Genomic DNA, 70,931 nt, shown 5'->3' with positions numbered 1-70,931 from the left:
CCTCCCCCATCCAGGAGAGTCATCCATGGTGTTTGGATGAAACAGATGAGCCTTCCACTCTTCGGGGAATAAAATAAACAATTCTGAGCCCGGATGCTTAAAAACATGTCCTGTTTACATATCAGTTTCTGCCGGAAGTGTGGGGTGCAGGGAGGCGTGCTTGGGGTGGCTGTGCCTCTCTGCCCCTGGCAAACACACCGCCCCTGTCTGCTCTGACCCTGAACTGTCGCCCGAGGCAGGGGTGCCCTCTTCCCGCAGAGGTGTTGCTGCGGGCATGGGGGCAGGGGTGCCCCAGACACCCCACGCCTCGTGGAGATTAGTCACTCCAACGTGCGTGTGTGTCAGAGAGGGAGAGAGAACAGCTGTGCCTGTGCAGCGTCGGCTCTTCTGACGGCTGGAAGCCATCTGCTCGTGCTGTGACCCTGGCTCTGAAGTGTTCAGAGACGCAGCTGCCATCGGATGGGGCTGTGGCCTCTGCTGCACCGATGCAGCCTGGGACTCGTTCGTGCGTGCACGCTCTGCGGTTCTGGGTACCATTTCCAAGTAGGAAAAGCACAACACGCCTGTCCAGTTGCTGGTGACTCACTTACGTGGCTCAGCATGAAGCTCAGCCCGGAGCTTCCCGCACCCGTCTTGGTGGCACGGACCCGCCAGGTACTGCCGGGCGTGTTACTACCGGGCCAGCCCAGGGGCATCAGACTCATTTTCACCAGGGGCCACATCAGCCTTGTGGTTGCCTTTGAAGGGCCGAATGTAACTTTAGGGACTGTGTAAAGTAACTGCTCCTTAACAGTTAAGGGAGAGCTCGGCATTGCCTCAGGGTAGAAACCAGGTGCCGGGCTGAATTAAACAAGGTGGAGGGCCAGGTTTGGCCCACGGGCCTTGTGTTTGCCACCTGTGTTTGTGGGGAACCACGGAGAACTTCAGTGTTTCAGTTCATGTGTATTTGTTCTCAGAAATGGGCTGTAGCCATAAATAAAACAGGCAAACTCCTGTTACCACAGTCTGCTTTCTAGTGGGGAGAAAAGCAATACAACCACACATAGCCTGTGAGGTGTGCCCATAACGAAGAGGAAAACCCAGGGGTGGGCATGGCAGTGACCGAGAAGGAAGGGCATGTGGTCCCTGCACTGAAGGGGGGTGGAGCCTGGCCCCCAGCAAGTGCGCCCCCCAGGGCCCAGCTCAGGCTGCAGAGGATGGCGTGGAAGCGAAGGCACAGAGGGGGTGGCGTCTTCCTGACAACCTGCCCTTCACGTGAGCTGTCTTCATGAGAGTTACTTTCTGTCTCCTACTAACATGCCTACTTCTGAACAGGTGGTGATGACTCTCAGCTTTTACACCTAACACAACATGGAGCCTGGACTGGGTAACAAGTTCATTTTTGCCTGCAGATAAAACATCTATGGTCTGGTTTAGAGAATCCGCATTGGAGAACGTCAGCCGTCAGTAGCCATGATGCCCATCCCCACTGTGAAACTCTCTCTCCGAGAGTGAGGGCAGCGGCCCCCACTCACAGCCCCGCAGCCACGGGCGTCCCCCCCCCCCCCATCACACGGCCCGGCTGGCCAGAAGGAGAGCAAACTGGACGACAACACGCAGAGACGCGTGGAGAACCCCCCTGGCAGATCTGAATGGAGGGCTCCACCTCCTGGGCTGCGGCCCCGAGTTCACACACCGAGGTTGTGAGAAGGCCCAGGCTTCGGGGTGCTCTGATGTGGTGTGTAGGGAGGTGATGCAGATTCTGGCTTCACTTCCCTGTTATCTCCGAGACTAAATGGCCTTAGAGCGAACACATGACCCCGGCTGGCCCCGGCCACCTGGCAGGCAGCCTGCGGTACATTCGCCCTGGAAAGTACATTTCACCGACTGCAGTGTGCTTGGTCAGCCCTGTGGGTCCTACTTTTTCAAAGAGTGAATTAAATGAAATGTAAACTATTTAAACTATCGCCAGAGATTGTGAAATTAATCTATACTACACAGCTTCGGCATCGTGGAAAATAAATTCAACACGCACTCTTTGTGGAAAGTCTGAATTGAAGAAATTCCTATGGAAATGTAATCGAGTATCACCCCCACACATTTTGGGCCCCACTAATAAACAGAAAAAATAAAAAAGGTTTTTTTATCATTCCTGTTGTCTCCCCACAGCGCACAGCAGGAGAGAAGGAGGCCGGTTCCCCAGGGGCAGCACAGCTGACCGCGTCCCCACTTCTGAGTCGGGTCGAGCTTTTGAAAATAAACGAGGTGTCAGGGCCTCCTGGCGGGTCACATGTCCAGTGAGGCAACTTGCGCAGCCCCCTCTTCCTCAGTGGGTGACACTGTGACACGGAAGTCATCGCCTTCACCCCGCGTGGAGCAGAGGAAGCCTCGGAACAGCCTGCCAGCTTGTTTTACAATCATCCCAAGGCGGCGCTGAAGTCAGCAGCGTGTCCAAACTGAGACACACCAGAACCGCCCTGGCGCCTCGCACACCGCAGGTCTCCCTGCCGGCTCCCAGTGCTCCTGGTTCTCCCATTGCCAAGGGCGGCTCATGTCGTGTGGAAGAACAGCCCCAGAGGGTGGACCCCATGTCAGTGTGACCTGGGACCCAGTGTGTGGCTTCAGCAGTGGGGCACTGCGGCCAGAACAAAACTGGAGTGGAACGTTCAAGGTCGGGATGAATCCAACTCCAATGTCACGTGGGTGTTCTGAACCATCCACACGGTGGCCTGAGCCGCCCACTGCCCACCATTCTGTCCCCAGGAAGTGCTGCTCGGCCCCCAGCCGCGGTCCCCCCACCAGGGTCCCAGCTCAGCTACCCCGTTTGCTCCTAGAGCTGGGGCCTGCGCTTCCGTTCACGCTCAGGATGGAGTCCAGCGCCGCGGAGCTGGGGATCGGCGTGAAAGCAAATTATACCCAGCTCCTGCCTCACTGGGGGCGCCGCGTGGACCAGGCACTGACTGCTGCAGGCTGCTCCCACTCTTTGGTGACGGGCTGCTTCGTGGGCCCTGAGAACCAGCCTAGGCCAGAGGCCGGGCCACAGCTTCCCGTCTGCAGTCACCGCAGGGGAGTCTCTGAGGACGAGTCGAGATTGGGTGTCGTCCCAACACTGGCAGGGCGAGTTCTGAGCATCTGACGCACTTCGGTTTGAATTTGTCCCTGTGGAACCAGGTACAGATCTGTGAAGTGGGTGACACAGAACGCCGGTGGGCTCGAGGCCCCCGGGGGTCTGTGGGGTCGTCTGTCCTAACGCCCAGCCAGGGGGCCTGGACCCACACACACACGCCAAGTCGCCGGTTTTTAGAACGGGGGTCGCAGAGGGTTCGTTGAGGCTCTGAGACCTGCTCTTCCAATGCCAAGGCAAGCACTCACACCTGTGCGGGCACACACACACAGTCACACGTGCAAGACACCTCCACACACTCACGCGCACATGCACATGAGTGCACACAGCGAGGAAAGACAGGGAGCTCACTCCGTGAGGCCCTGCTTTGCGACACGGAAGGACAGCTGCCAGTGACTGGCTGACCTTTCCCTTCCTGTCGGCCGGCGGCAGGCCCCTTGGCATTTGGCGCTGGAATGACTCCGCAGTGTGAAGCTGTGATTCCAGTTTCCAGGGGTGAGGAAGCTGCGGTGGCCGGTGTCCAGGTGGAACAGAGGTAAGATGTCAGGAGCTGGTCTGGGGACAAGCACAGAACTGTCCCCGAGGCCACTGACTTCAGGGCTCTGGGGTTCATCTGGGGCAAAATCTGAAACCAAGTCTCCAGGAAAATGCAGCCAAGCTCCACGCTGGAAGTTGGGGACACGCATCCACTCCCCGTCTGGAGTCCTGACCCAGTCGCCCAACAGCTTTGTGAAGAAAACCCTCCCAGGTGCAGAGGGACTTGACTGACGCAGGTGGAGGTGAAGACACTTCAATGCAGAGAGCAGGCGCCGGCATGACCGAGGGGCCGCGGTGACCCAGGGGCATGGGGGGGGGCTGGGGTGCGAGATGGGGGCGTCCCTTCTGCCGCTTCCCAGCCACAGCCGTCCCAGCACGTGGAGGCTGAGAGAAATGCCTTTGAGCTCAGTGACAGCGGATGTCGCCCTAACGGGTCAGGGGGGTCAAGGAGCCCCTGCCCTCCAGGTGTCCCGGCAACCTCCGGACTACACCTGCAGAGGGGTGGACTGTGTCCACCGGGCCTGCGCTGCTTTTCCCAGACTCCTCCAGGACTCCGACCCCACTTACCTCCAATACCTGCAACTGCCTATGAGTTTCGGTCCCAAGTGACAGTGAAATTTTCCATTGATTTGGGGGAAAAAAAGTCATCTGAATGTTCTGAAAACTTTTATAAGTTCTTGAAGTATTGGCTGCATAGTCTTGAATATACTTCTTTGTTTAATTTGGTAGAAAAGCAATGTGTTGTTCTGATATTTATGTTAGAAATTATTCTTGAGTATACATTTTTACCTAATACCCCACCAAGTTCTCATCCTTTTGTTCCTAGCCCTTCCCTCCTGCTCAGCGTGTGTCTTGGGCCCTCGTGGCCGATACCTCGCCACCGTGGTCTGGGGAGAGGACATGTCTGTGCCCGGTCGCTGCTGCAGGGTCTGCGGCCTCCCCAGCCCCCAAAGGTTGTTCTGACTTAAATCATAATCAAGTTGATAAGGAAGACCAATTGTGGTATGATGACTCTTAGCAGTTCCACCCCTTAAATAAGCAATTTCCAGAGTCTATTCTTGCCGTGGAACTTAAATTTAGTCTAAGAAATTATTTCAGTGCTGAAAGTATACCTATTTCTTCCCTCATTGGCTATCTCAGTTTGTCTCGCACCGTAGTGCTAGAGGCTGAAGTAAATGTCACAGGACAGCTGCTCACTGTTTGGGGTGACACCCTACAAACAAAAGTAAGTCACAGCCGCTTTCAGAAGCATCGCCCACCTCCCTCTCTGTGTGAATTTGGAACAGATGCTCTGGGGACCTGGAATCTGCAGGAGATTCAACAAACTTTCTCTTCCTGGTCTCACTTTTATGTGGAAACACAGCCCTGTCCCCGGGGCTTCGGAAAGAGCACAGTCAACATACAGGTTTATGTAGCAATCCCACCAAAAATGCCGGTTTGGGATGACCCGGCATCCGAGCATCCCAGTGGGAGCTTCTTGCTCCATACTCGCTGGGGACCACATGAAGGAGCTCTCACATTCCGTCTGCCGCCCATTTCCCAGAACGCTCCTTCCCTCTGTTTGTTTTCAGACTTAACGGAATGCTACTTTTTCCAAGGTATTTGGGCGGGGGGCGGGGGGGGGAGTAGATGGAAAGGGGCTTGGGAGGAACCTGAACTCAGGAACAAAGTCGGTTTGGCGGCTGTGCCGTGCCCCGTCTGCCGAGTGGTAATTGGAGGCAGCTGGGCGCTGCCTCGTGTCCCGCCTGCCCGAGGGGCGCTCAGCAGGCGCTCAGCTGTACGCCGTTTGCCGGGGCTCCCGGTGCCCATATGCTGTTGTGTGCAGAGTCTCATGAATCACTCCCGGCCCCAAGCGGCAGCCCCATTTCTGCCTTCACGGTGTCTCTGAGCTCTAGACCTCACCGGTGTGTCCAAAGTGACTTCCTTTTTTTTCACGTAAGCAAACTTCCACGATGCCAACAAACAGTGGGTTTCCTCTTTCTAATTCTTGATGTTTCAAGACAGGCACCTCCCATCACCGTGAATGAGATAAAAGTCAGCATGAGCGTTGGCCCGCACTCTAGGAGGCCGCACGGGCCGACGATGCCCCCGACACAACAGGCGTTTCTGGGGACATCTTGATGTCAGTGTGGCTGTTGTGCTGTTAACACGTCCGCAAGCTCCTGAACGTGGTGAGCTCGGAACGGGTTGCATTCTGGCCTTGTCTGCAGGGCGGTCCCACAGGTGCGGCTGTCAGTTCCCCAGCATCAGCACCTTCCCAGACGGGCCGTGGCCTTGGCCTTGTATGCGGTACAGAGATGTCTTCGAATGTGGAAAGGCACTCGTGTACGCGTCGGTGGCTCTGAGTCCCCGGGAGCCCCTGGACACAGGGATGTGCCAAGGAGACGTGTCCATACGGGTGGGGAGCCCAGCACACGCGTTGTTCTCTCGCCCATCAGCACAGGTGACGCCGAGCGCAGCGGGGCAGAAGGCAGTGAGTGGACTCTGGACTCGAGGTCCCGGATGAGGACATGGGCGATGGGCAGAGGACACGGAGCACAGGAGCGAGAGTGGTGTTGGTGCCTATGGGGTGCTCATCGGTCACATCCCACTTGAGAAAGCGCGTTGGACGTTGACACTGCCCATGGACTGCAGTGGGAGTAGACCACACGCCTGTCTCAAGCCAAGAGCAGAGTGGCTCAGAAATAAGTCATTCAGGGTAAAATGGTTTTGCTCTTTCCGCTACTAACTAGTTCTGGTGGTTACAGACGCCATCATTTGCACAGGCCCCGGCCTTCCCGAGGTGAGCTGAGGGGAGAGCCACCGGCTACATTTCCGAGTCGGGTGGGGCAGGTGTTCAGGAAGCAGCACAGACACGGGTTCCCCCCTTTAAAACCCCTGGACGCCCGTCTCCCAGACTCAGTGCCTGACTTCGCAGCCCAGGGGCACTGAGGCCACGCAGTGGGGCACGCAGCCCGTGGGGCAAACCCGTGGGGCACGCAGCCACGCATTTGGCCTGGTGGCTGCACCAGGCCAAATGACCATGTCCCTTCTGGTCTGAGAAGTGAGCTGTGGACGTGGCCCCATCTGAGCCACATCCCTCCACACATTAATGACAGCGTTCGGAGCGGTGGCTGCCCTGCTGACCAGGCTGCCACCCTGATGGCAGGTGACTAGGGGCCACCGCACCTCTGATGGCAGATATGGGGGATCACTGTGTCTCTACGGCGAGGTGTTTGGTAGCACTCACGGAGGGGAAGTGGAAAGGAAGTGGAAAGGAAGTGATGCACCTGTCACCCTGTTGCTGCAGGAGGCTGGAACGCGATGGTGGGTTCCTGCTGGCCCTCACATGGGGCCCTGCAGGACCCCAGGGAAGAAACAGGGCGGTGGCCAGTGCTTGAGGACTCAACGGGATAAACAGTGGCGATGGGAGAATAGAGACAACTGTATTTGAGCATTAATAAAAAGTGATTTAAAAATAAAAATAAATAAAAAATAAACATAGATGAAAAAAGAAAAACCTAAAAAAAATAATAATAATAAAGCCCAGGACCTAGGACCTTGCAGCTTTGGAAGAGCTGACTAGTTCTTACCCTGGAAGCATAAAAAGGGAAAAGGCGGGAGCAGCCGCAGGTCTTCGAGAGACAAGGAGCTGAGACGCCCAGCCCCAGGGCCCACAAGGGGATGGATGACAAGCGAAGCCCCGCCCCTCATGTCTTGGTGCAGGGAGCCCCCCCCACCAGGGCAGAGCATGACGGGAGCCAAGAGCTGCGGCTCCCGGGAGCCCCGGGGTGGGAGGCGGCTGTTGGCTGCTCCGCTTGATGGTCCTTCCTGAAACGGGGCCGGAGGGTCTACAGACTAGACGGCGCTGGTGCTGGTGCGTCGGTCAAGTTGCCAGGAAGCACAGATTCTGTGCTGCTGAGCTTTTTAAACAGGAAGACGGTCCTTCGACCATTGGGATGTTGGTTGAATTCTGACCATGCCACAGCCTTGATGGGCTCTTGTTAAAGAAATGGTGTTCTATGTACTTGCAGTGTTAAACCATGCGGAATTTTTTATGTATCTCAAATTATGGCGCACACAGAAGGAAATTTCAGATGCAGGCCCAGGAGAAACTGCCTAAGCTGCATGCGACTTCCCATCCCCCTTCCAGCGCCTCCCTGGGCGCGTCTCGGGGACCCCTCCCATCCCCACCCCGCAGACCCCCTAGCTCCAGCACCACAGGCTCAGGGCCCCTCCGCAAGCAAACGCCCTCCGCCCCACCCCCGTCCGGCCCCGCCCCCGGCGCCTGGCCCCGCCCCCGTGTCTGGCCCCACCCCGGCGCCTGGCCCCGCCCCCGTGTCTGGCCCCGCCCCCTCGGTGGTCTAACCCAGCGCTTGGCTGGTGGGGCAGGGACCAGCTGCTCCGCCAGAAAATATCAGGTTTTCTCTTTCTTCCGATGTAGCTTCTGCCCGATCCCCTGTGCTACTACGTGGTCAGGCAGCGTGGCTCCGTGCCCGGGGCCGGCGGAGTCTGCACCAGCACACATTTCCCGTGGGTGGGCGGGCGGGACCTGTGTTCCGGCTGGACACGTGGCTGGACCGTCCCCCTGGGCCAGGAGAGGCCACGTGGCCGCAGCTCTGGAGCGCGGGGTGTCTGCTGAGATGCGCGGTGCCCCGAGTGCTCACGCCCGCCTCCCGCCTCAGCCGTTTCCCCGTGTGTTCGTGCCGCGTTGCCGTCTGACCGGATCCAGGCTGTGGGCACCACTTCAGGGGAGGCTCAGGGTGCACTTCAGCGACTGGCTCTGTTGCGGCCGCATCGACGGCAGAGAGCCATTGACAGCACACTCCCTGCCCCCTCGGACCCTGCGACTGCCAGTGCCCTGAGGCTCGACGGAGGCCTCAGTCACCCCAACACCCCTTCCTGGCCCGCGGGTTAGACCTCGGAGCTGAGGGCAGGGCCCTGGCCCCTGCATCTGAGCTTTCCTAGTGTCCGGTCGCCCGGGCCGACCCTCAAGTTGCCCAATGGATTTGTCCACTCTTCCCAAATCGGCCAAGCCCAACTGCCCCAGAAGAAGAACGAGGCACTGAAACCGTTGCTGGGTGGCGGTCTCCAGGGACCCAGGAAGGGGAAGAAGCAGCCGGGGACACTGGAGGGGCTGGCCTTGCTCCCAGTGGGCAAATCCTCGCAGTGGGCCTTCTGGGCCCTGCTTCCAGAGAGGGGTTTGACTGGACTGGGTGCCAGGCAAGTGCTCCTTGGGAGCAGGGGCGGTTTGACCAGTCCGTGGGCAGGGCCACGTGTCGTATGGCAGGGGGACAGGCCCACACGGGCCGAGAGGACCTGGTCATCAAAGCCACACTCCACAGCTGGGCCTCAGGCCTGTCTACGTCACCCTGCAGATTTTTAAAACTTCCCTTATCTTGCCTTTGAAAATACATTTTTCTTTATCTCCTACCTAAGTGCTCACTTCTCAGAAATGCAGCAAAGTCTGGTGCCTTTGGGACATCTGGGAGGCCGAGGTGCTTATCCCTGCCTAGCCCTTGGGAGACCCAGAGACAGAGCCAGGGGCAGGGGGCTGTGGGCGTCTGACTGCAGAGCGCAGCTCTGTGCCCTGCTCACATGACCGTCCACGTCTCCCGTGGCCGCAGGGGGGCTCTTTGGTGGGGGCCAGGCTGCATATTTTCTGAGTTCATAGCAGTGACCTGGGGGTGAGGTGAGGAATTCGGGAAGAGAGGCAGCTGGGAGCCCTTGGCCGGCTCCCAGATCCTTCCATGGCCACAGGTCTCCAGGCCTGTGGAAATGGTCGAATTCCGAGGAGGGGCGTGGAGAACTCGGCCTGACCCCGTCCCTCGCTGCTGCTGCATTGGGCCAGCTGCGGCCCCAGGGCCGAATCATCCTGAGATGTGGCGTCTGGGCCGGAGGCCGCCTGACTCCCCCGGCCACCCAGGCTCAGCGGGCGCGGCTGCTGTGGGAACGCAGGGCCCCGAGGTCTAGCCTTGGACACACATTCCCACCCACAAACTCTACTTGGGATGTGATTTCATGAGAAGTTTCAGTTTCCCCTCTGAAAATTCTGGGTTTTCGTCACTTGTCAAGCGTACACTTTTCAGTTAAAAACTCATGAAGGGGTGGGGTTTGTGCGTGTCCCTCTATGGGCAGGCGCCCCAAACTGCCAGGGCTGGGTGGACAGACTGGAGCCACGCTCTGCACGCGGTTTCGACGGGCCCCGATGCGCCCCTCCACTCACACTGCGTCTCTCTGGTGAAGATGCTCTCCTGACCCTCTGCGCAGATGGATCCCGACACTCACCTACCCCTCTGACCCGGGCTGTTCACCTGTGACTCCAGGGGCAGTGACACCTTGACAGGGGCTGCTAAACTTGTTCAAAGGAACGGTTCTGAATTCCTGAACACAAGGGACCCACCCACGTGGGGTTCCTGCCCATTCTTCTTCAACGTTTAAGGCTTGGCCCACAGGTACAGCGAGCGCTGGGCCATGTGGGGAGCTGCCTGAATTTCCTCCTGCGGCTCCATGTAACCAGCGTCCAGGTGAGGATGTCGTACGCCTGCCGCACCCTGGAAGGTCGTCGTGTTCTCCTCACTGCCAGTGGTGCCTTGGCCACCAGCTGTGTCTTTCCTGTGACTTGGTCTGGCTTCTGGCACACCGGGAGGGGCTGGGCCATCTGCAGAGGTCTTGGCCATGTGCCTGGAGTCCGAGGCCAAGGATGGTCATCGGTGGGTCCCCGGGAGCGTCTCAGGGAAGCCGGGTCCTGGCGCCAAGAGCAGTGCGTTTGCAGGGGCAGCAGCCAAGGCTCCTGGCAAGTGTGCCAACTGTTCGGGAGTCACCAAGGGTGTATGGTGTTCCCTGCGTGGACCGTGCGTGAGCATAAACAGAGGGGACACACATGGGTGTCAGGGCAGCTGTGCTGTCCTCATGGCCTGGATGACAGCCCCCCTGAGATGGTGAGACTGTGGCCTCTTTTCCAGTGGTTAACTCCAGGCAGAAAGTGTCATCCATGTACTAGCGAAGGGCACTGCAAACACCACACTGCTTGGCCAGGGCCGTGTGACACCGCAGAAACCAAGTGTGGGAACAGAGGACACTGTGCTGTGGCCCGGGGTCAGGTGGGGGGGCCACCTGCAGGGAGCAGGGAGGATGGTGATCAGAAGGAACAGCGGGGCCCTTCCAGTGTGTACGCTGCTGTTTCTGGTCATCAGAGAAGTGGTTTTGGTTTTAAGCCACTTGCTCGACTACGCCGGCTGTTTTGTGTGAGGCTGGGCACACGGTCGGCCAGGGAGAGCCTCTGACACCGTGGCTCCTGACGCTCAACCGGAAGCAAGCTGGCGCCGAGCTCCTGGGTCTTAAACTGGTTCCTGTCGCCGTGGACTTGGGGCCTAGAGAGCAGCCACGCCTGCTAATGCCCCTCTTCCATGTCAGTTAATGGAGCAGACAGTGCCGTTCTGACCCGCAGAGCTGTCAGAACTCGGGTCAAGGCCCAGGGCCGGCTGCGGGGGTCGGAGGGCCATGGGTTCTGACGTGGCTGCAACTGGGTTTTGAAGCACAATGGAAACAGTAGTGGAGATGCTCCCAGGGGTTCGTGATTAAAATGGAAACTGGGCCTGTGCCCTGTCTGGCCCAGGAAGCTCAAGCCCCGACCCATAGGACTCTAGATTCCCGGAATCCCGTGGAAACCAGCATCTGCGTGTCAGGGCCTGGGCAACGGCCTGTCCACACCTGCTTCGGGGGATTGCGTCATGGCCTTGGGGACGCTGATTCAGGGCCCTGCTCCTCGGCCGCCTCCCATGACTGCAGCATGACTCACATTCAGTATCCAGCCTCTTTCGGAGTTTTCAAAGCCTCTGCTGCTGGTGTGACTGCCCAGTCCCTTGGTGACAAGCAACCTGTCTTCCTTGGGGAAAGCTGAGTGGGATTCGCGTATCTCAGGGACATAGGCTCCGCGCCTGTGCACTCTCAAAACAGCTTTCTGGGGATGACCAGCATTCTCCACGTGTCCCTTTCCACGGGACGCGGTGACTGTCACCTCGGCTCTTGTCATGCGGCAAGCACACAGGACGTCCTGTTGGAGACTGTTAAAGACACCGGGGGAGCCACTTGGATGGAAATCTGGAGCCAGGCCCTTGGCTCTCGTGCGGACAGCTGTCCTCCCCTGCTGGCCAGCGGGGCCTGAGGCTGATGAAGAGGTTTTTCCTCTGCCTGCTGGACGGCCCAGAGCAAACACAGCTGAAGGACAAACTCAGCTGGCGAAGACAAGCAATAGTGCTCACAAAAGAATAGTAAGCACGGTCCTTCCTAAAGGCAGTCACCCAGGAGGCATCTGCTCTAAATAGCTCTGGAGAAGGGAACCTGGGGCTCACGAAGAGGGGCCCCGCATTTGCAGTGTGGGGTGGCTGGCCCGTAACACCAGGAGTCGAGGACGCTCACACAGCCCGGTCTCTTCCTGAAAGCGTCCTCTCCGCCCTGCTTCCTCGTCCTCCGAGGGTCCTGGCTACTGTCCCAGAGAGCTGAGACACGGTGGCGTTTCCCTCCCCTCCAGGGTTTGCTGGTTTTCCCAAAGGCAGCCAGAACTTGTGGGTACTTAGTCCAGCCACCTAGGACTTCAGAGTAATTTTAAAAGCCACCCGCACTTGACCCTGAAACTACGAGGATATCCGAGTCGCCTCCACTACCCAGTGCTGGAGTAACATCTTTCCACACAAACCAAGTGCCCAACGAAATGATGCTGTTGACCTAAAAAGAAAGTTACTTCATTAAATAAGCGGTAAAAACCGAGAATCTGACAGGCTATAGTGCATTGATTTTAATGCTCTTTGCCTGTTTAATGTGCGATAAAGCGATTCAGGCGGCCCCGCCCCTCCTGTCCTGCCGCCCACCTTCTGCCACCAACCTGGGGCGAGTGCCGGGCTTGGTGACCCGCAGAAAGGGCAGCTCTGTCAGGGCAGCTCTGTCTGAGCACCAGCTCCTGGCCCCGCCCTCCACGCCGCGGGAAAGTGTTTTCTGAAACGGAGTGGGGGTGTCCTGCTCAGATTCAGGGGCGGCCCAGGGCCTCACCTCTGAAAACCGCCCTCCAGGGCTGATCCGGACTAGAGTTTTTTTTTAACTTACCGAAGTAGGGGAGATGTCTTGAGGTTTTTTGTTTTGTTTTATTTTTGAATCAATAAAACCCTCGTAGATTATCTAGTGCTTTCAAGTTTATAAGCACCTCCCTTTCCCCAGATATGGGATAGATTAAGTCTCTTAACGACCTTGTAGTGCAGGTGCAGCCGCTATTCCCATTTTATAAGTGAGAAATGCCGTACGAAGAGTCGGGTGACTTGTTCTTGGCCACGCAGAGCGGCCCCAAGCCCTGCGCTTACCGGACCACATCTGATGCCCCCGGTCGACCCCACGGTCCCTCCACAGTTGCAACATGCAGACCGTTCTGTGGGCAGCAGATTCCCTGTGAACAGCGTTCAGGAAAAGCATTTCGCTGATTCGTGGGTTGGTTCACACACGCCCACCCGCACTGACATGGCGAACAGCAGGGACCAATCACAGGCTTCTGAGCCCCCGACAGCCTGAGAAGTGGAGACGTTGTCTGGCCTCAGCACCAAAGGTTGTCTGGCTTCAGGAAGCGTGAGCATCTATTCGATGCCATTGAAATCTATTCAGCTTTAAAAAGTCCAGTGCTGGGCCCTGGCTGGTGTGGCTCCGTGGGTTGAGCACGGGCCTGCAAAACGAAAGGTCGCCGGTTCGATTCTCCACCCAGGGCACATGCCTGGGTTGCAAGCCAGGTCCCCAATGCGGGGGGGGGGGGGGGGGGGAGGGGTGGGGNGGGGGGGGGGGGGGGTGAAGGGGTGGGTGCACAAGAGGCAACCAATGGATGTTTCCCTTCCTCTCTCCCTCCCTTCCCCTCTCTAAAAACTGAATTTAAAACCTTAAAATAGAAAAAATTTAAAAATCAAATACTGCAAGAAATGACATTTTGGGAAGGTAGGACAGAGAGAGAGTGAGGCACACGGCGTATTCTCAGATATCACTGGGTGAGCATCAATTATCTTTCCTTAAAAACAAACAGGCGCCCGCAGTCCTGACAGCATCCCGCCTGTCGCGCCCGCGCCAACGGGGCACCGGAGTCGCTCTCCTCCCCACCGGCCACCCCTCCTGGCATGCCGTGCGGCAACCTGCAAGTATTTGAGAAGGAGTCGTGAATGGTTTTGTAGGGGCCCGAGCAGGAAACCCAGCCTTTGGATGAGGGAAACGGCGGTGAACGTGCGTTAAATAGGAGCTGTTTCTCCCGTTATATGCCCCAGAGGTGGCGCAGGCATCCATTTCCCCGGGATACGCAGCATCGGAAACGTGACTATCCGGGGACTTCCCGACTGACAAACAGCTCCTGTTACTGAAAATACCAAAATGCAGGACAGCTGATGTGCAGTCTTACCGTCTCAGAAACCATGTCACTGACCGAACCAAGTCAAATAAAAGTTTGTTTTTACAACTGAGGCGGTCTAAAAAGGAATTGCGAACCTGACAGGAAGCTTTGGAAGCAGAACTTGACATGGAGTAACTATGAGTAAATGTTCAATATAAAAAAATCTGGAAGATATTACAGAGTAAAATATGTTAGTTATAAAAGTGATAGAGCCTTAAAATTTTATAGATGTTGTCAGAAGAGTGTGAGTTCAGGTCCTTCTGTTCCCCGAAATATCTGTTTTCAGTGGATGTGTTTCATGCCCGCCAGCCTTCAGCTGAATCATCGCTTCCCTGTTTCAATAAGGAACCGCGGCTCGGGGAGAATGCGAGGCGGCACCGGGCGGCACACGCAGGCTGCTCGGCAGAGTCAAGTGGAAACACATTTGCAGGCGTGCGGACAGCGGGTGGGAGCTGAGTCTCACGAAAAATCCTGCATTAAGGGCGACCGCAGGAATATGAGTACTGTTTTCTAAGCTTGTGAATTCAGCCAAGAAAGAAGAGGTAGAGAAAGAGATGAAAATTCTATCCTGAAATTTATGAGGTTTCTTCTCCAAAACCACCATCGAATGTATTCTCTGAAGTCAACATTCAAATCCACAGACTCATCAGATAAATGAAAAATTAAAGACGGTAGTTTTCATCTGAGACAATAAGGGGCTGCTCAGGCCTCAGTGGTCAGGACGGGCACTTGGGTGCTGCTGGGCAGGGCGCGGTTCTCACCATGCACGGCGACGTCTCTCTCGTTCAACGACAGAGGGTTACAAGGTCAGAGAGACTTTCCTACCAGAGCCCATTCAGTCTTAGGTTAGATTCACACTAAAATGTGAGGGTTTGCTCTTCCTTTCTTCTTTATTGGCCGGTTTCATTCCACGTGACGCCTGAGAAAGGCCCTGTGTGACGGCTTTAACAAGTCAAATCACGTAACGGTCCCCCAGCTGCTGAGCAAACAGTTCCAGCTTACTAGCTTTTTAAAAAGCAGCACAGTCACCGGGCATTAAAGTTTGACAGCGTGCCAAGATTCTACCGCTCCCCTCACTGGTGGACGTGGGGGCAACACCTCCTAGGTCACAGGGCTGGGGCCCCCCGAGCTCGGAGCTGCAGACAGTACAGGGAAGAGCAGGGCCCGCCTCTCTCAGGAGCACAGACCCAAACCTGGACAAGACGGAATCCCACGAGAATAAAAATAACCACATATCCCAGCCCAGGGGGCTGCATCCAGATGTCCCGCAGCAGGGGATGGGGGAATAAACTGCAGTCCCTCGGACACGGCAGTACCGCTCAGCACTAACGAGAGATGAGCTAGCAAGCCACGCAAAGACAGGGAGGGGCCTACCTGTGTGTTCCCGAGTGAGAGAAGCCAGTCTGAACACACTGCAGGCCACGCGAGTCCAAAGAGGGGACGGTTTGGCGAGGACAGAGCTCCGGAGACGCTGGGGCAGCGGCTGCCAGGAGTCGGGGCGGGGTGCACCCAAGCACAGAGGATGTCGGGGCCGGGGACGTGCTGTGTGACACGGGCCGTGGACGGGCGTCCTCGTGGGTCTGTCCACATTCCCGGAGCCTGCGCACAGGGCTGAGCGAGCCCGGTGGGAACGCCGGACCATGGGAGGTGGTGGCCGCGGTCCTCTGAGGTGGGATATCGGTAACTGGGAGGCTGAGGGTGGGGGCAGGCGGGGGGCACGTAGGAAATCTGGGTCTGGCCTCTCAGTTTTGCTATAAACCTGAAACTGCACTGGAAGTGAAACCTAAAAAACTGACTAAAGTGACCAAAGATTGAGATCCATGTGGTAAGTAAGACTTTGAATCAGAAAATTGCTAAGAATAAAAGACACACAGTGCATCTAAGCAGTGTCTGTGAGCAAACGGTTTCACACTGTTTGGCACACGATACAAAATTCAGAAACAAGGGATTAAAACACAGCACTCCGCTGAAGAAAAAAGACATTATTTCATTTGCATCTCTTTTGATGTGTCTGAGTCCCCTGGGAACAGCTGCCAATGGGTGTTGGAAGCACCTGGGAGTAATTGGCATGCAGTTGCCATAACAGCCAAAGGGGTGAGGCCGTGGACACAACCCGGGAACCTGGGGACTGAGGGGAGGGCAGGGCAGGGGAGGGGGGAGGGGAGGGCAGGGCGGGGGAGGGGGAGGGGAGGGCAGTGGGGAGGGGAGGGTGGGGGGAGGGCAGGGCAGGGGAGGGGGGAGGGGAGGGCAGGGCAGGGGAGGGGAGGGTGGGGGGAGGGCAGGGCAGGGGGGAGGGCAGGGCAGGGGAGGGGGGAGGGGAGGGCTGGGAAGAGCCCCAGCTGCCTCTCTGGCTGCTTCATCAGGTGCCAGGGGAGGCAGGTGCCGTCTGTAGAGAAACACGAAGGAAGAGGAGGTGGCACCGCGATGGTGACACGGACGCTGCTGGTTCACAGCCTTCACATCCCACCGAGCAGGTTCCGCCCCGAACAGTGGGTTCTGGGTCCCGCAGGTCACATGCACTCGCACCCCACTCTGTGTGTGTGAGCCGGGCAGGCTGGACGTCATGGGGTTAACTTCCAGAGTCGCTGAGAACTGGGGCGACCACCATGTGGGAGGGGCTGTCCCAGAGGCTGACTGTGCAGGGCGACCTGCCTGGGCCCTAGGGAGACTCCCTTTTCACGTTGCGCAAGGTCACAAACTCTCGGGTCACCACACTTTGTCTACCTGCACCCCCAGGGCTGAAATTCCATGAAAAATACGTCATTCTCTGGTTGGTTCCCCAGTGGACTTAGTGGGACATGCACGGTTGCGAACACCAGCTTTCTCCCCTGGCCACCGTCCGTCCGCACCCAGGTCTGGCGCCTGAGGGTGAATGAGCTGTGTGACGGACGGAATCCTGACCAACGCCCGTCAAAACGCCGAGGACGTTGGTCCCCAGTGTAAAGATCTCGAGAAACTCGTGTCTGAAGCCCACATCTCCCGGCACAGGCGGCTCATGTCCCAAAGTCCGCGGTGAGACACCTGCCCCAGGGGAAGGAGCCCGCGCTTGGGGGGGAGGGGACCCCAGTTCCTTCCAAACCCACCACCAGCCCTGGAGCCCAGAGGGACTGGGTGGCACATGCATTTCCACGGGAACGAGCGTACGTGCTGAGTGGCATTGTAGAAGAAAATAGAGCACTTCAAGACCACTTCCGAATTCACTTCTTAAATACAGCACCGACAGGCAGAGTGTGCAGCTGGAGAGAGGTTGCGTCAGGTTTTCCCCGTCATCCGTGCGTTCCTCGTCCTATTCAAGGCGGGGCCGGCCATGCATGGCTGAGCTGCCCGGGGGCCGGTGGCCCGAGTCCTGGGCCGCTAAGCCAGAGAGTCCCCACGGTGGGGTGTGTTGTCTCCATGTCAGTTTGGACAAAAAATGTAATAAGTTTCCCATGGTAGAAACTTAATAAACTAAAAAACAGGAGAGAATCAGGCCCTGGCTGGTGTAGCTCAGTGGATTAAGCGTGGGCCTGAGAACCACATGATCGAGGTTCGATTCCCAGTCAGGGCACATGCCTGGGTTGAAGGCCAGTTCCCAGCAGGGGACTCACGAGAAGCAACCACACATTGATGTTTCTCTCCTTCTCTTTCCCTCTCTCTAAAAATGAATAAATAAAATCTAAAAGACCTAAGCCTGGCTGGTGTAGCTCAGTGGATTGAGCACCGGCCTATGAACCAGAGGATCACGGTTCAATTCCCTGTCAGGGCACATGCCTGGGTTGCAGGTCAGTTCCCTACAAGCCAACTCCCAGCAGGGGACACACAAAATGCAACCATACATTGATGTTTCCCTCCCTCTCTCCTTCCCCTCTAAAGATAAATAAATAAATAAAGTCTTTAAAAAAATAAAATAAAAAACAGGAGAGAATCAAATTTGAGAAAAAACTTATTAGAGAAACCTGTATTAGTACTAGTACATAAATAAAAAACTGGAGTCTAAAGTGGTGAAGCTGTTTGCCCCCAAATCACTATTTGATGACAATGAAAAGATGTCAGAAGGAGTCGTAACAGCTGCTTTGGTTTTATCCAATTTCTGAATCGTAATGTATTTCGAAACTATCGAACTCAAGCAGCGGAACATAAGGTCAAACATCAGGCAGATGAATCAGTCCCCAAACAGAGAGAAATAACTGCTAGGCATTACTTTACTAAGGTTACCATTAAAGAGAACAAAGATTGGTGTGTTCTTGGAAAAACTCACCGCCCTTTGGACGAAAACTAAAGCTGCACGAGAGACAATCATAGTACAGATGGTCTCAGACTTTGCTGCACAATTAAGTCACGTAAACATGTCACCAGAAGGAAACACAAGTTGGTGGACCTCGGCGTGGTTTTTCTTTCATTTCCAGTGGGGGGGGTTGGTGTTCGTCTTGCCTCGTGTGTTCTGAGCTCCATTCCGATCTGTGCCGTGGAGTCTGACAGTGGTTCAGGGACATGACCAGTCATTATTTCCTCAAACACTTCTCTGTCCCTTTCTCTTTCTCTTTCCCTTTGGGGTCCCCACTACGTGTGGGGGTGTCCTGCCCCGTTATCAGTGTCAGGCCTGTCTGTTGAGATGCCCTCCACCCTGGAGAGTCTTTTTCTCTGGGGCGTCAGCTCGACCTGTGGCCATGGGGGTCCCGAACGCTGGCCCAGCACCTGGATTAAGTGGCTGGGGATGTGGGGCAGGGAGGGGGGACAGGCACGTGCGTCTAAGCTGTGAACCGAGACCCTGCAGCAGCTGCGTGACACCCCAAACTACACGTGATTTTCAATGGCCTTTTCCTGTCACACCGAGTGTGAACGCAGAATCACGCAGAATGTGTCGGGACCCCCAGGCTGAGTAGGACCCCTTACTGGGAGCGCTGGGCCACCGTCCTCAGCCAAAGAGAGGGGGAGCTTTGCCCCCTGGGTGGTGTCCCTAACATTCAAATCTGTGACTGGGGGGAGGCCACCCATGTGAGCTTTGAACAAATCGTCCCAATCACCTGCTGCCGCCTGGAGGGTCCCTTTAGCCCCATCCCCCGTGGAGCCCACCAGCAGAGGCGAGGACATGCCTGTGGAACCCGGGAGGTGGGACTGTGTCCAGGTGGCAGAGGGCCAGTCACAGGACGGACTGGAGTGGGCAGGCTGTCCTGCCGCCCGCAGGACGCCCAGACCCCCATGCCCGCCGGCCCGGCTCCTGCAGGGCCGAGGCTCCTGTCTGGGATGTGTCATCCCCGACGCATCTCTGCTCTGATGCCAACCCAGCTCTTCGTCCTGACCCTCCCCGCCTACCGGACAGACTGACGGCCCGGGACCTGCTCCCAGGTTGGCACATGAACTCGCCTGGAGCAGCGGGTTGAACCCTGTGGAGGAAACACGGTCACACTCTGGACACTGCTCTTCCTGAGAACCGCTCCCCCTTCCTGCCTGGTTGCCTTGGAAACTGTGAGTGGCCCTCCCGAGAGCCTCCCTCCACTGCCACTTGTCCCCGACGTGTCCAGTGCCCATCCCCAAACTGGCCTGCCGCCGGGTGGTGAGCGGCCTCCAGGCGCTGCTGGCAGGACCCGGTCTGCGTCCTCCAAGGCACACACCCGTCCGCAGCGCAGTGAGGAGCGCCCAGCACCGGGCCCGGCCTGGCCGGCCACCCTCCTCCGATGTTCCGGAGAAACTGGAGGAGCAGAGACACCTCCCGGCCCTGCCTGCCCGCTGCCCTGTGGTCTGGTTCACACCCACCGCACGGTCACCCTGGTCCTCCCCCACAACCCCGTCGCCCTTGTGAAAAGTCAGCCCCCCACTCGGACCTGCTCCCAGGCTGCGGTCACACGCCGTCCCTGCCTGTCTAGAGGACAGAGACTGGGACACCTAACTGAGAGCCTCAGCCTGTGGCGCCGTCACTGGCCCGTGTGGGTGCTCGGAGAGTCTGTGCGGAATCGGATCCAACCGGGGGGCGCGTCACCCCAAGCCCACCCAGAGGAGTGCCCCTACAGATCCGTCACGAGGTGCTGGCTTGTGCAGCAGCTGTGGGGTCAGAGGAAGACGTTGTGGAGAGAGACACCTGGGAGGGTGGCCCTGAGCTGTCCTCCTGGAGCTCGTGGTCTCAACCCAGGGGGGTGTGGGCGGCCCCGAGACCCCCACGGAGCACCATCAGGTCATCACCCCCACCCCCAGACAGCCGGCGAAGGGCTTCCGCCACAGCTGGAACGGTAGCCTTAGACGTGGTTACAGGAGAGAAAGAATGCAGGCTTTAATTTTGGTTGCTAGATGCATTTATGGTGGTATTTGAAGATTACGTAGTTATGAAACACAGCTGGATAAACACACCCTAGTATAAACCACAGAGGGGAGATGAGTTGAAATGGGTCATCCACTTAATTCTATACAGGAAATAATAACCCGGCATCCGGCTGATGTGTCCCAAATATTCCCCCTCCACGCACACAGAGTGTCCAGCCCGGCACCACGCAGGTCATGAAATGAAACCTTCCATTCTGCTTTTGTTCTAAAACACTCTACCTAAGCCCTCCGGTTATTTTAAACGTTGTTCCTTTCCTTAATAAAGTAGTGTACGATACATGACAGATTCTCAAAGAAAGGTAAATGTGAGGAAACCGACTCAAAATTCACTGCATGCCAGTGTGTCTGTGTATTGCTCGGCCCGGACCCATTCTGACAAAGGGTGCAGGGCGTCCCTTGAGGCAGGAACCCCCTGCGGTGCCGGCTGAGCTGAGGCCGGGCCGCTGTGTGTCTGTCCCGCCTGCATTCCCCGGGTGGACCGGCCGGCCTCCGGGGGCCGACCAGCGCGGCATGAGGGGTTTTCACGCCTTCGTGCGCTGCATCCGCTTGCTCGGCAGGGAGGTGGTCTCATGGTTTCATTTCAGTTCACACACTTCTTGCCCATTCAGAGCCCTGCCATGACTTGTTAGCTATTTCATTCCTGGGGCAGAAAGCCGTTCTGCGGGGGCAGCCCAGAGTGGCGGCTGGGGCAAGAGTGGCGGAGCCTGGGGCCCTGAGGGCAGCCCTGACTCTGATCAGGTGACTAGATGCAGCCTCTCACCCACACAACGCAAAGGGCTCGCCTGCTTGGGAGGACCTTCCCGTGAGCCGTGGGGCACTCACCGCAGGGCCCGGCGGGCGCTCAGGGGCCCGGCTCCCTCGGTCGTCATCTCGCTGCTTTCCTGGGGGTGCTGGCGCCCACACAAGGAGGAGAGTCTGTAAATGGCCTGAGCTACAGAGAGACCGGCGTCTGTGCAGGTCGAAGAAGCACCAGATCGGCCCCAGTCAGTGTGGCCCAGCAGGCTGGGCGACCCTCTACAAACTGGAAGGTCGCCAGTTTGACGCCTCATGGGGCACGTTCTGGGTTGCAGGTTCGGTCCCCAGTGGGGGCTCCTGCTTGAGACAACTGATGGATGTTCCACTCCTTCTCTTCGTGCCTCCCTTCCCCCTCTCTAAAATCAATCAATTAATCAACTTTAAAAATAATCCATGGATTACAATTTGCTAAGGAACAGTATTTTAAACATTTTGTTTCTTTTGCACTCAAAATGTTGAACTAAACTGTACGAATGCTCTTTTGCAGTGAGAGTTTGTGTCAGCCTCCCCTCATACCCACAGTAAGCAATGCTACACACTCCAAATCTCTTTAAAAAATAAAGGGATTTCCTTATAGGAAATTTGAAAAATGCAGATTTAAAGAAAGGAAGGTTAGAAACAACCGCCTGCAGTAAAATCAGCGGCATCTTGGTGCCTTTCTTTCCAGACACTTGGCCTTCTCACGTGTTTCATGTCAACACGAGGAGACACGGGCTTCCTCTCTGCGTTGCTGGAACCTGGACCAAGAATGTCTGCTTGTCCTCTTGCTACTGGCTCCAGGGGGTTTGCTTCCCCACGAGGCAACGGTGCCCGGAGCCCACGCACCCTGTCTCCATTCTCGCGACACCGTCTTAGTTCAACAAGCAGCCCCATCACCCCAGAGCCCCAGGGTGAGGGCCCACGGAGTTGGTGGCCACCCCGGGTGCCAGCGGGGACCCTACCTTTGGGAGAGTTAACTGCAGACAGGAGGGACACTCTGTAAGTCAATGAAAAGACACATTGCCCGGTGCAGACACAGAATTTATGCTTTGTAATCTGGGTGGGGTTATTTTATAATAAAAATCGAGTAGATGAACCACAGCCACGGGGGATACCGCTGGCCCCGCTGCCCAGGCTGCCAGAGGGCATGTCCCCCAGCCCGTGTGTGTCTCGCCCACCACGTGCCCAGAATGCCCAGGCCAGGTGGCACGCATGGGGTAGCAGGGGTGGAAAACGGTCACTCCCGGTTTTTGTTCAGTCCCCACGTTCGGAGCAGTGGGGGAGAGCTAGGCAGGCTCAGGGATGTGTTTCCGTGTGGGTTTGTGTTCCGTGTGGGTTTGTGTCGCCCCGTGTTCAGCAAAACAGAAACACGCGACCTGCGTCCAGGGAACCAGTGGCCCACCGAGTGCCCCAGACCCGGCGAGCTGAGCAAGGGCAGAACCGTCCCACACACGAACCGCGAGAATGTGCTTTGTTGTATTTTTACTCAGTCTGCTTCGCTCTTCACGGAAAAATAAAATTCCTCGCTGAGGCTTGGAAAAGCAGACATGCCTGTGGTACTTGTAAAGTCTGTCTGGCGTTTGCCGTAACTCGGTCGGGATGGGCACGGAGTCAAGAAAAGCATCCCGCAGGCCAGCACCCTGGCTGCCTCCTCTGCTGTCAGAGCTGGGCCTGAGGGGACCCGGTTGGGGACAGTGTTACAGTGGGGGACTCACCCGACAGAGGCACTGGCTTGTCCTGCGCTCCTGGTGGCCCTGCCCACCCACATGCCACCAGGGCTCCGACCCGGCCCGGGGCGGGAGGCGCGCTGGGCTCCGCCTTTCTGCTCTGCGCCTCTGTGCCCAGGGCCTCCCCCCCTTCTTGCCCCCTTGGCCCCAGGCCGTCCACCTGGGCTGGCGCCTTTCTTCCTTCATCCCGGGGGCGGGTCATCGAGGCCCCCAGGGCTCCCGTGCTCTGGACCCTTTCTGTCTGCGCTGTTTGTCCCGATGTCCTCTGCTGCCCTATCCAGTAAGGTGTCAGCAGGGACACCTTGGGGACCCCAAGCACTGACCTGTGCAGAGGACCAGGTCTCTGTGTCCTACAGTCAGGAATAAGCCATTGCCCTGGACAAATGTCCCCGGTCAGAGCTGCTGTCCCCGCCTCTAACACACTGGAGACGACGAGAGTGTCCAAAAGCAGAACAGCGTCCTGAGGGAGGAGGCAGCCGTGCGTGGCTCTGGGCCCTGACACGCTGGGCCGCTGCTCCTCGGTGTGGGCACCGCCGGCCACGTTGGGCACGTCTGGTGGGGCCTCCGGGGAGGCAGGGAGTTCAGGAGAAGCTGGCACTTTCCCAGGTGTAGTCTGGTCGAGGGGACTTCCAGTCCCATGCTCGGTGTCGTCACGAATCCCACGAAGAAGGCCTCCGTGCTGCTCTGTCCGTCAGTCCCGTGTCCTTCGAGCTGCAGCGCTTACTTTGGGGGCCCTTTGGAGAGTCAAACCTCAGTGCGGCGGCCCCAGGTCTCGGCTGGCCCTGACACGGCGCCAGGAAGGATTAATAAAGTGCGCTGTGACCTCAAGTTTCTTACCAGGAGCGCGAGTTTGCGTGGGTGGTTCCATTAAACAGTGGAGGTTCCATTGGTCAGTTAGTTAGTTGTCTCTGCTGGTCCTTTTTCATGCTCCGGCCCATTTGGGAGAGGAGGGTTAGCGTCTGAAAAACCAGTTAGATTCTTTGCCACCACGATGTTTGACGCGGGCTGATTGTCAGGGGCAGGTGCCCCCTGGGGTGTTGCTAGAGACCAGGGACATGGGCAGAGCCACCCCGGGGCCGTGTGCTCGCCCCTCGCTCCCCCGGAGCCCCCGGCGTGTCCCTCTTCCTGCGGCAGCTCCTGTCCGGCCCCGAAATGGCCTCTGTGGTGCCTGGTCCTCGCTTGCGCAGCGGGTCCTGGGCCTCCGCCCTCAGCTGACTCCCCAGGTGGGCCTGGCAGCTGCCAGAACTCCGTCTCGAAGGCGGGGCACGTCCAGGCTGGCAGGTGCCGGGAGCCATGCCCACCAGGCCTCTCAATTGTCCGCTGCTGCGTAGTGACCCACCCGACACGCAGTGACTCAGGGATGGCACTGCCAGGCTGCTCTCGAGCCCGCCGGTTTTTTGGGCTCGGGCATCAGCTCACCCCACTGGGTAGGGTCTCAGCTGGGGAACCACCGGCAGGGGCTTGGCAGCTGCTCACCCCCGTGGCATCTCCAGCCCACGGGCCTAACGTTGACCGGACAGGGTCCGTGGAGAACAGCCTCGCAGAGCAGGCCAAGCCGCTCCAGCGGCTCCGGTGGGGCAGAGGCAGAAACCTGGGGTGAACCCACAGCCGCCGGCAGGGAGTGGAGCCCCTTCCCCACCCTCCTGCCGTTTCTCCAGACCTCGCTCGCGGCCACTTTGTGAATTGTGTGGCCCGTGCTGAGCCCTGGCCACGGCTTCGTCCCCCACCCCGGACTCTACCCACCCGCTGCACATGGGGCGTGAGTGCACCCTGCCCCCGTGAGGTGTCTCACACCTCGCGTGCTTATTTCACCATGCAGAACAAGCAAGATGAAATTCAAAGTGCTTGGCAAGAATTAATTGCCATGGGGTGGGCTGGGATGGGGTAAAAGGCAGAAAACTGTACTTGAACAGTAATTAAAATAAAAAAGAAAGCAGGTGACACTTGAGAACACAAGACTGGGCGTTATCACTAGAGTGCCGTGAGAGAAGAGAGAATGTGCAAGGACTAAACCTGCGTACCAAGAATTTAAGGGATCGGAAATGGCCAGGAGCAGAAACTGAGTGAATGGCCAATGAGGCGGAAGAATAACCAGGAAAACGTGTGTCCTGGAATCCAGATGAAGACTGACTTGGCAGACAGTTCCAGGAAAATAAGGGCCGAAAAGTGGTCACTAGCCTTGGTAACAGGCACCTTGAAAAGGGCGGTTTGGGTCGAGAAGTAAAGGGTTAACACCTGGTTTGTGGGCCCAAAGGAGAGATTGGAGGCAGTGCGTAGGGATGCTTCATTCTTTAAAAAGTTGTTCTTAAGGGAAGAAAAAATATGTTAGTAGCTAAAGGGGCAATTTGGGTCATAAGAGTGGTTTTTTTTCCCTTCTTACTGGTAGAAATAATGGAGTGTTGCAAGTCAAAGGGAAAATGCTGACCCAGGGCAGAGAGTGAAGCTGCTTCAAGAACAGCCCTGAGTGAGAGGAGGGGGCTCTGGGGACACGGACAGCCGTCAACACGAGGGCTGCGCTCACCGCAACGGGAGAGAAGCCAGGGTGCCGAGCGCTGTGTGCAAATGTGGTTGTGGACCTCGATGGGGCGTTTCGCGTGATTACCTATATGTTCTCATTAAAATAGAAATGAAGACTGTTATTTTGGTGAATGTGTCCTCCCATTCTGTGGGTTGTCTTTTTATTTTGTTGATGTTTTCCTTTGCTGTGCGAAAACTTTAGTTTTGATGTAGTCCCATTTGTTTATTTTTTCTTTTGTTTCCCTTTCCTGGGAAGATATATCCAATAAAAAAATTCTATGAGCAAAAAAGAATAAGAAAAAGAAAGAAGTAATCATCACATTTAGTGTTTAATAAAGAAGACTAGACCTGAGCCCCGGGAGGTGGAGGAAAAGCTGGACAACAGTGAGTTCTGCACACGAGACGTTGCCGCCCTGAAGCCGGGGCTTTGAAGGTCCGACCTGCAGCGGACTTTCTCTCTCACTCGCAACATCTGAACTTCTCTGCATTGAAACCTCCTGCCAACCCGCTCACGGGGCTTTGTCCTCCGCCCACCGAGCATTTCAAGCTTCCTGTTCCCAGCCACGGGCCTGGAGGGACAGGCCCGAACACCAGCCCTGTTGTCCTGGGTTCATCTGGTCCAGGAGCCGGGAGACTGCGCTGGAGACATGAGCTTTGGGGCTTGTTGACCTCAGACCTGACAGCACCCAGGACCCCGCCCAGACCTGGGTGCCAGTGAACGGACAGGAAACTCCATAGGTTCAAAGGAAAGTGTGGATTCTGCCATTGATCTTCACGAGTCTTCGAACCTTGACCTCAAGAGGCTTGTTGGTTAAAACCAAAAAAGTACAACAGGGGGCACGTTGGCTCGTGGAGAGCGATGAGGTGGAGACGGGGTGGAGTCACTGAGGAGATGGGCGGTTCCCTCATCAGCACAGTAACGGGCTGTGGGGCAGCTTCGCGATGACCGTGTTTGCGTACAGACCGGACGGAAGGGGAGCCGGGTGGCACGCGTCCCTGGGCGAGTCTGCCGCGTGCATTAGAGCCGTTTCAGAAACACGAGTGGTCAGGAGGTCTGCGTTTCCGTCGTCCGCAGGAAAATAAAAAGGAGAATCTAGTTTGAGAACCAGGGAGAGGTGCATGAATTAGACAGACGCATTAATTTGCATTAATTAGTTGTGAGGTTATGGCCAGAAAGCAGGGGAAGGTGCCCAGAGGGCTGGTGGAGGCGTGAGGCCCAGACCCGAGCAGGGTGCGCCCAGCACCCACCCAGCTCCTGCCCAGCACCCACCCAGCACCCACCCAGCGCCGAGGCCCTGCCTGCACCCAAGCCCAGCAGAAGCAAAGCACCTCTGCAGCCTGGTTGGCTCCTCCGAATCAGCTGTCTCTGCCCGTTCTGCTTCCATTTCACACTAAAAGTCTGCAAATCAGACGACAGTTACGTCCTTGGGATCCACGCTACCTGTAAAGGTGGTTTAATTTGGGGGAGGTGCGTACTCACAGTTCGTCAGGTAAGGAAATGCCGTTGAGTAAGTAGTAACGGCCAAGAACTATTTTGAGACTGAGAAGAATGTAGCAAAGTATAAACTACATTCAACATATAAAATTTATGTTGCTTTTGACTTTCAACCTTCTTTTATTTAGTTGAATACGGAGTGCCAACTGTAAAATCAAATTTAAGACATTGATTTCAAGTCTCATTTCGTTTCAACAAAATGGGAAAATTTGGTTCAAATAAAAAGATTTCCAATGGTTTCTGGCCATAAAATGTTTCTTACAAAGAGCTTTTTCAAGTAGTTAATGGTAACTTAATGAAAAACACATGGTTTAACATTTCTTTGCAAATCCAGTGATTGAAAGGAAAAACAATTTTGTGCAAAATGCCTTTGCCAGAACCTTTCAAAAGCAGGTTCAGATGCCTTTTGCCCAGAGTGGAAGGCGCTGGTCCCCCGCCCGTCAGCAGGCTTTGCTGACCACTGCGGCCCGGACTCACGGACAGGAGAGCCAGGCGTGGGTCTGCGCTCCCTCGGGAGGGGGTTCCCGGTGTTCTGGAAACGAAGGGCACAGCTGGGGCGGCTGTCACACAGGAGCATGGCAGCCACCAAGCACCTCCGTCTGCAGGCCGGCCCGGCAGGCTGTCCTCAACTTCTCTGGACAGACAGCCTTCCACTGAGTGTGAATCTCTACGTCACGACGCATGTGTGCGTTCTTGTTTCTGAATTAAACAAAATGGTATTGGGTAAACTCATTGTGTGCGCTTTTGCAAGCCTAGGTTTTATTAGAAAAATGGAAAAAAGTGTCCCTTCCGTCCCATGTGTTGCGGCAATGGAGGTGTCAGGCTCCCTGTTTAGAAGAGAGACGGACTGGGGACGGGAGAGGGACAGAGGCAGGGATGGGGAGGCGGCTCTTTGAGGCCCTCGGGGGGGAGGTGGGGGCACGGGCTTTGCCCACCGGAGTCCTTGTCTCATGTCAGCACAGAGAGGTTTGGGCCCCTCCCACCCCGCTTTCTGTTGTTGTAACAGAATCCAACTTGAACTAGAACAACGAGAAGCAGGATTTATTGGGAGAGTACAAAGGAAGATGAAAACGCTAACCAGTAGTCTGTAGGAGTCACGGCAGCACCCCCACCTCCAGCCCCCCCAACCCCCACACTTTGTCCTCGATTTTCTCCGTGTCGAGTGCACACTCTTGCCCATCTGAGCGCTCTTCACGCAGCCGGCGCTCCGCGGCCGAGAGCCCTGGAATCGTGTCCCTGGAGACTCGGCAGACCGAGAGGAGACAGGGGCCGGGAAGTCGTGGCGTGGCAAGGGCCCCTGGGCCGTTGGGGTCAGCGGGACTTCCTGGACCAGCCCCACCTTCCGGCCTCCCGGGGCCAGAGGGTGGGGACCCTGCGGGCAGCTCCCCTCCTGCAGGAGCCATGGGGTCCAGCAGAACCCCGGCCCCTCCACCAAAAAAGGAAGGGGCATGGTTTCAGCAAACGGTTGTCGCTTACTCTAGAAGCAGCAAAACACACAAACTCAGCTGCAGGGACCAGTGGGTGCACGGGAGCTGAGGGCGCTCTTTCCACGCACCGCCACACGGGACGTTTGGGCCGCATGCTGAAATAAGCCATGGGCTTTATAAAACGAAGGTGAACAATCCCCTGGCCAATGACGACGGTCCAGCCACAGCTGTGACTGAGTGGAGAGAGCGCAAGCCTCCCGGGTCCCTGACGATGCCATCAACGCAGAGGTGTGTCCATGGGCTCCGTCCCCAACAGTGACCCTGGATTCTCGCACCCAGGACAGACGAGAGGTGGGGCTCAGCCCACTCGTACGTCAGAGCGAGACCTGCTTTGTTCCCTGTCCCTGCTCGTTCACTCGCTGATGACACCATCGATCGCGCAGAAACAAGGTGCCCAGCCTGACCCCAGAGGGTTGGCCCCTTGAGGGGTCGGGTGGACGGAGTGCCTTCTGCTCCTGCAAACTGGTCATGCTGCCCAGGGACAATGAACGCCCCTGTGTGTCACTGTCTGTGCAGGTGACAGAGCATTTTTATGAGACAGTATTAAACTCTTCAAACCCTGCCTTCCACAGTCCAACTGCAGCCAAACTTAACCTTCCACCATTAGGGGAAGCCGCTCAGGAACCCAAGACACTCCCAGCGGAAGCTTCCCTACCTCCTGGCGTTTCTGCAGGAACCGCTCCTGCCTGTCTCTCCCCGAGAAAGTCAGGAATTTCGTCTCCTCTGTCCCTCCACCCCAGCCCCAGGAGCAGGGTTTGTCGTCTGAAACAGGGCTGGGGAGTGGGTCTTGGAGGAGATGCCATGGGGGGCGCAGGTGCAGACTCCCGGTGAGGCTCAGCTCCTTCCCGGGAACACGGCCGGAGGGCATGGGTCTCCGGTGCCTCCTGCCCACACACTGGGTTCTCCTCCCAACCGCACCGTCTTCGGGAAGCGGGGGGTGCTGTCAATGCCATGGCTCAGTGGAAGCTGCCGCATACGGACTTGGGAGGAAATGACAAGAAAGTGGCAACACGGGATATTTAAAGAACGAGCGCAGCCCGCGTCAGACAGAAAAGTGGAGGCAGTTGGGACTGCCTGTTGCTCGGAGGAATTCTCGGTCTCCCCCCTTTTCCAGGCAGGAGTCTGGGTGGGTGGCTGAGGAAGGCGGGAGCACGTCCCCTGTGAAGGGCACCGGGGCGCTGAGGCCCTGCCCTGAGCCAGCAGCCGGGAGATGAGCAGCGTCCGGCACCGTCTGCCTGGCGGAGGACAGGGCTGCTGTTCAGAACCTGCCAGAAGACGGCCAGCGAGGAAGCGGAGATGTCGCACTCCGGGGAGTGTTAAACACGACCTGGGAATGTGAGGCCCGGACTCGGCCGGCTGACCCTGCGGGCACGCAGAGAGCAGAGAGCGGCAGCTGACCGTTGTTGGCTGGGCGGAGCCGCGGTGCCCTGGGCATTCTGTCTGTGTGGGTGACCTTCCCCTGCAAGCACATTTTGAGATTAGTCTTCCTCGTGAGGAGAGCCAGTACATTTCTTTGAACTTGATGGTTTTGGCAAGCGGAGGAAAGGTCACAGGCCAAGTGCCGATTGGAAGGGGAGTTTGGAGAGGCCGGTCACCCCTGCGAGGAGGTCGCCGTCACTACTGCCCCATAGGAGACACTGGGTCCCTTCACAGTGCAATGGCAAAGTCCCACGTGACAGACCGGCTTCCAGGAGCGGTTTCCCAGCATGCATGTGCCTGAAGAACATGGAATGACCTCTGTTTAAAAATGTGTTTCCAAGGACCATTCTAAACATGCACACGCACACACGTGCACACTCATGTACTTGCATGTGTCCGCACCCACACACCAGCTGTGCCAGCAGGTGTAGAGTGGAGAGATTTAGGTTGGTGGACACTCCCAGGCGCCCCCGGGGGGACAGTCCAGGAGGCGGGCTCCCTGACCAACACAGTGGGGGCGGGGCCTCCGTCAGTCCCTCCCTTTCGTGACTGCAAGCCCTCGCGGGATCCGGTGAAAGGACTCAACACCTGGAGTGTGTGGGCGTGGGACCCACTGAAAACGCCGCGCCCAGGCCCTGCCACCCCAGTGCAGCGTCCTCCTTGGGGTGTGGAGTGTGAGGGAGAAGAAGGGGCGCAGGTGTGTCAGACACGAAGACAGTGCCCTTCAGGTCAGCCACACGAGCACTGACGGGGCGGGGCCATCCTCGCTGGACCGGCAGGAGCCCCCTGGACCAGGCACCTGCTCGTCTGCAGCCCCCCACCTGCCAGCACCCTGTGTCCTGGTGCAGGGGGGCTCTCAGAAGGGGCACCCTCTGGGGACAGATGGGACCCTTGGGGGATGGTTGCATCTTGATCCCAGGGGCTGTACCTGCGCCTGGGGACTGGGGGGTGAGTGTCAGGTTTGTGTGCAGGTGGCTGCGTGCGTGCGTGTCCCTGTGAGCCGCGCAGATCGATCCTCCCCATGAGACCTGGGGGTGGGAATGAGCCAGAGCTTTTGTGGCTGCGATGTTGGTGCCTCAGCCGGTCTCAGGGCAGAGGTGGCTGCGCGTGTGGGGTGGAAACCAACTCTCCAGGACCTGAAAGATGAGCAGCTCCGTGCTCTGGAGACGCTGGGGACCGTGAGCGGGTCTCACTCCCTGACGCTGCTTTGGCCCCGGATGGGGGACCATTGCTGCCTGGTCGTCGGGACGGAGGGAAAGGAGATCTGGGAGCAGAGCACAGAGTCTTTACATAAACTTGAGAGAAACGACGTAAAACGTACCGGAGAGCACTGCTGTTGGACAGGTCCAAGCCCCGCGGGGCTCTGGGGCCTGCGGACCAGGCTGCCACGGCGAGAGCCCAGGGCGCGGGCACCACCGGGTGCACGTCGGTAGGGAGGAGACACGGAGGTTTCCCAAGCAGCACCCGGGCAGTGGAACAGAGTGGGACACCCTCTGAACTTACCGACCGAAACTGGTCACGGAAGCTCCGCCCTGATGGGGTCCGTCCCTGGTTGCCCTTCGCTCCTTCAGAGGCCCCCTGTCCCACCCGACAGACGGACGGACTTCGAAGGCGACTCGAGTCTGTACTCGTCGTTGGTCCAGCCCTGGATGAACTGGACGGCCGGGCAGAGCGGGCTTTTGTGCGCAGAGATGGAAAAAATAAAGCCCGCTGAAATCACTCTGGGGGTAAATCTCTCACCAAGGCCATTAACGAAGGAACGGGACCTCCCATTTCTGGAAAAAACATGATTTGAAATGAGTTAAGGAGGTTCTAAGCGTCTTTGTCATGCTCAGCGGTTTCTCCCTCTGCAGGAGCATTTGTAGAGTTTTTGCTTAACCTTGTGATTTTTATTAATGCCTTCCCCTCCACGGTACCCGAGGTCTGGGGACGGCATCCCTGTGTTCACTGCCACACCTGTGGTGCCCAGGACAGTCCGCAGTGCGGAGCCGCAGCAACAGTGTTAGCGAGGTCGGCAGCCAGCCTGCGGAGGGTGGTGGTCTGAGGCCTCAGCCTGGATGGGGAGCAAGGTCAGGGTCAGTGGAGAGCCCAGGGGAGGCTCTCAGAGGCCTCAAAACATGGATGAGATGTGGGGAGATAGCGGGCGTTCCGGGAAATTTCTAGCCAAGAGAGCAAAACCTGACTTTCTGAGGGAGGGCGAGGACTTGCTGTTGAGAACTGGGTTGGAAGAGTGAAATCCAGGCCTGGGCCCTGAAGGGTGGATAATGGGGAAGCTGAGGGGGCCCGGCAGATGCGGACAAAGGGAGCAACTGGCCCCACAGAAGGGTTGGGACCAGGAGGGTGTGGTGTTGGCGGCGGGTGGGGGTGGAGCTCAGAGAGAGCTGCAGACCTGGGGGAGGGTGGCGGGCTGGCCTGCGGGCTGACCCACTGGCTGACCGATGGCTGGCAGAGTGGACACCGGATGGGACCAGGTGGTGTTCTGCTGGAAGCTCCGGTGTGTGTTGCTCTCCCGTCCTAGGCAGCAGAAGCACGTCGCAAAACCAATGAACATCCAGCTTTGAGACTTGAGAATCTATGTGGACCGCAGACTTTGGTGGGCACGGTGGTGTAGGGAACGGGGTGGGGGGGCGAGTACAGTGCGCCTTGTCTCAGGGCTGTGACATTTGTGACAGAATCACACACCCCAGTGAGCTCCATGGCTGTGAGCAAACCAACTCTGCCTGAATCGTTACTTCTACTGGCCATTATTACTACTCAGACACGTGGCCTGTCAGATGGGTCTGTCCCAGCCTCACGTCCGCGGTCCTGTGACGTCCAAATGCACAGCTTTGGGAGCCACTGTGCGTGGGATGGCGAGCACAGGGGGTCCGGGGAGCTTTCTCAGGAGCACGTTTGTGAAAGTCTGTTTGTGCCCCGGAACCTGTGCTCTGTCCGGGGACGGCTCCATATGGGGGGGCGGGTCCTGCTGGTGTTGGGGGTCGTCTGGTCAATGTCACCGGACCGAGGGAGAGCGGATCCCGGCTGTCACCCTCCCTGCTCAGCCTGCGCATCACAGGAGGGAGCACTTTGGTCTCCAGCCCCCCGGTGGGCGTGCCGTGTCCCCGGGCCACTGGGCCAGCTTCTGCCTCCATCCCGCTGGCTCTCTCTCACTAGGCGGACATGTGCCAAGGGTTGTCCTCGAGGCGCAAGGACCCCTTTGTCCTCGCACACTGCTCCTCCTCTTCACCCTCGGTCGGCGTCCTGAAGTCTGAGGTCACTCTGCCAGCTTCCTATTGTTTTGTGTCTGAACAGACAGTGGCATGGTGGGCACCAGAGGACAGGAGCAGGGTGGGCGGAGAGGGTGGAGGGATAATGACATGGCGGGGGGACTCGAGGTCGGGGTGAGCACACAGTGGGGTGCGTGGATGCTGCACCTGAAACCTGCGTGGTGTGACTGACCACGGCCGCTCCAGCAAACCCAACTCACAGAGGGAGCGAGGGAGAGGATGGGACTGTGCCAGCAACCCTCTTAACAACTTCCCACACGGTAACGTGCGTTCCTTCTCGCTTCAGGAAAAAGGAAACTGCTGAACAGAATCCATAACGTGTACGATGCAGCAACCGATGGACTTCACCTCGAATGTTTTTTTAAAGATTTCGTTTATTGACTTCGAGAGAGAGAGGAGAGGAGGGAGAGAGAGAGGGAGAGAAACATCAACGTGTGATTGACTCTCATGTGGCCCACAACCCAGGCATGTGTCCTGACTGGGAATCGAACCAGCGACCCTTTGGTTTGCAGCCCGCGCTCAATCCACTGAGCCCCAGCAGCCAGGGCAACTTCAACTGTTTTGAATGAAAGTCACATGAAGACACTGTTTTCTCAGACAACGAAGGTGAGTCTTCGGCCTCCGAACTGTGCCAGGGCAGCCTGAGCTCCGTCCTTTCTAAAAGCCCTCCTAGCGATTCGACGGCTGGGACTATATCCCGAGAAGCCCGGGACCCCACTTTGGAAGAACATAAGCACCCCGATGTTCACAGCAGCGTTATTTACAGTCGCCAAGGTCTGGAAACAGCCCAAGTGCCCGTCAGCAGTAAGGGGACAAAGTGCTGTGACACATTCACACAACGGAGTCCCGGGCAGCTGCGAGAGTTGAGAAACCCTTACATTTGGCGACAGCACGGATGGACCTGGGGACTACGATGCTGCATAAAACAAGCCGGTGGTGAAATCAAACACCATATGATCTCACTTACATACGGAACCTAATGAATAAAATAAACTGACAAATGAAGTGGAACCAGAGGCATGGACACATGGACAGACTGACAGCTATGGGGGGGGGGGCTGGTCAAAAGAAGGTGAAGGATTGAGCGAGAGAACATGTATGCATGACCCATGGACACAGTCGTTCTTGTCCTGCCGCCGTCAAGGCCAGGCAGGTGCACACGGGATTCAGGCAGTGAGAGGAAATGTGCAGAGCCCTGGGGACGCCTGACTGCCTGTGTTCACGGGTGGGTGAGCCACGCACGCTGCAAGCCCAGGGGCGCGCCACGGGCAGTGCCAACTCCCTTATGTGCTAAGTGCACAGAAGCCGGCCGGGTGCCAAAGCATTATATGATGCAGCTGATTCGGCGTGTGCCCCTCTCAGGGTTACGGGGCCCATCCTCGGGTGTGGGACCACTGCTGATCAGCCCGGTGAGGGAGCCTGCCTGACTCCACTTCCCCTACAACTCTCCTTCCTGGCTTTGGTCAGGTTCTCGTGATCCCCTGGAGAAAGTGACAGCCCACTGACATGGCCAGGAAGACTGCCCCTGACCAGGTCCTCCCAAACCCATGGCCCTCCCTCCCTGCTGCCGACGCGGGTGGTTGCCCTCCCTCCTCCATTCCGAGTGGCCGCCCACGGTCGGTCCTTCACAGGAGCCGCCCGCTGCTCGTCCACCCTCCACCTGCTCTGTCTGCCACCAGCTCTTGCCTCTTCCCTCACCCTGTTCGATTCCTGCCACTCTCCTCGCACAGCGCGCGTTGTTTCAGGGTCGAAGGCAGAGGCCCGGAGTGCGGGCCCACCCAGGAGGTCACTGCGGCTGGAAACTTTGCAGCAGAATAGCCCATACCTGTGCTCTGAGAGGTGCACATCTTCTAATTATATGCAAGTGAAAATCCTAATGATTCTACTTGGAATAAGTATATCATCCAACCAGCACCAGGACTCGTTGCCTTTTGACTTCCTTCCATATTCTTGTCCCCAAACTTTAAAATTCTCCTCGTCCCTGACGCTCAGTGTTCTGCTTCGTCTGACACAAGCTCAGAAGACAGGCTGGGAAGCCCCGCACTCCTCCCCAGGCAGCAAGCCCGGAAAGAGCCTTTAGAAGGATATTTTCATTGAATATAAATCACTCCCTTCTGTTTCCCGGCACACAGGGAAATAAATTCTCTTATTTTTTTCTCCCAGGATAATGATCTAAGAAAGGTTACAGGTCGAGCTAACTCATCACAGAACCTCGCGTCCAAACGGTCGGGTAAGACCGACACAGAAACGCACGTGGTGTTTTGGAAAGGCCGTCTCGGTCACGAGGAGCTCGACGTGGGAACAGAATGAAGCCCGATTTCGTAAAAACACTATATCATAAAAATAAGGCACAACCACGCTAAGTGACATCCAAAAACAGCACAATGTGAACATCCCAGAGCAGAGAGGAGGCCAGAGGGGCCCAGAAGCGAGAAAGGGCCCTGTGTGAACTGTTTCCTCGCAGATAACAGCCACGGTCTGCTTCTCGCTGTGGGTTCCAATTTCACTGCTGGATGAGACTCTGGGGCGGGGGGGTGCGGTTCGATCCCCCTCTTTGGAACTCCAGCCGTTTCAGAGCCATGTTTTGAAAAAAGTAGGTCATGAGGGTCAGCGGTTTTCAGCGACCCCTCAGCACGCGGCCCTTGTCCAGGGTGGACGTTTGGGAGTGTCTCTGAATGTCTCATAGATGTTTGTTTCTTTTCCTCGTCTGCTAACTGGAAAAGGGTTTTCCCGTTTAATTTAGAGGGTGTGTGTGCGTGGAAGAAAGAGAGAGAACGTCCCATGAAGGAGGGGGAGGGGGCCAACGGGGGACAGGAGGGAAGGGGTCAAGTCAAGGAACATGTACTAGGGACCCACAGGCAAGACCAACGGAGAAGGGATTGCCTTCGGGAGTGGGGGTTGGACTGGAAAGATGGGGGCAAGTGTAAATGAGCAACAATAAAAAGAGAAGGCTTTTGCATTTAGGCAGCATCTGCCATCTTCTACCCCAGCCTTGCTGTGTGTCCACTAGCTTCCTCAAAAATGCCAGCGATGAGACAAAAAATGTATTTCCACATTCACTTCTTTCTAAACACAGTATCAATGCCGTACTTTGGTTCCGCGGTTATGTGGTGCGCTTTCTGAAACATCTGTAGCGCACTCGGTGGCTTGTAAATTGTAGCAATGTCCTCATTGCTACTCTCCCTGCATTCTGATCAGGTGACCACTCGAGGAGTCCTGCAGGCCACTTTCTCGAAGGGAAGTGACCAACTCCTCAGAGCCACACAAGCACACATACAGAAGCCACACCAAATCCACACGTACACCTGGCCACCTTTCGGGACAGGAGCCCCGCACGTTCTCTCAGACACGTGTGGGTTCACAGTGAGAAGAGAAGGCTGCTTTGGACAAACGTGCTGTCCTGTTTGTCACCGAGGTGGCTCCTCACCAGCCTCCATGTTTTAGGTGGACGTGGAGTCTCAGAGGGTGAGTGAAAGCCAGTGGACAGACAGCACACCAGTTTGCAGAGAGATGGGGGGCGGCGTGAGGCGCAGACAGGTGTGTGCGGCTTGTCTGGGGAGAGGTCGGCCAAGGTCGTGGGGAGCGAGGGTGTCGGCTGTGAACTCAGACAGGGGGCAGCTTTCTGGCCACTCACAGTGGAACCAGCCCAGACCTCCTCACCTTGGGGACAACACAGGGGGTCCCCGACTACAGCTGTTTCGATCGAGACTGAGGCCCCCGCCCTCACCCACGGTTAGTCAGCGGCTCCTTGAACAGCCACAGTGCCCGCTGCGCGGTGAACGCCAGCCTCACGGCGCCCAGCATTCGCGAGCCGAACAGACCACGGGACTCCCAGCACATTCCTCCTCGCTCCGGATCCAGGGTACGAAACACAAAGCAGATGGTTGGGATTGCTGGCCATCTCCATAAAAGGTCAGCTTCACAACGTAAACTGTTCAGTGTTAGGGTATCACTGACATTCCTCACTGATTTGTGAAAATGCTGTGTGCTGAGGATACTTGGTGCTGGAAGACGGGGAACACTAGGCCTGGGTGTGGACGAAGCTCCCCTCATCTGTGACAATGTTCGTGAGCGATGGAGACGGGGTGGGGGCCCTGATGGACGGATTTAGGACGGAGGGGTCCCGCGTAGGTGGCCAGGGAGCCCTGGAAGCTCCTTGGGACAGAGCCCAGGTCCCACAGTTACGGAGCAGGAGGGACAAGTCCCTCAAAGCGTATCAGACTGTCCAAGGTCAAGGTGAGTTCAGCCAAACTATTAGCAATGGTGCAGATAGTGGGACGGATTAGAGTCTGGAAGACCACCAAACGCAACAATAATTTGTTTGTCCTAAAAATTATCCCTGGCCCAACTCTAGAAAAGAAAAGACCATGAAGTGTGGTCTACGAAACAGAATGTGCACAGTTTGCTCGTTTCCACGGAGCCCGAGACGGAGGCTCCCACAGCGGCGCAATCCCACCTCCTTCTGGGTCGAACGTGTGTGTGGCGAAGGCGGGCTGCGCCCTGCACGGGGGCTCCCCCGCGCACACGGGGGCCCACACTAGCCTGAGCGGCCGCGCGCTCACTCCCGTCAAAGCAGCAGACAGCCCTCGGGCGACGTGACTTCCGGCGGCGACACTCGCTTCCTCATTCCATGTGGCAGCCAGGAAAGCGCTCGCATTCTCTGGAAACAAACAAATCGGCCAAATTAAAACATGAGGGTATTTTGGATGCCAGTGCCTTCCCATGGACAAGTCTCAGATGTCACCGAAAGTCACGAGGCAAACAAAGTCATGGGAGGCTCACGGACCCAAAATAAAATTAGCACAGTGGTTTGCTGGGCCCAGAGCCAGAGCCAGCAGACAGGACTTTGAAAACAACTGTTACGTATGAATACAGTCGAGGATTTATAGGGGAGCAGGAAAGAACGAAGAGTGAGTGAGCAGGTGAGGGAAGGAGCACAGGCAAGCACTCGAGAAAAAGGAACCAAGCGAAAATTTTAAGTCACAAAATCACAACATCTGAGTTAAAAAGCAGACACCGGGAAAGGCTGGCAATGGCGTGGAGGGCGGCGAAGGGCAGTGAGTGGCCGTGGAGAGGTCTCCACAGAAGCCACGGAAGTGAAGCCGGGGAAGGGTGGTTGATGGGAGCCGTGGCACTATCTGTGCGTCTTTCCGCAGGTGGTCGCCACATGGAGACAGGGCAGGGGAAACCTCCCCACTGGGGTAAGAATCCGCCTACACATACAAGACACTCGACAAACCCACGTGGGACACACACAAGGAAGTCCACACCCACGTACAAATAAATACCACGACTGGGAAAAATAAAAAATGAAGGGGGGTCCCTGCTCACGGCCCCAGGGAGACAACGCCCGCCGTGGGGGGCCAGTGCTGGGCGGGGCCGGTGGGGACTTGGACCCAGTGAGGGAAAGCGGGAGGCAGGCGGGGACTGAGGACCCAACGCCGCCGGGGAGCCCGTCCCCCAAACGTGGCGGGCAAGTCTGTGGGCAGAGCCCAGCTCCGAGGACGTGGCTCCCCAGGAAAGGAAGGACACACAACCGCAGGACGCCGGCTGGGCGGACCCGCTGCCTGCAGACTCGCACGGTCGGAAACGTGACGAGGCCGCTTCGGACCGCACAGCGCTTAGGATGGACGTGCCCGCAGAACGGAGAGAGTGCTTCCCCACAGCAGGCGGCTTTTTCCTCTTCCTTAATATTTTACAAATAGTAAGAAACCTACCTCAAAGCAACGGACTTGGAGGTGAAAAGGAGGACGCCGCGCTGTGTGGGTGTGTCTGGTGCTGCTAACAGGGGAGAACTCTGGGGAGCACGTTGCACGTGACTTTGGCATTCACCCCGGATCGGTTGCTGCCGGTTAAGCGGCACATCACAGCCCTAGAGAAACGCTTAGAAAATATCTCCAGCAGAACCAGTGAAAAGCCCAAAAGAGGAACCCGTATAATGATTCAGCCGAAAGAAAAGAAGTCAGGAGAGAAAGAACAAAACGAACTCCCAAAAGATAAGAAGTAAACCGAGAATCGGCACCAAGACGGCCGACCTAACTCCAGCTACACTGATCCTCAGCAGAAACGCCGACCGGCTGAGACGTTGACTTGGAGGGACAGAGATTGTAAGAAGCTTTGAAGACGCAAGACCCACAGCGGCACGGTCACCACCACCAGATAAGTGGCTTTGACCCCGGGTGCTTTAGCAATTTCACGCTCATGAATTTTCTGTGTCTTTTTCCGACGGAGTGACGTGGGGGTATCTGGACACGGGGGCATCTGAGGCCATTCGCTGCCACTGTGAGCGCTCGGTGACTCGGCCAGAGCCCGGGGCCAGAGCCCGGAGGCAGCAAGTAGCTCTCGGGGAGACCTGCAGTTCCCTGGGCAAGCTGCCCCCGGGGCGACCCGCACCTGCCTCGCTCGCCTTCCTCATTTTCAGGAAGGACGGCCACGTGGCCAAGCCCAGGTTGAGGGGGCTGTTGGCCCTCGAACCATGTGGCGAGCCTTTCCGCCTCGTCCCTTCTCTGCACTGGGATCCACCCTCGGGTGCCCTCATTCCCACTGGGGGAAGGTGCTGGTTGGCCCCAAGGACGGAGGCGGAGCTGGTTTGACGGCTCTGTGTGCACCCCAGACCGGGCAGGCTGCTGGCTCACCCGAGTCAGGTCTCGTCGGGTCTCCTCGCTGTCATGGCAGGGCTCGGGGGGGACAGTGCTGCCCTCCCAACGTCCGAAATTTACTGATCCCCAACAGGACGACATTCGGGGGTGGGGCTTTGAGAGGTGACTCGGGTGGACGAGGTCAGGAGACTGGGGCCCTGAAATGGGTCAGTGGTTTGAAAGGAATGAGGACGCCGCCAGCGGCCGGTGGGCAGACCAGGAGCTGTGGCCGCCGAGCACAGGGGCTGGGCCGGCTGCCCACGGTCTCCGGGCAGTGACCGCCCTCACAGGCCCGTCTGTGGTCACCGCATCGCAGACACAGGTCAGATGTCGTCCGAGGCTGAGTCTTCTGAGGTGACTCACGCCCGACTCTGGCCCACACAGGATTGACGCTCCTTGCAGAATCTGAAAACCTCACAGAAGAAAATCAAAATTGCCATCAGGGCCTCACACTGGTAGCCTGCCTGACAACACTCGGGGAACATAGATAAATAAGTCAATAAAAAATAAACCCACACAAGCGCATTGCACTTTATATATAGTTACAGGTACCGTTGAGGCAAAGTATCATAGATATTTACCATTTAGTTAATTTTTATTAGAACAGTTTGTAGGCCTTTATACGTGCACATGCAGTGACGTATTCACACTTGCCCTGTTCCCAGACAGTCTCTGACCTCACCCATTGGAGCTCTATTGTTTGGTATAGTTACGAAGGTCATATTTAAGACATTAAACCCTCCGTGAATTTGTATTACCCATAATTTTAATACCTCTGTGTTATGTTTCCACACATGTGTAATACACACACGCCCTATTTTTGGGTAAAGTACGAGTGCCCACCACACAGCTGAGGGCACAGAGCCGCCCACACCCAGGAGACTCGTGGCAGCCGCCTCTCCAAACGCGTCCCCTCTCCCGCCTCTCTGGCTTCCACCTTGAACTTCACACTCGCCGCTCCCTCACTGGTGACTCACGTGCGTGTGTGCCTGTCCTCTCTGCTGTGGTACTGCTCCTGGCATTAGGGGCTTCCCGCCTCCACCCTGTGCCGCTGCTGGTTTGCATACCCTCGTCCCAGGGCTGGAGCGAGAGTCCTCCCTGGGCAGTGAGACTCTTCAGACTGGAGCTCAGCCCACGAGTAGGTGAACAGACCAGTGTAGCTCGAAGATGAAGTTCAACACGAGATCAGGGGAGGGAACAGAGAGGGTGGGAGGGAGGCCGGAGAAGGGAAATCGCCCCACGGAAGGAGAGAGAAGCGTGTCGGGGGCGCTTTCTCGGGGTGATCCACGCTCTGGCCGAAGGCAGTGAGTGCGTGCCCTGCTATGCCCCTGCGAAGAGGCTGAGGGCTGCAACCCAGGAGAGTGTGCTGAGGGGGGCTTGCCAGCCTCCCGCACTCGGCGGGGGGGTCACTCCTGCTGGGCAGCTCAGTCCCGGGGCCTGGTCACTGTATCGACTTCCGCCCGACGAGGCCTCCAGAGCGTGCTCTGTCCAGACCGCCAGCGACCAGCTCGAAGTCAGCACAGCACAGCATTGGGACAACAGTGGCCACTCTCACTGGTCCCCGGTGACCTGTCTGAGGGGCGTCTCCGCCCACCTCACAGGTCCCTCAGGTCCTGCAGCCTGTGGTGGTCACGAAGTTCTTTGAGAGGGGTCAGGGTCAGGTGCTCACGCTCGTGATGGGACGGCAGACTGGAAGGGCACTTTGTGGGCGCATAGTGGGGCCTGCCACTGTGGGGGCAAGACTTGGCACATAGTAGGACTTCCATCCGGCAAGCTGAATGAGCAATCACATGCTTTTCTCCTGGTAAGCATTTTCTATAAACCACAGAAGGTGTGACCCAGTGACGGGGAGGGCGCCCACTGGGCGCGTCCTCGCTCTGGATCTGACCGGGTGATGGCCGGGCACGCGGGACGCTCAGAGTGCAGCCTCCCCACCAAGCGCAGGCACCTGGGAACACCTGCACAGCACGGATGTTCCACTGGCAGCCACGCCGCTTCGCATTCACTGGGGAAGTTTGGCCCAACACGGAAGAATGGCTAGACTCAGAAACACGTTCACTGACGCACTTTTGAAAGGGCCCAGCTGGGGGCGCTGACGCACCAGCTCTGCTGCAGCAGAGCGGGCAGTCTGTCTCCTCCGTTCTGTCCCCGAGGAAGGGGACTTCGGGCCCAGGCGGCGTCTGCAGGGACAAGCGTCCCTTTGCTCTCAACAAATGGGAAGTGCGCTGGCTCTGCGTGCCCCTGTCCCCATAAAGGGGCGCAAAAGGAGAGGACCCTCCCTCCTGCAGCCGGGTCAGGCCTGGAGGAGAGCTGGGCTGTCGGGAGGACACGGTGGGGCCGGCCTGGCCCCCGCCCCGGGGCTGGCTCTGTCCCGAAGGCAGCTTTTCCTCTGCCTGATCCAAAGTGACGCGTCCCATTCCCCTGCCCGACCCTTGAGTTTTTCCAGAAGAAGAATGTGGTTTCGCTCCACTTTTAGCAAATGGATGTTTCTGTGCCTTTGCTTCGTTAGCGCATCTGGAGACGTGTGCACACTCTTGGCCAGCGGCAGCCACTTCTGTTTCCCTTGGCGAGCGCGGGAATTTTTCCGAGCTCAGCGAAAACCCTTTCACGAAACTCCTTCCACCACGGCCTCCACGGCCTCCTCTCTCTCTGCACCACGATGCCCAGGTCCTGCCTCTGCCCCGTCCCCCTGGGAGGGCACCCCCCCTGCCCTGTCTGGGCTGAACCCTGGAGGGGACGCGGCGAGGGGCTCCCCGGGAAAGAGCGTGTGGGGGGAGAGCGCAGGAGCCGGGCCCAGGAGGGTCTGGGCTCCAGAGGCTGTTCAAGAAAGGCCGAGCAGTGGGGGCGGGGGTGCAGGGAGAAGTGGTCTGACCGAGGGCCGGCTGTGTCCAGCGGGGTGGGGTTTGGGGGACACACAACCAGGGGTCATGGAGAGACACACGGGTGGTCAGTTCATAGCAGCAGAAACAGGGCCTTCTGTCCAGAGCGAGCCGGAGTCCGGCGGGGTCTGGGGGTCCGAGGAGGGCAGTGTGGCCTCTGGGAAGATGGCCCCAGCCCAGTCCCAGGAGGGAGGTGGGCAGCTGGGCCCACAGGGACCCTGCGGAGGCACCAGGACACGGTGAACTCAGGGTGAAAAGTAGCCTGTCCTGGCCCCTGGCCACTGTCTGGGTGATCCGCTCTCTCAGCCCCCAGTATCCCTGAGTTCCTAGTCAGCTCCTCTCTGTGCTCACAGACGATTCTGAGAAATGAAGAGCCTCGGACAAACCACAGGGCGTGGAAACTCGGAGCACGCCTCATGGGGGACAAGCGAAGGTGGGGGAAGACCCCAAAAGCCCCACTACTGGCAGGAAGGCGCCAGCTGGGAGCTGTTTGTGGGAGCAGAGATCAGAACCAGGCTTTGGGGCTCTGGGCCCAGCGCGCCTGCCCGTCTCCCTCGGGGTGACAGGTCTGTATAGGGGCTGGCCTCTGTGGGAGGAGCTACCCCCCGCCCCTGTGCACCACGCGTGAGACGGCCTGGTCCCAACCACACAGACCTCGGGGGCATGGCCAGGGACTAGAGAGCACACCTCATGGCGAACAGTCGGAAAATGACGCTGGTTTCTGCCGCTGTCACTATGTCGGGTGTGTCCCCTGATCTCCTCCAGGGCCACCCAGGCCCTGAATTCCCACTCCCCTCTTGCTCTCCGGGCCAGGGAGATGGAAGTCTGGTCACGGCGAGGAGACTCGGACGAGGCAAACTTCCCACACAGAGCTCTCCGGCTCCTGCCCGCCTTGCTTGCTCGTGGCCCCAGCAAGGCCGCCTGTCCCGGGGACGCCCACCGGGGCTGGGTCTCTCCCCGGGGGGCAGAGAGCCTCTTAACCCTTAATCCTATCGATGGACACAAGTTCTAACACAACCACTAAGAGAAAAAGGTGTCCTTCGTGTGTAAGTCTCCCCAAATTCCAAAATAAGAAAGCAAACAACCAATTAAAAAATGGGCACAAGATTTGAACAGACTTGTCACCAACGATGACGTGGTGCTAGTGAGGATCGACGGGCAGGACACGCAACCCAACTCACGTGGGGACACGGAATCCAAACCACCCGTGTGCTGGATGGCGGCCGAGAGCGTGAGGCCCAGGGCCCCATCCAGAGTCTGGAAGTGGGCATTCCGCTGGCCATGCAGACACCCAAGGGCCCACACCCTCCACACAGCTATGGCCATGAGCCCCCCTGGAAGCCCTGATGTGCAGAGACCCCCTGCCTTTGAGGCCCAGGACGGCTTTTACTAAGCAAGAAAATGTCCACTCTTCGATTGCAAAGTACCTTCCCAGCTACACGTCCGACTCAGAGTGAGCAAGTGCCTGGGTCGGGGGGAGGGTAGGCTCTGTGCGTTGGTTTTGGGGAGCAGCTTCAGGGCCCTGAGTCCACGGAGCAGCTGGCACTGAGTGTTGAAGGCGGCAACGGCTTCCCTGGCTGGGGAGGGAATTCAGGACGATTTATGTTCCGTCCGATGAGATAGAAACCATATGTGCTTAAAATTCCCCGCAGAAGTTGCAGGTGAGTTATTTAAACCCCCCTTTGCTGCCTTCCTCTCAAAGGAACGCGGCCCGGTGCACTGTGACTTGTCCACCACCAGCCAGGAGGAATGGACCATGCTGATTAATCATCAGAACAGCCGGGAAGTCCTACGCGTTGCCTGTCATTCCACAGATGAGGAATCTGAGGGTCACAGGAGCTGGTCCAGAACTCGAGAGCGACGGCGAACCATAAACCAGCCCTTTGGGTGGCCCCAGACGTTCCCCCCACGCCTGGGTTTCTATATTTAGACGGAGAGGAGAGAGGCCTGGAAAACACGTGAACCCACGGGGAGGTGACAACGAGGGGGCATCTCATTTTCGGGGTGGGGATGAGTGAAACAGGGAGTCGGGGTGCAGGCTGGCCAGGGGTAGGCAGATGCCCGAGGCCCCCACTCATGCCCTCCCTGGCTCCCTCTCCCTCCCTCCCAGTCCCCATCCCGTGAGGGTGTCATTCTGACGCCCCTCAGAGACCGGGACCCGCCGTGAGATTCGGTCCCCAGAGGTGTGCTCTTCGAATGTGGTCGTGTGTCCCTTGAACACACTCTGGGGCTGAGCGGGTCGATTGTCCCAAAGACTGTCTCCTAATTCCCCCGTCATGAACTGTGGCATAAATTAGCGTCTCTTCAACCGGCTCGTATTTCTCCCTTTAGGCGCCTTCACTTCAGGTGCGGGCAGCCCTTGCGGAGGAGGCCCAGGGGCGGCCAGCCATTCGGCGTTTGAGCGCTGTGTCCACTCGAGGAGGGCGATCCCCGGGCAGGGGAGGCAGGTTTTGCACGGGGACAGCCCCAGCCACAAGGGCGAGGCCTGCGTGTTCTCCGCGGTGGGGACCAGCATCGCCACGCTCGCGTACATATGCTCCTTCCCCGCTGTCCGGCCTCCGGGCACTAAAAGCTCCGTCAGTTCTGAGGAAAACCCCCCAGTGGCCAAGGCAAAGTGGGACCTCGTCCTGCAGCCCAGTCGCGTGGACTCCAGGGGACGCCCCCAGGGCCCAGGCCTGTCCCTCGTTCTCCTTCTTCTGTGAACGTGCCCTCCACCCGCAGCCACAGCCCGCCTTGGTGGCGTCCAATCCAGCAGCATGACTCAAGTTTCCTGCCCAGTTCTGACTGTGGACTGAGCGGCCAGTCACCTTTGCTGTGTGAGGCGACCCTGTAAAATTTTTGCAGATCGTATTGGAGGTCCTCTGGCGCCACCCAGTGGCGGACCGGCAGCCCCTCCAGTTGTCCCCGTGGCACCTGCCTGGGCTCTTCCCTCCAGCTCTGCGGGTTCAGTTGGGGCTGGGTTGTTCTTCGTGCCGCGGTTGGGGTCACTGCTCACTCCGCGTTTAATCCACGGGTCTTTCCCGGGAACGGATTAATGTCCTGTCATGGAGCTGCTTTAGAGGAAATTGTGAAGAAGTTGTTCGAACTGGGACAGATAAACAACCCTCGTGGCGAGCACGGTGACTCAGGGAGAGGAGAAGGGTGACAGCAACGGTGAATGCGAACAAGTGTCAGGTCTCTGGAACAACTGCAATGGTGTGGCACGAGTGTAGGGAGGTGTGCAAAGCAGAATCTTGTGTAAGAACATCAATAACTGGAATGCACTGCCGAAAATGGGTTGCATTTTAAGAAAAATATTAAAACTACTAATTAAACATGAATCATTCAAAGATGCATATTATAACATCTAGGGTAAGGGCTAAAATAAGAATCTAAAAATATAATAAAACCAATGAAAGAAAACCTTGGTTTTTGAAAGTCATTTACGGGAAAGAGAACACAGAGGGGCTTTGGGGCCCATTCCCAGTGACGTTTTCTTGTTATCTCAGGTCCCACACGGGGGCCCCAGGGAGGCAGGGGCTACACCCAGCACTCAAAGAGCTGGGCCGCTTGAGGCTTGCCTTCCTTTTGGTGCTGGTGGCAGCAGAAAGCGTCCTTTCCACCTGATCCCCAGAGGGGCTGTTGTGGGGGCAACTTTGCCCGCAAGTCCCCCCATCCACCATGGAGGAAAGTAACACTACCAAGACATGACCTGCTTGGGGAGGAGAGGTGGCCGATCTCTCAGAGGAGAAAGGCCAGGAGGCCCTTCCCCCAGGGGCTTTTATTGGGTTGTAATGCACAGGAACACAGGGCGGCAAGGATCAAACAGTAGATACCATTTTAAAGAAATCTGAGGGCTTATTCTGAGTCAGTGTCTGTCAGGAAAGGGGGCTGCAGAAACTTTGGGAGACAGACTCATGTCCTGCTTGGACCCTTATCATATGAATGAAAGCACTCTTCGCAAAGCAGGCTTCACAGGACTTTGTGAATTCTTTCTTCTGCCTGATCACCCCAGATCCTGCTCTAGCCTGCAAGGGGCTGCACCGCCTCTCCCATCAGGTTTTTAGGCTTAAATGGATTAGAGCCAGGAAGCGCTTCTCCCAGACAGAAATGGGGACTCAGGCTGTGTCAGAATAGCCAGGGGCCAGGGTCCATCACTCCCTCTTTGTTGCAGCCCCCGAGTCCTTCCTTGAGGGCCTCCCAAGTGATTGTGTCTGGCTTAGGTTGTCCCCCTCTGAGGAGTCTTGCCCATCATGGACTAACCGACCAAGCGTTGGGGGCAGGGGATGAAGCAGAAGCAGCGCTGCTGCCAGAGATAAACTTAGTGGCTCGCAGCCCGAAGGTCACCCACTCAGCCTTATCCATGGGGGGCGGTTACAACTCCTGAAACCAGGCAGAGCAGTTCCCAACAGATTGGCTCATTGAACGTTACTTTATAGATGATTGACATTACATATAAATAAATAACTAGCCAGACATAAAAATAGCAAACATACTCTCGGCAAAGACATGGAAGTTATAAAATAGAACCAAATAGAATTATTACTGAAAAAACATACTAACAAAATAAAAAATTCACTGGGTGGGCTCGGTAGTCCAGTGGATTTGACAGAGAGTAGAATTTGAGACCTCAAGAATAAGCCAGACCTCACCCCATCTGAACAGAGAGGAAAAACTGGACAAGACGGGAGTCATCTCGGGGACCTGTGGGAAAATAACGGGAGATCCAACACCCACGCCACAGACTCCCAGAAGAGAGAGTGGGACGGACAGATGGCTCAGGGGGGTCATGCCGTCCCAAGTTTGTCAAAAGCCATTGAACAGGTGGATTCAAGACACCATGGAAATGCCGAACAGAATAAACCCAAGAAAATCCACTCCAGAAATACCATAATTAAAATTCTGAAAAACAGAGAGAGAAGAGGGAGACATAGGTAGATGCACTTTGCCTCCTCACAACCAAAAGAAGGACAACAACAAATTTTAGAACAAAAGAACAAACAGAACTGCCAGAAAATCGAACTGTATGGAAGTCCGACAACCAAGGACTTAAAGAGGAAACATTCATCCAGACCGGTTGGAGGGGCGGAGATGGGCAGCTGGGTGGAGAGGACTCCCACCAAGGTGGCGACTGCAGAACCAGGTGGTTCCACATTTGCATGTGGATTAAACCAGGAGGAAAAACTGGGGAGCGAGACAGACCACACAACCCAGGCTTCCAAGGGGGGAGATAAAGCCTCCAAAACTCAGACTGAAAAAACCTGGGGGGTTTGGTGGCAGGAAGAACTCCCAGCCTCACAGGAGAGCTCACTGGAGAGACCCACAGGATCCTAGAATGTACACAAACCACCCACCTGGGAATCAGCACCAGAAGGACCCACTTTGCTTGTGGTTAGTGGGGGAAGTGACTGAAAGTCCCCGAGAGCTGAGCCAGCGGCACTGTTCCCTCTTGGACCCTCCCCCACATACAGCGCTACAACACCAGGGTTGCCCCGCCCCGGTGAATCCCTGAGGCTCCGCCCCTTCCCACGTAACAGGTGCACCGAGACAGGAAAAAATGGCCCAAATGAAAGAACAGATCAAAGCTCCAGGAAAAATAAAACTAAGCAATGAAGAAATAGCCGACTTATCAGATGCAGAGTTCAAAACACTGGTCATCAGGATGCTCACAGAATTGGTTGATTATAGTCACAAAATAGAGAAGCGTGAAGGACAGGAAAAGTGAAATAAAGGAAAATGCACAGGGAACCAACAGTGATGGGAAGGAAACCGGGACTCCAATCAACGGTTTAGAGCAGAACGGAGAAAGAAACATTCAGCCAGAACAGAATGAAGAAACAAGAAGTCAAAAAAATGAGGAGAGGCTTAAGAACTTCTGCGACAACTTTAAACATTCAAATATCCAAGTCATAGGGGTGCCAGAAGGAGAAGAGGAAGAGCAAGAAATTAAAAACTTATTTAAAAATATAATGAAGAAGAACTTCCCCAATCTGGCCAAGAAAATAGACTTCAGGAAGTCCGGGAAGCTCAGAGAGTCCCAAAGAAGTTGGACCCAAGGACGCACACACCAAGGCACATCATAATTAAATTAGCCAAGATTACAGATAAGGAATAATCTTAAAAGCAGCAAGAAAGAAAGGAGACAGTTACCTACAAAGGACTTCCCACAGGACTCTCAGCTGATTTTTCAAAAAAGACCTTACAGGCAAGAAGGGGCTGGAAAGAAGTATTCCAAGTCATGAAAGGCAAGGACGTACATCCAAGATTGCTCTATCCAGCAAAGCTATCATTTAGAATGGAAGGGCAGATAAAGTGCTTTCCAGATAAGGTCAAATTAAAGGAATTCATCATCACCAAGCTATTATTATACGAAATATTAAATTGACTTATCCAAGAAAAAGAAGATCAAAACTATGAACAGTAAAATGACAACAAACTCACAACTATCAACAACTGAACCTAAAAAAAAAAGAAAGAAAGAAAACATGAATGAACTAAGAGAACAACTAGAACAGAAACAGAATTACAGAAATGGAGACCACACGGGGGATTATCAGTGTGGTGGGCGAAGTGGGGGAGTGGGGGTAAAGATATAGGGAATAAGTAGCATAAATGGTAGGTAGAGAATAGACAGGGTGGGTTACGAATAGTCTTGGAAATGGAGAAGCCAAAGAGCTTGTATACAACCCACGGACATGACCTAAGGCGAGGCAGGATGCTGGAGGGAGAGGGTATACAGGGTGGAGGGGAATAAAGAGGGGAAAATGGGAAAACTGTAACAGCATAATCAAGAAAATACGTCATAAAAATAAAGACAAACAAAATATCTTAAAAACAGCCAGAGAGAGAGGAAAAAGCCCACATTGCTCACAGGTAAACACCAGTGAAGTTATAATGGATTTCTAGCCTGAAACAAGGGGCCAAAAAGGTAGCACAAAATTCTTTTCTTTCTTTCTTTCTCTCTCTCTCTTTCTTTTTGCAGAACTTTTTAAGTGTCAAAAGAAAAGAAGTGTTACTGAAAATTCTTCATCTGAAAATATTATCCTTGAGAAATTACATGGAAATCAAGACAAATTCAGATGAAGGAAAAGTAAAAAGAATTTATTGCCAGCAAATCTATGCTTAAACACTGACTAAAGAAACATTTTCAAGCATAAAGAAAATAACAAAAGAACAACTCTTGGAGCAACAGAAGGAAAGAATAAACCACAGAGAGAGCAGAAATACGGCACCTACATTAAACTATTTTTCTCATGAGTTCTATCAGTTATATTTGGTAATTATGATGCAGATCGTAACTCTATCTGATAATCAAGACAATGGCATTTAGCAGTAAGAGTGGGAAGGGGACAGAAATGGAGGTGAGGCTCCCACTTGTCACCGAAAGGGGCAAAAAGTGGGTGGCGGTCGGTTACGAGAAGCCACCTCTGAACATCGTCAAAGGATGACAGCCAGTGTGGAAAATGTGCAGAGAGACGCACTCGGAAATACTATAAAAACTAAGGTGGAATGTTAAGTAGTGTTCAAGTAACGCAAAGGAAAAAATTAGTAAAGAAACCGGAAACCAGATAAAAATTGAATCCTGACGACAAAGCTAAGCCTTCACACAGCAGGACCTGCATTAAGTGTAAACGGTCTAAACGCATCGGACGAAGACAGATCGGCAGAGCAGGTGAAGAAACCTCCACCCGATGAGCTGCGCTTTGGAAGAAGGCCACTTCCGTCCCAACAATACAGCTTAAAGAAGGGAACTGAGAAAAGATACGCCAGGCAGCAGCGAATTTGGGAAAGCAGAAGTGGCAGTATTTGTATCCAAAAAAGTCGGCTGCAGAGCCAATAAAATTACTAGCAATAAAGACAGGCGTCATATAAATGACACAAAAATCAACCCACCAGGAGATCACAATGGCCCCAGATGTGTGGGCTCCCAAGGATAGAACCTCAGAAATACATGAGTCAGCCATCCTAAGACCAACGCGTCGGCACCGTGCTGATCAGAGGCGCCACGCACTGCGAATTTGCCCGAAGGAGAGCTGTTGAGCGCGCTCACCGGGAGAGGGAAGGTAACGCAGGGGGTGCTGAATGTGCTACTTACCCTGACGGGTTATTTCACAAAGTATACGTGTATGGAATGATCACGCTACACTTTGGAGAGGCACAGTTTTGTTTGCCAGTTAAGCCTCAATAAAGTTGGGAAATAGACAAACCAAGGGGCGGAGCTGAAAGGAGACATGGACGGCCCCCAGTCCTGGTTGGGACCTTGGACGCTCCCATCGGAGAAACTAACGAAGTGGGAGAGCAGCCAGGATGCCCTGGCTCTGTCCGGGAGAAGTCCAGCCACTGCGAACAGAGAGAGAACGGTGTGTGCAACGTCAGTGCAACCTGGCAGTCAAGGAGCGTGGGCTGGAATACAAGGAAAGCGCATGCGTGAACAATGACGACTTCACTGTACTGGGCAGTGGGGGTGGTAGACGCTGCTGAGTGAGCTTGTGTGCTGTGTGGCCGTCACATTCAAAATGACCGAGCGCGTAGAGCAACGAATCTGCGTCAGATTTTGTGTTGAGCTTGAACATTCCCGCATGGAAACTATTCGGATGATTCAGAAGGCCACAGCTATGGGCAGCTGGTGACAGGCAGCTTCATCACAACAACACACCTGCTCACGCATCACGTCTCATGCAAAGTGTTTTGGTGAAACATCAAATCACCCAGGTGACTCAGCCCTGCGACTGCCCAGATTTGGTGCCCTGTGACTTCTGGCTTTTCCCAAAACTAAAATCACCTTTGAAAGGGGAGAGATTTCAGATCTTTTATGAGATTCAGGAAAATATGACGGAGCAGTTGGTGGCTATTGGGAGAACTGTGTGAGGTCCCAAGGTGCCTTCTTTGAAGGGGGCTGAGGCGTCATTGTCCTATGGACAATGTTTCTTGTCTTCTTCAATGAACGTCTCTTTTTCATAGGACATGGCTGGATCCCTTTCGGACACATTTTAAACGTGGGAAGGAGAATCTTTTCCTTTCGGGCTCTCCGCTCCCGCCCCGGGAAGCGTCCTGGGGACTCGAGGCCACATCTGGCAGCCAGCTCACTGCCCCAGGGGAGCAACCACCGGACCCCCTGGTCGCTGCCAGGGTCGCTGGCAGTGCTTCGCCACTGAAGGGACCTGGGTCAGCAACTCCCCATCTTCCTGAGTAAATAAAAAGTGGCTTTGGTTTAAAAAAAGTACAATTTTTATGAATTCTCTAAAATGTTTCCTTACTGATTTTAATTTTAAGAAATCACTTTCAGAAAATGTCTCACTGTGAGCCGACCCAGTTCGACAGCTGGACACAGCCCGTCCAGACTTGTGTCACTGCTGGCACAACAAACAGGGTCAGCGGTCAAGAGGGGCTCATAAGCCCCCCTTACCACCTGGCGACTGCGTTTGACCGGAACCTAGATGGCTGGGCCGGAAACAGCCGCTGCAGCACTGGAGGGGACACTTGGAAACCCCCAGCCTGGGCCCAGGGCACCCTGGCGGGAGGCGAGGCTCCAGAGGCTTCGGGACCCATGACACTGGGATGGGGCTTGGCCTCGCCCTCTCCCACGGCTGCCGCCGTGGGTCCCGGTCACATCTGTGACATGCATTAACTGACCGTGTGGTTTCGTTTTTGTTTCTTGACAATCCTGTTTTGGAGAAATGGGTGAACTGATCTGAACTTGCTTTTTTTAACATTTAAAAGAACTAAAATCTTCCAGCTAGATTCGATAATTGGGAAAAAATGCTTTGTAATTCTCTTTTTTAATGTCAGCAGTTTGAAGGGGCATTTGTCTCAGTTTAAAATTAGACGAGAAAGAAGAAACAGTTGCACCACCCACATCCCGCTGTTTGGCAGGAGCGACCGTGAAGAAGCTTCCAGAAGGACAGCAGGGGTGGCGGATGCAGTCACAGAACAACGGAGACCTGCCTGTCCCCAGCGTCCCCTGAGCCCCACACCTGTGTCTGGAGCTCACCGCCTGGGGGCCCAGCAATCCCCGATCTGCAGAAGCACAGGGGCGACGGGGGAAGGGGTACAGGTGCCTCCGCTGGGCTGTGCTCCCCGATCCCCTCTGCACGCGTCCCTGCACGCCAGACTCAGTGACCACCAGACTGTTGGACAGCTCCCAGCAGACGCACATGCACGGCCCCCGCCGCCTGGAAGAGTTTGTCCAGTGTGGTGGCGAGGCCCAGGAGAGCAGAGTGCCAGTCACGGGACCACAGACAAAGCAGGACGGGACCCTTGTCACTCAGGGGAGTTCTCACAAGCAGGCGAAGCGTCGCAGCCTCTGAAAGGAGCAGTGAACGTCACACACCCACGGCGTGGGGAGGGGTTGTTCCCTCCACAGGGCCACGCGGGGCACGCCAGCGCGCCGTTCGGGCTCAGATCCTCATTCTTGGTGTTCTTGGACAACTGGGGAAGTAAGTGCACAGGACGACAGCTGTACAACCTGAAGTGACAGAATTCCTCGAAGGGGCTGGGTGACGTCCGGCCACAGCAAGCAGCTGGGTGGAGATGTGGACAGAGCTGCGTGGTGGAGAGTGTTCAGGGACCGACGGGCCGCCGTGTCGCCACATCCTCGCTCCCCAGCTCAGGCCACCAGGCGACCCCTGCTCGCCCCCAGGGACACTTGTGCGCCGCCCAGAGACCTCTGTCCCTGGCCCCTGGCTGAGTCACTGTCCAAGAAGTGTCACTGGCAGTGTGATGACAAAAATAAAAGAAACGCAGTGGCACCATGATGCCATAGCCTCGCTTCGGCAGACGCTGTCCTGTGGGTGTCCTAGAACTTCTCAGGCTGACTCTTCCAGACAATCTTTGAACTTAAAACCCCCGCAGCACTCGTGGCCAGCTGTGACGCTGTGTGTGGACCTCAGCGTGAGAGTCTCTGACTCTTTTCCAGGGATCAGAGCAGAGGGGTTGCGCTGCGTGGGGGGAGCAGGGGGAGCGGGCTCCTCGGGCCGGCGGACCCCAGGCCCCGGGGGACGGAGCCCTGCTTGTCAGACAAAGACGGGCAGCCAGTGGCGTTTCAGTCGAAGGTGAATCATGCGTTTCTGTGAGAGCAAGTGTGTCTGACACACTCCGCAGGACACGCGTCTCATAAAGAAACAACTGCAGGGACACGACGCCCAGCACGGGAAATATCCTCGGTGACAGTGCGGTGACTGTGGTGGCAGATGGTCACGAGGCTTACCAGGTCGTCACCCTGTCCGCTGTGTGAATGTCGAGTCACTACACCGTGCACCTACAACCAAGGTGGTATTTCATGTCAACTGTACTTTAGTAAAAGTGAGTAAGTAAATAAAAATGTTTAAAATATTCATTATTTATCCGATATTCAGGTTGACTGGTTGTCCTGTGTCATTTGTCTGTTTCCTGCATCCAGTGACACTGGACGCAGGGCACCCCCAGGGGATGGCGGACGCCTCTGGTGGGCTGTCGGGCCCACCTGTTGCCCCCACGAGCAAGTTCCTCAGCCTTGAGTCGGAGTGCGCCTGCCTCCTCTGCCTCACTACATCCCATCCAGCAGGTGACCAAACACTGAGAAAGAGAAGGGGCTGGACCTGGCCGTCCCTACGGGGACCCATAATCTATCCTTCCCGCCCATTCTATGGTCACACAGTAGGTGCCCTGACTAGGGGTCTTTGGAAGATGCTGGCTTGTTGAGAGGGGCTGTGACCCCCCACCCCGCCCAGCAGGTCCGTAAGAGCTGGGCTTGGTCACGATGTCCCCACGACCTGTCCCAGCTTCACCCGCCCCCAGTGCCATCGCCCTCACACTTGACCGTCAGGCCTTCCCTCTTGTGGTTAGTTCAAGATGTGGACACTCTTTCCCACCCGGGGGGAAAGGATTCCTGAATGTTCCGTTTGGATCTGCAATGTGCACGTCTTAACTTTTCAGCTCTTTCAGGATTAACTTCCTTTGCCTTCAAACTCCAGCCCAAACACGACTGGCACAGCCAGACTTTTCCCGAACACTCTCCCGAGTGACCCCCTGTTGGGGTTTCCATGTCACACTCACCCTGCGCCCCGCAGCACAGAGGGCCTGCAGTGGACACGCGTGGGCTCTCTTACTTGGTTACGGATGATCCGGGCTGTCACCAATCTCTTCTCGAAGGATGGAAGGACGGGAGGAAGGACGGATAGACAGATTCACCAAATACAAATGGAAGGGGGGGGAGCGGAGTCACAGGGCACGGAACCCCCGGCCCTGCAGAGTCACGTCACCTGCCCACGCCACAGTGCTCACACGTGGTGGAGCACAGCACACCTGGTTTTTGCCCCGCAGCACGACCAGAGCCTGACCCTGCCCATCCCCTTTACGGACAAGGGGAGTTTGGGGGCAGCAGATGAGGCTGTACAGGGGCCAGCCTGCCTCCTTCCTGGGGAAGCTCTCTGTATGTGGGGCACACATGCCCCCCCCTTATCATACACGCATGTACACACACCTGTGTGCTCACTCTTATGCACAGGCACACATATTACATACACCTGTGCACACAGACACATGTACACACACACACATATAATCACGCACACAGGTGCCTGAGGCCAGCTGGTCACCTGGGCGAGTTCAGGGACTCAGAGGCGGGCCAGGAGCACCGGACAGTCTCCAGCTCCCCCTGGTGGCCTGTCCTGGCCATGGCACCAGGCGAGAGGCTGCGGAGTTAGGAGGGGAAAACACCCACTTCATTGGATTGACGAGCCCGTCTTTAAATAGTGAAATGTGTGTTAACAGGAATGTTCATAAACAGGAAGGAGGGGCCGGCAGCCCCTGGGCAGAGGCCACGGATCTTTTTTAGGCTCCAGAGACACTAAGTGAGTTTCCGCCTCTTTCAACACGATCCCAAGAGACCTAATGGGCAGAGAGAGAACACCACCCGTCCCAGCCCCGATGGGGACAGGCCCTGCCCTCGTGCTGTTGGCGTGGAGCCCCCGGGTTCGGAGGGCGGGGTGCCACCGCCTGCACGTGGCTCCCGTGGCTCCCTGGCAGGAGCCGCGACGTGGACCGTGTCTCGCGCCCCCACAGCAGCCCTGAGAGCGGTCATGTCCACTCAGGAGAGCTTCAGAACCAACTCAAAACTCTGCCCCTCGGGGCTCCCCCGGGGCAGGTCCCGCCATCCGCTGCCCGGCTGGTCTGCGTGGGTCCAGCTGCACTGTGCCCAGCGACAGCTTCTAGAAGGACTCAGAGCTGGCAGCCAATGGGCCTTCCTTTCAGAGACTCACCTGAGACGTGTGCGTCTTGGCCCCAAAGACGGGGACCGAGTGGGGAAATGCAGGCATGGGGGACGGGGGCCTGGAGACTGCCCTTCCTGCCCCGTCACCGTCACCCGCTGGCACCTGCTGTGCTCCTCCCCCTCCTCCAGCTCCTGCCCGGGTCCTCCGGGCAGAAGGCGAGGGGCTCTGGGAGAAACCCACCCACCCAGGTGAGTTTCCATCTTGCCACTCCATTTAGTTTCAAGGAGCAGCCAGTCGGGAGTGTGACAGACCTGTGCCCTCTGCCCGTTTACAAGGATGTTTTCCACGTGACCCTGACTCGTTCCCTCTGTCGGGTAACCCACACTGATGCCACCCTCAAAGTCAGGGCCCCCTCAGGGGTCGTGTCTGAGGCCTGCTGGGACCCGGCCTCGGGGGCTCCTCGTCCAGTGCACCCTGCCCACCAGGGACAATCTCGGACTCCGGGGAACTCACTGTCTGTGGAAAGTGCGTAGTTGGGGGTGAGAATGACAGTGTCGTCTCTGACCTGACCGTCTTTGAAAAGTGTCCTTTGTCAAAGGGGATACTGAGGTGTCGGCAATGGTATTGATGTTCAGGGGCTCCCTCTATCCCACCCAGACCCCACTGCTGGACAGTCTGGGGAGCGTGTCCCACCCACCTTCCAGAATGACGCCTGCAGAGCGTGGCCCTGGCTCGGGGGTGACCCAGACACGGGATCTGAGACACAACTGGATGCTGAGAGCCCCTCTGTGCTCAGCTGGGGGCTGCCAGCCCGTCGTCAGCAGCAGCACTCGGTGTTCCCCCCAAACCCTGACCCGGTCGGTTCTGCTCCCGGCAGAAGCCGTTAAATGCACAAACTCTCCTAAGACGCCAAACGTTGTCTTCGCTTCCTTAAGGCAGGAGAGCTGGGTGTGTTCTCCCAGTGAGACTCACACAGTGCGTGTGCAGCTTCGGATCCCCACAGGCCTGCAGGCCGGACCCCAGCGGGCCGGAGTGACCGTCGGACGGGGGTGTGGGCTCCTGCTCCCCCAACTGCCCACAATTCACACATCCCTCAGCACGCTCTTCCAAAAATGCCAGTTTTTCTGGAGTTGGCAGATTTCACCGCCTACAGCCCCTGAAACTCCTGGCAGGTGGCTTTGGTGGTCCTGAGCACCCGGGCCCCCATCTCTCCAGCTCCCTCGTCCCTGTACCATGGAGTCACCGCAGAAGAAACCCAGGGGCCAGCTCTCTCCGCCGCCTGCCCAACAGCTGGTTAACAGCCATAACGCCCGTCACTGTCAGACAGGAAGGAGGCCGGTCCCCAACTGCAGCACCAAAGGTCAAGAGCTAAAGCCACAGGTCATGACCAGGGCTGTGCGGCCACCATGGGGTCGGCAGCTGGTCCGTGTGGGTTTGAGACCACTGGACACTGACGCACCCAGTGAACTGCTTTTTCTGCAGACGCCGCTGCAACAGCTCTGAGAGCCAACCCCCAGGCAGAGCTGCCAGGAACTGAAACCACCCCTCACTTCCCCGTCCCCTCTGTCCCCTGCTTGCCGTTTTCCCAGCAAGCTGTGGTGCTGAGTCAACCGTCTCCGTGGCCTCCTCTTTGCTCGGCCCCAGGCTGCCGGCCCCTCCTTCCTGTTGATGAAACCGTCCCCGAGAGCCGGCAGACGGCAGCCTCGCACCTGAGTGCGGGGCGTTGTGCGTGGCGCTCTGGGCCCCGAGGGCTTCACCAGGTCCTTGTCCTCGCGTGAGCCTCACCTGACCGTGAGCCGGGAGCACAGAGTGACCAGGCCCTGGGCAAACCACTGCGCGGTTTAGTGCGGCTGCACCGCGCTCCGCCTGGGGCAGGTGCTGGTGGGCCTCTGACGAGCAAGGAACCGCGAGATACGTCCGCGTGGCCGGGACGATTTGGCGACAGGGAGGGAGGGTAACGAACAGCTGACTGTGACTATCCGGACCACCCGCCCCGGGGCCGCACGCCGGCATGCGAGGGAGGCTGGGCCCACCGCCGTCGGGACCCCAGATCCGGGCGTTTCAAGTTCACAGTGACCTGGGCACAGGGCAGTGGCCTCCAAGTGTGGAGATGCACAGAACTCTGAAAAAACAGCATTTCAAGTCTTAGGAAATGGTTTCAAAGGCTCCATTCAGAGTGTTCGTCCTTTCTACAGAAATGGAAAAAGGGAACCATTGAAGTTTAAGTACGAACACGTGTTTATAGAGTTTATAAAGTTTCTAATCACATAAAAATGGAAACAAAATATATAAAAGCTGGAAACACCCTGTGAAGTCAGGTTACATAAAAGTGATTCGCAAGTCACATGGTTGATTGTAATCTGCAGTTCGTTTTTACAGCCAAAACACACCTGTCCCTCAGTTTTCCTTTGAAAAAGCCTGGCAGCGTCTACAATCAGTTCAAGGTCAGGTGCGTGCCCAACGGCCATGCGTTTGAACCCTGGTCCAGACACGCTGGGACCCAGCCTCTCGCCCCGGAGCGACTGCGTGCACCTGAGCGCCCCCTCACTGCCTGACTCCGCCCGCCTGCTGCCCACCTGGGCTCGGGCTTGAGCCCCAGTCCCCCTGATCTCTGCTCCGTCCTGGGGGAGGCGGGGGCTCCCGTTCCCACCCACGTCGGGGGAGCGAGGTGAGAGAGGTGGGGGTCCCTGATCCAGGGCCAGAGTCCCCCAGGGACTGTCAAGGGAACTGTTGGGGACTCCAGAAGGAAGGCCGCTGGGGCCGGGCTCTGGGGCTGAGAGCCGAGGGGCAGCTGCCGGGAGTGGGGCAGTGAGAGGCGTGCGGGTCCTGTGGCGGCCGCGGCAGATCCCACCGGCCAGCGGGAGCCACATTGCACACTTGGCCTCCCAGAGTTCTGGGGGTCGGAGGCGCAAAGTCACGGGTCCACACGGTCACGTCCTTCTGGAGCCTCCAGGGCAGAATCTGGAGGCGCCCTCCTCGGCTCACGGCCCTGACCTCTGTCTTTTCTTAAAAGATTTTATTTATTTCTACAGACAGGGGAAGGGAGGGAGAAAGAGAGGGAGAGAAACATCAACGTGTGGTTGCCTCTCATGTGTCCCCTACTGGGGACCTGGCCAGGAACCCAGGCATGAGCCCTGACTGGGAATCGAACCAGCGACCCTTTGGGTCACAGGTCTGCCCTCAGTCCACTGAGCACAGCAGCCAGGGCCCCCTGTCCTCTGTCTTTGACGCACATCGCCCCAAACTCTAGTTGGGGGTGTCCCCTCCTTGTCCTAACACTCACCCAGCGATCGCACTGGGCCCCTGGACAGCCCGCCTCTTGGGGGGCTCCCGGCTTGACGCCTTAACTGCACCCCAGAGCCATGCAAGCTGTCGTGTGCACAGTTCCGAGGGGTGTTAGCCAGCAGGCGTCCTGGGGGGCCCTGCCCGCCCCCTGGAGTGAGGAGGGAAAGCAGGTGAGGTCCCCCGATGTGGTCTCGCAGGCACGCTGCTTCTCAGGGGTTTATGGAAAGGGTTGAGCCTCACGACGAATTGCATTGGCTCCCGGACAGGAAACGTTCACTCGAGTCACCAGGCGCGCCTGACCCCAAGACACAGCAGCCTGACGTGGCATCCCCGCCCCAAACCGCTGGGCCGTGTTCAGGACCCTGAGCAGCTGACCCGCACCTGGCACCCTGCAGGTGTGACTAGTGGTGGGACACCAGGCCCCTAGCTGTCCCCTCCCAATTTCCCAGGGTCAGAAATAGCGAGACAAATGAAAACCAGTCTCAGCCAGAGCTGGCAGGCACACTGACCTGCACGGCTGTTTCTGAAGCCTTCTGGCCTCTGGGCCACCCGGCCACCATGGGAGAGGAGGGACAGAACTGAGCCATGCTGACGGCCACCCCCAGCATCAGAGCCCTGAGCCTGCCCCGTCCCCTCCCCTTGCCCAGGCCTCGCCACGGCGCCACCTGTGCCCAAAGTCGGCCCACGCCCACTCTTCTCAGCGCGTCCCGTCACTTTAAGAGACCTGCGCGCGGAGTTTTTCCGAATCCCTGCTTCTTGCTCTCAAACTCTTTCCGCTGGGTGGAGGTGTCCCTGCCCTCCCTGGGAACCCCGCCCCCGGCATCGAAGGACGTGTGAAGCCCAACAGGAACGTAAGTGTGGGGTTTTCTTTCAGAAGAAATCAAATAAAGCCACAGACACGTGACCAGACAAAAGTCAGACAAAAGGCCTTTGACATCGAGGCTCTAAACTGTATCAAAGTGTCTTCGTGAGGCAGGGAGCAGAGCCCGGGGCGGGGTCACCTGGCCCCTGTCTGGGCTGCCTGGCCAGCCAGGGCCCGCCGGCCGGAACTCCCCCCGACAGGTGCTGACCTCCTTTCGGTTCTGCGAAGGCGGACTCTGGCTGTGAAGCGCCTTTGGAACACTCACCGACTCGACCCACCTTTCCGAGTTGGACCTGCCAGTGGGCCGGAGCGGGGGGTCCCTGTGATCTGACCAGTAAGAGGCGGAGAGAACAGGCGGCTCTGTGTCCAGCCCTTCTGGGGGCTGTACTTTCTTGTCAACAACTGGCCATGGTCAAGGCCCTCTAAGTTTCCCTACTGAAAATGGAAAAATAGAGGGAGACAGAAGGAGGGAAACGAAGAGAAAACACAGAAGCTGGCAGGACCGTGTGCGCGTCAGCCAGCCACCGCTTACTAGGGGCTTGGTGGCTCCGCCTGGCAGGCGCTGACCTCGGTTCCGTGACAACCTGCCACCACATTTCCTGTTGACCAGCTGCCTACAATAACCCCTCAGACACAGGAAAATAAAACCAGCTCTTACGACTGCAGGTTGCTTGGGAGCCCGGCTGGGCTGGGAGGACGCTAATGAGAGGGACAGCCTGGCGATGGCCACTCTGTGTCTGGGGTGTGAATTTGTCCCTGTGGCCGGGCTGGCTGGGCCGAGCCCGGGGTCTGCCTGATGACCCCAGCCACCCCCTGGGGGGCCCATGGGCCACAGTGTCTACTGACTGGAGTCGCCATGGAAACGTCTCAGGGTCAGTTCCTGAGCAGCCTGAAAATAACAGTTTCCAGAAGGGTGGTCCCCGCTTTCCAGGCGCCCCGTCTCGTCCCGCCTCCCGCAGAGAAGGGTCTGGAGCCAAGACCAGAGGCTGCGGCACCATGGGCAGGACTGGGCGCAGCCGGTGTCACGAGGCTCAGGCTGTGTGGTAAACACGGAGCGCTCTCAGCCATGCAGGGCAGGACTGCAGCTCCGGGCCGGCGGGCTGAGTGTGGCAGACGGCGGGGTGGGGGTGGGGGGCGGGTAGTTTGTGACTGGCGGGTGGAGGCAGCCACACAGGACAAGGGAGCACAGTCTGTCCCCAAGGTACTTCCGAAGGGTCCACAGGAACGCCGTCCCCTCCACATGAGTCTTCGGTTCTTTCTGCCAAATGTCACCCAAGTTGCCACACACCTGCAACTTGGTGCTGGGGGTGCTGGGGGACCATGCCGTGCCGCCAGGAGGCACTGCCGGTTTTACAGCCCAGGGCCCGAAGGTGGACTGTGTGACTGTGTGACTGCGTGACTGTGACCTCAGGAGCCACGGGAAGGGCTTCCGAGCTGTGAAGAGGATTATTTATCACATAATCACAGTGCAAAGCACACCGAGAGTCCCTTCGCCAGCCTCCGCACTGGTTGCAGCGCCGGACAAGTGTCTGTTCAGTCACGTGGCTCCTCTCAGGGTGGTGCAGGCTTCCACGGAAATCATTTCGGGAGCTCTCCAAGAGACACGTAACACCCAAGCACAAGTCGAAACTTAGACGCAAAAGTAAACATCCACTTGTCACTGAAAGAAAGCTCAGTAAACTACACATTCTAAAATCCTGACCCATGCCCCACACATAACAAAATCCATGTAGAACAAAATCCACAGAAAAATGTATTTTGCGGAATACCAAATGTAGCCAACGTCTCCCTCCGTTTTCGGTACACTATGTAACCACCTTTTCATGTGCCAGACGATTTCTGTTTTAGTGTGGTTTCTCGTAAAAGGAAAACCACATCCACAGGTGCGGGGAATCCGTTCTCATTGCCGTTACCTGACGGCCACAGGCAGGCAGCTGCACGTGGGAAGCACCTGTGCCACGGATACGGCCCCCCCCAGCAGGCAGGACACGGCGGGGAGGTGGCGGCACCTGCGCAGGGGCCCGGAGGGGCTGGCCATTGGCTGGGAGCTGTGGGTCCACCACTCTGGCCCCTACACCCAAGGGCAGGCCGACTCCGCCTCTTCTCTGAAAAGCACTCCAACTTTGGGTTTTACCAAATCCCGGCCCAGAGTCAGTGTCTGTCCAGTCTTTTCTCTGCCCAGACAGGAAGCACATCTGGAGGACATGGTGGCCGCCTGGGCAGGATGGCTGTCTGTCTGGAGGGGCAGGTGTGTGGCTGTGGACGCATCGGAGAACCAGCATCTTCTGTCTCTTGGGACGCCGTGGTCCCGCAGGGGAGTGACAGGCAAACCAATGGCACAGACTCGGGGACTGGGCACACATGCACTCAGAAGTGACCAAGGAGCCTGCCGTTTCTAGGGCGACTGGGCCGGCCATCGCCACGACGACAGGAGCGAGGGATTGCATACTGGTTAGCACTCAACACCTTGTCCCGACCGCCTGCACCTGCCCACCGCCCACGCCATGGGGGTGTTGTGGCGTCAGGGACGGTGAGGACAAAAAGGATTGAGGGGCATGGTTCAGTGAAATGTGTCTGCATGTGACTCCGTGAGCTATTTCCCGGTGACCCCGAGTGGCGCTTTAACAAACCCAGGCAGACGGAAGGCGCCACGCTGACCGATGGGGTAAAGGGCACGGATGACAACGAGAGCCACACAGGCAGCTCCCCTGTCAGGGCCCCCACGGTCGGTCACCTGGGAGGCCGCGGAACTGACCCCCCTGCCCACACATCTGCCCACACGCCGAGCCACCCTCTTTTCAGCCACCAGCAACGTTCCAAAAAGGCGGAGTTACACTCAGTCTCCCACTGAAGCTTGCTTGGCTTGGCAGTGACACTTGTTTCTCATTACATGTTACTTGTGTTGACATACAACTGGTTTATTGCTGGGCTTTCAATGAAATGATAAAAACAGTGTAAGATCTCTTCGGTTTTCATTTCTAATACATATCAAAACACATAATCCACTTTATCAATGTCTTTTTCTGCTGTAGAATGAGTAATTCCTATTTTTAATCCTTTTCTCAACTTTTTAAAAAAGATTTTATTTATTTTTGGAGAGGGAGAGAGACATTGATTGGTTGCCTCTCGCACGCCCCCTACTGGGGACCTGGCCCACAACCCAGGCATGTGCCCTGACTGGGAATCGAACTGGTGACCCTTTGGTTCACAGCTCATGCTCAGTCCACTGAGCCACACCAGCCAGGGCTCAACTTTGAGAATGTAGGCCTCAGGAGACCAAAAAATAAAAAGAAAGCTGGCCTTGGAGCTGATATTGTCAGTCTCAGATACATTTTCTTTTGTATTTAAATTAAATTGACAAAACTAATACTAGAGGGTGCATTTTGAACCAGATTTCTTGGTGAGTGAACTCTGGGTGCCTGACCCCACGAGCCCTACTTCGCCCCTCGGCAACGGCGTGGGAGCAGGACGGTCCCTGAGGCTGGTCATGGGGGGAGCTGGGGTCACGTCTTCCCCACAGGGGCACAGTGGACCCACAGGGACTCCCCAAACCGAGCTGAGGTTCTGTCCGCCATGGGGTTTCTCTTATTTCTCTGCAATATTGTACTTCACCTCTAGTTGTTCTTACCCTGAGGACATTGTTCAAATTCTAGATTCCATTTCAACTTTTTAATAAAGTAAACTAAACAAAAACTGACCACTGGAAAAATGAAACACACAGTTGTGAGGTTAACAGCTGTTCCTCCCTCCTACCGCCCTCTCCTGGGGCCCAAGGTCAAACCCGAACCCCGAAAAACAACCAAGCAGGGTATTTTTGGTTTCTGCCTATTTCTTTCTCTCTGTGTCTCTCTCTCTTTATCTTCCACCAGACTTTCCAGAAAACCAACACTGTGTTCCCTCCTTAAAAACCCGGACAGGGGGCCCTTCTCCTCCTCGAGGGTGCGGGAAGGCGGCTCTGACCGACGGGAGGGCTGGCTCCGTGGGGCACCGGTCAGAGGTCTGGGCCTGGGCGGATGTGGGAGTCACTTTCCCACAGGTTGGGAGTTATCCTCAGAGATCTCAGTCAAACCTCATTTTTATCTTTACGATCAAAGCAGAGAGAAGCAGGAATTCCAGCCAAGTTGGACGTGTAGGTGGACACACGGTGCCTCCTCCCACAACCAAGAAAAGGGCACAACACATTTAAAAACAAAACCCACAAAATTTAGAAATAGAAAGTAACCAGAACTGCCAGAAAAGCAACTTGTGTGGAAGTCTGACCACCAAGGACTTAAAGAAGAAACACTCACCCAGGTGGGTAGGAGGGGTGGGACAGACAGACGGGCGGAGAGGACTCACGGCAGGGTGGTGGCTGGTGGACAGGGTGGTCCCACATCCATGTGCTGATAAACCAGGAGGAACAACTGGGGAGCGAGACAGGCCCACAACCCAGGCTTCAGTGCAGGGAAATAAAGCCTCAGAACCTCTGACTGTAAAATCCTGTGAGGGTTGTGGCCCTGGGAGAAACTCCCAGCTTCACAGGAGAGTTCACTGGAGAGACCCACAGGGTCCTAGAACGTACACAAATCCACCCACCTGGAATCAGCACCAGAAGGGCCCAATTTGCCAGTGGGTAGTGGGGGAAGTGACTGAAAGCCAGTCAAGAGCTGAGCCAGCGGCACTGTTCCCTTTAAGACCCCTCCCCCACATACAGCACCACAACACAGCTACTTGGGTTGCCCCGCCCTGATAAATACCTAAGGCTCTGCCCCTCACTATGTAACAGGCATGTTGAGATAAAAAAAAAAATGGCCCAAATGAAAGAACAGATCAAAGCTCCAGAAAAAATGCAATTGAGTGATGAAGAGATAGCCAGCCTATCAGATGCACAGTTCAAAATACTGGTAATCAGGATGCTCACAGAAATAGTTGACTATGGTTACAAAATACAGGAAGAAGTGAAGGCTATGAAAAGTGAAATTAAGAAAAATGTACAGGGAACCAAGAGTGATGGGAAGGAAACCAGGACTCAAATCAATGCTTTGGAGCAGAAGGAAGAAAGAAACATCCAATCAGAACAGAACGAGGAAACAAGAATTCCAAAAAATGAGGAGAGGCTTAGGAACCTGTGGGACAACTTTAAACATTCAAAGATCCAAATCACAGGGCTGCCAGAAGGGGAAGAGGAAGAGCGAGAAATTGAAAACTTATTTGAAAACATAATGAAGGAGAACTTCCCCAGTCTGGCCAAGAAAATAGACTTCCAGGAAGTCCAGGAATCTCAGAGAGTCCCAAAGAAATTAGACCCAAAGAGGAACACACCAAGGTACATCCTAATTACATTACCCAAGATTAAACATAAGGAGAGAATCCTAGAAGCAGAGAGAGAAAAGGAGATAGTTACCTACAAAGGAGTTCCCATCAGACTGTCAGCTGATTTCTCAAAAGAAACCTTACAGGCAAGAAGGGGCTGGAAAGAAGTATTCCAAGTCGTTAAAGGCAAGGACCTCCACCCAAGATGACTCTACCCAGCAAAGCTCTCATTTAGAATGGAAGGGCAGATACGGTGCTTCCCAGATAAGGTCAAGTTAAAGGAGTTCCTTATCACCAAGCCCTTATTATGTGAAGTGTTAAAGGGACTTATCTATGAAAAAGAAGATAAAAACTATGAATAGTAAAATGACAACAAACTCTCAACTATCAACAACTGAACCTAAAAAAAATGAAAGAAAGAAAACAAAAATGAACTAAGCAAACAACTAGAACAGGAACAGAATCACAGAAATGGAGACCACATGGAGGTTATCAGTGTGGTGGGGGAAGTGGGGGAGTGGGGGTAAAGGTACAGGGAATAAGAAGCATTAATGTCCCAGTCAGGGCAGAGTCCTCATTGCAGGCCAGTTCCCAGCAGGAGACTCACAAGAAGCAACCATACATTGATATTTCTCTCCTTCCCTTCCTCTCTAAAAATAAGTAAATAAAGTCTTTAAAAAAAAAAAAGAAGCATTAATGGTAGGTGGAAAATAGACAGGGGGAGGTTAAGAATAGTATGGGAAATGGAGAAGCCAAAGAGCTTATACGTACCACCCATGGACATGAACTAAAGGGAAGGGAAATGCTGGTGGGAGGGGTTGTGCAGGGTGGAGGGGATTAAAGGGGGGAAAATGGGATAACTGTAATGGCGTAATCAATAAAATATATTTTTTAAAAACCGAGAAAAGCAGAAGCCCACCCACCCCGTCCGTCACACAGTGTGGTGGGTAGATGCATCCCTGGGCCCTGAACCCCTCCCAGCTGCGGCCGAGGTGAGAGGTGAAATCCGTGGGGTGATGACGTCTGCCGCAGACGTTTCCTGTCCTGTGGTCGTCAGCTGCCGCCTGGCTCAGGGTGGGACTGGGAATCGCAGTGAGAACGTCACTTCTCGCACCTCTTGGTTTTTACTGAATTTGTTGCGGCAATACCGGCTAATAAGGCCATATGGGTTTCAAGCGTACGATTATAAAACACAATCTGTGCTCTGTACTGCATGCTCACCACCAAAGTCAAGTCCCCTGGTGCCACCGTTTGTCCCCCTCTGCCCTCTTCTCCCTCCCCCACCCCCTTCCGTCTGGTCCTCACCATATTGCTGTCGACGTTGGTGAGTTTTTCGTTTGTTTTGCTCGGTCCCTTCCCCTCTCTTGGTTGGCTGGCTCCTAGTTACTTCTCTCCTTGTCTCCATTTTCCACGGGACAGAAAGGTCGGCTCCCAGCAGGATTCGCTGGTGCCCCCGTTTTGTCAAGTGCAGTGGGCTAAACGGCACAGCTCTCCTGCCGGCAGACTGCGCGCTCCGAGGAGGTTCTCTGTCCTCACCTGTCCTTCAAGCCCTTGCTGATTAGGCCTTGTGGATACGTTGGGATTGGTAAGACGGTAACCACGTCATACACAAACACATCGGCCTTTGTGACCCACTCGGACCTGTCCCCTTCCGTCCCTGCGGAGTGGGGACGTTCCCGGGCTGTCAGCGTTGACGAGCCTTCTGACGCTGCCGTTACCCACCCAGAGGCCCCCCACCCACGGATCCGCCCAGAATAGTGACAACCCACTTTTTCCGACCCATGCCAACTGGTCCAATGAATTACAGCCCCTTCAGCGAACCCGTCTCCCCTAAATGGATGCCAGATGTTTCGCAGGTGACCCGAGAGAACGCCCACTCCCCAGTTCCCATGCATAATAGGGAAGCTGTCAGGAGGAATAAGCAAAGAGGGACCATTTTAAAGCCCCTCCAAATTCCTCCTTTTTAACTCTTTGTCAACGAGCGACCCCTGGTTTTTATGTCAAAATAAAAGACAGGCTAGTACGGGTCACAACGTCCGCTGAGTGATTTGGTGTAGAGGATAAACGTGGCTTTAATCTTGGCACTGAGACCCCGGGGGGAGCACCGCTGTTGGGGGACAGACTGCAGTGGCAGGAATGTGGGACTCCCAGGGGCAGTGGCCACCTGCTCAGGTGAGAGTCCACCAGCCCTGCCTCTCGGTCTGTCTCACTGAGTCTGTCCGTCTGGGTGACCGAGGCTGGCAGCCCCGCCAAGAGACCACGGACAGGCTCTCCAGCCTGGCCTTTATAGTCATTTCGTGGGGATATCATGTGATCCGCAGACGATATGTCTACCTTCTTATTTGCTGCACGGTGCTTTGCGGTCTGTCCAGGCTGTTGAACGTCCTGGTCGTTTGGTTCTCCTAGCTGGTCGGTAGTGCCCCGGGGCAGGGCTGGGCCATCACACGTCACTCACTGACCTCTCAGTGGGCGTTCGGGCTGGTGCCAGTTTGTAGCTGCTGTCAGCGACAGAGCTGCAGACACTCAGGGGTAGGTCTTTGTGAGGACACAGATTTAGTGTAACTTGGGGTATATTTGTAGGACCTAATCACTGGACAGGATGGTAAGGAGAAGCTTATTTTTTTAAAGAAACTTTCAAACTCTTTCCCACAGTGGCCGTGCCCTTTCGAAGCTCCACCAACGTGCGAACGTCCTCAGCTCTTCGCCCGCCCGTGAGGCTGGACTGTGCCCATTGCAATGGGTGGGAGGCGGCGCCTTGCGAGGTCGGCCTTCGTTTTCAAAGGCGTACGATCGTTGGGGACAGTGTTTTCCTTCAACATCGAAGCTGTCCTGCCATTATTTGCTGGCTTGCGTGGTGTCTGCCAGTCTTGCCTTGGTGCCTCGACATGAGATGAGGTGCTTACGGGTTCTCTCTGTCCCAGCAGCTCAGTGCGAGAGGCCTTCATAGACAGTTTGTGTGTCTGCATATCTGTGTGCTGTTGTTTCTCCTTCTTGGAACTTACGGAGCTTCCTGGGTCTGTTGACGTGATGTTTTCATCAACTTTAAAATGTTTTGACCCCCATTTTCTGAAAAATTCTTGTCTCACTTCCTCTGAGATTCTAATGATAAGTTTGTTACACCTCTTTATATTTTTCTATGGGTCGCTGAGACTATTTCTTTTCCTGCCAGTCATTTCTTCCTGGGTGCATCACCCGGGTTACAGTTCACTGCTGTTTCTTTAAATTCCCCCATCCGTTCTAGGAAGACCTGCAGTCAAACCAGCTTTGACAGTCAGACTGGCTCTGTAGATTTAGAAAACAGACAGGATTTAAAGCTTTGGTCTGACCTGCGAGACGGTGTCTCACTAGGAAGGTCGTGGGCCATGCGGGCCGTGCTGCCTGGTTTTGTTGCTGTTGTGGAGTCAGTAACGTTTTATTGGAAACACCGTGCTCTGTCTCCTATGCGTTGTCCATGGACTCCCCTGAGCGGCAAGACTGGGCCAAGCAGCCCCAGCAGAGACTGTGTTGCCTGTAAAACCAAGTCCTTGCTGAGCGACCCTCTCCGTGAAAGGTCGCGGGAGTGGTGACCTGGGGAACTCTGAAGGGCACGCACAACTGGACGGTGTGTGAGCTCCGTCTGCCTTGCATTGCTGGGACACCACTGTGTCCACTGAAACATGGCCTTGGCCTTCAGGAAGGCCAGGGGGTGTCTGGCACGGTCCTCATGCACGGTCCTCGTGAAAGACATGAATGTGCACATGACGTGTCTTCACTGAACCCCGGTTAGGGCCTGTCACCGACTCACTTGACTCTGTTACAGAGACACGTTGGCGTCACCTCATGAACGAACTGCAGCTTTAAGTGTTTTTAGAAAATCTGGAAACATCCACTCAGCGCCCCATGTGCTTCAAGTTCAAGTGGCACTTCATGCAGCCTCCTGGAGAAGGCTGTCATCTGTGGGAGTTTTCAGTGGCTCCAGCGGCACGTGGCCGACAGACCGACCCCTGCGCTGTCCTGAGCTGCGGGCGGGGCAGCCTAGGTGCCGAGTTCGCCCGGGGAGAGCCTGCAGCCCAGGCCAGACTCGGGCAGGCCGGTGCCTCACGGGAGCCACTTTGAGTGAGAAGCATTTGAACGCCCGTGTGAAACTTATCAGAAAGCGGCCTTGACCGTGGGGACTGCCATCTAGCTCTGCCACTGTCTCCAGAGAAATCCTTGCTGGGTGGCCGTCTGTTCTCTGCGACAACCCCGAACCACTATGCGGAGGGCAGTGGGCCGCTGGGCACATCAGCGCGGAGAAACGTTATTTTTCTCCCCTGGAAGACATGGCGTCTTCCTGCTCACGCACGCAGGGGAGTAATTAACACGGACACATCCCACGTTACCTGCAGGGCGCCCGCCCCCTCCGGGGGTCCGGCCGGTCCTCTGCGGTTTTCTAACTGGCCAAGTGCCAGAGCAGTGTCCGGTCACATCAGTGACGACAGCGACAGTGGGTGACTTTCTTCTCCTCTCGCCCTGAGGGTCCCTCTCCCGTGAGGCGAGCGCTCTGGTCCTTCCGACACAGGTGTTGAAAGGAGCGAGCGCTGGCGGAACCAGTCCAAGTCCCAACCCCGGTGCCGAGTGCCGGGCTGCGAGGCAAGAACGCAACCCCTGTCTCACGTGTGTGCACACACCCAGACTGGCAGGGAGACTGGGAGGGCACACGGGTGTCCACAGAATCCCACGGAACACGTCAAACAGGGGACCTTCTTTTAGTGCTGCCTCTTCAAGATTTTGTTTCCTATTCTGTAGCTCCATTAAAGAAACAAATTTGAAAAGGCAAAAATGTCCCATTCACATTGTATGTCCTTGGATTAGGCCACTGGCCCCGCTCACCACACCCCCTGCAGCGCTTGGACCGCATATTCACAGAACAGCAGGGAACCCCCGACGTCCCCCCCCTCAGACGTGCATGTCACATCCTCCCAGGCCAGAGACCGAGGTCGGCGCCCAGGCTCCGGGTGTGGGTGTCGGGTGGCCACCAGCCTGGACGCACTTCTGCAGGCTGGGTGAGGCTTTCAGAGTGTGTGCGATGGGTCGCCCAGACCAGGGCCTCTGCTTGCGCCCCGAAAGGCCACTGGGCTCCCCCGACTTCTGAGGACACAATGCGGCGATTTATCAGCTATGTCAGGATGCAATTTCACGTGTGACAGCTCAGTAACTGTGTTTCATACGTGTGCTCTTCAAATTTGAACCAGACCCCTGGCTGGAGTGGAGTTTCCAGGGGGTTTCTGTCCCGCCGCGCCGCTGACTCCGTAACTGCTCCCACGTGCGGCCCAGCCACGGGCTCGCGCACCTCGGGGAGAGCGGTTTGGTGTTTTACGGCTGCGGCTGCACGTCAAACAGCAGTTTTCCTTAGGGAGCCTTCGCGGGCCAAGTCTGAGTTCGGAACAGGCCTCGGTCTGCAGCACACGGGGCTGGGAGCAGCTCGCGGCAAGAAAACAGGCGAGCGGGACCCACCAGCCCCTGAACGGGAATCTCCCCTCTGGGACCTGCCTAGGGGTCCGCCTTCAGTCCTAGGACGCCCTCCCCGCCCCCTGCCTGCTCTCTCAAGGGCCTCCGCCTGCCAGGACACGGGAGGGAGGCACCCGGAGGCCCGCAGCACCACCGGCTGTCTCTCAGAGTCAGAAAGAAGTGGATCGGAGTCAGAAAACGGGGAGCAGACTCTGGAACGGAGGTTCTCTCGCAGGCCCGTCCACTCCAAGGGCGACCACCAGTGTTGTCCAGCAATGCCAGCCATGCAGTGGCAGGCGCCGGTACTACCACGGGGAGAGAGTGTCCC

This window comes from Sturnira hondurensis, unplaced genomic scaffold (assembly GCF_014824575.4).
Source record: "Sturnira hondurensis isolate 20B ecotype Veracruz unplaced genomic scaffold, ASM1482457v3 Scaffold0000167, whole genome shotgun sequence".
Classification (NCBI taxonomy): Eukaryota; Metazoa; Chordata; class Mammalia; order Chiroptera; family Phyllostomidae; genus Sturnira; species Sturnira hondurensis.
The sequence above is the reverse complement of the archived record's forward strand: the minus strand, read 5'-3'. Positions refer to the sequence as shown.